We start from the raw sequence: 72,089 nt of genomic DNA, 5'->3' as shown, positions 1-72,089 counted from the left end.
ATTCAATATCATCAGAGTAAAGTAATTTGCGTCCAATATTTTTTTACATTCGCTTAATTCAATATTAATGACCTTGACTCCGCGTATATCGTGTCTATAGTTCTGTATACGCCCTATAATTCAGCACATGTTTCATTGAATTTTGCATATGCTGAGGTTAATTTGGCTAAACATGCTACTATCAATATTTATTACATTAATCTTCGCGATAACAATAATCTACGTAACCAAGTTTTAAAGTACTTTTAACATCAAAATAATTCTTGTTCAATAAGTCGACGAATGATAGTATTGCCATCAGACATCTATCTAAGAAGACCAAAGGACAAAGCTGTGAATAATTCCAGGTCACTGTTCTGTTTTCATCCGTGCAAAAAGCTCTACTTTATAAGAGTATATTGGATGAAAAATTTAAAACAATTCAAAATAGAACCTTTAGGCTTTGCTCATTATTGAAGACCGTAATGTGATCTATAGTTGTTAATGTCTGTGTCATGTGGTCTCTTGAGCAGAGTTGTCTCATTAGCAATTATACCACTTTCTTCTTTTTTTATATATACTAACAATTTGATTCATACTTCAGCATTAGTTATGACAGACAGCAATGGACAACAGTCGTCGGATTACAAGCTCAATTAAAATAATGACAATATTAAGAATGTATGTTGCGAACTCCTACGTCATTTGGTCTCAGCTGGGTGAAAGTTGTTTTCATATCACATCTTCTTAACTTGTAAACATCGTCTGACAGATGACAGTGGTGTAACACAAAGTTGATGTGCGCTTTTCAAAAATATTTGTTTTTGTTTTTTTTTTCATTGTCAACACGCAATTCTGAGTATATTTATTGGTTGTATTCCTTGTTTCATCCCATCAAAAAACTACTAGCAATAGAGTGGACACTCATCAAAAGAACCACTATATTTGACCTTAATTAACACATTTATGTTTCGCAAGTTTGTATCCGTGTATCTGTCATGCAATGTTTTGTGAAAAAAGTTAAATAAGGCAATTAACAAAAAGATATACATGTATGTTAAAAATTTATTATCTATCCTGACAATGTAAATATTGGTCTATATCATAATTGTTCGGATTATACTTGTTGTTATGAAGACAGTCCACAAAAACTTTGTCACACATACATATTCTCCCCTTACAGGAACTGGGACTATCTGTAAAATAATGAAATATGAAAAAAGTTAGACACATTAATTTCATTTTTTATTATGTCACCCTGATGGAGGTTGGGTGACATATTGTTATTGTACGATTCTTTTTTTATTATTATTATTCCACACTTTTTTGTCAAGATTATTTCTCGGAATTGGATTGACCAATTGTTATGGAACTATACCAAAATGATAATGACCATGTGCAGAAGTGCAGCCGGGGGTTGGCATTTCAAAGATGGCTGCCATTGTCATTAAAACAGTAAGAATGTGAAAAATCGAAAAGTCTCTCAAATTGAATGATACTTTGTGGAAATGATCTTTGGCATGTGAGGATCTGCCATCCATCTTTGGAATTTTCAAAATGGCCACTGTTGCCATGGAAAGAGTACAAATGTTAAAATTTTCAAAATGCTTTAAACTTCCTGAAAATTTACAGAGTGATGTATAGTGAATATGCTAATGCAATGTTAAAAAAATCGAAATAGCTGCCACTTAGTGGCAATTGGCGGACCAGGGTGAATCCGCTATTGCTTGCAATGGCAATTCTAGATATAAATATCATTATCATTATTATCGTTATCATTATCATTATTATTATCATTATCATAGTAGTAGTAGTCATCCTTTTTTTTAAAAATATTATCATTTATATCATTATTATTATTGTCAGCGAAATTGTTTAATTTACCTTGACATTTGACTGTTCTGTTTTGAAATTCATATGAGTATGGCCACGTTTTAGGCCAACATTCATCCACATGACCATAGCAATCATCGTGGTCTTTGCAACATCTGCAAAAATTAAGTGTTTATTTTCAAAGCAGGGTTCATACAAATTAATGGAAAAACTATACAATACTATAAATCACAATATGTACTTTAACTGAACTCAAATTTAAAATAGACGTGTCAAATTGAAAACATTACCTTATAATTAATGTTGCTCTTTAATTAATTTGATACCGACAATAAACCAAAGCAGTTTAAAAGAACAAAAAGTGTCACGGTTATTCTCTAAAGGGCAATATGCCTTTCCCAAGTTAGGAACCATGCACTCACCAAGTGTTGTCCTAGGTAAACGTATTAGAACTGTTTTACTTTCACAAAAAATCAATCTTGTCTAAACATCTAAACTCTCAGCGATTCAGAAACTACACTATTTTTGATAACTGAATGTTGACTCCTAGAGATTCATTCTTACCGTTCTGTTTTGGTGGGTTGTCTCAGTGACAAATACATGTACCTAGCATCTTTTTTTTTATAGTTGTAATTATATGCTATCTTCTTAAATATAAAATGTTATTACTTTTTATGGTCGTTATAAGCTTGCTTGTATTTCTGCTTTTCAATAAGTGCGAACATATGCATTCTTTATTCGTATATATTCAACTTGTGTTTGCATTTTGTTGTCTCTTTCAAGTTGTTTTAACCTGTTGTCATATACTAAACACCATTAATTGATTGATTGATTAATTGGTGTTTAACTGTACTTTTAGCTCTATTGTGTTAATTCGTAGTGATCATTTTTTATTTGCGTAGGAAGCCGGAGTTGCCGGAGAAAACTAACAATCCAAGAAAATTAGAATTTGGAGTTAAGAGCAGCTGCCCCTTGTTGAGAGGCTGTAGGAGCACTATGGATAGTCTTCTGTTCAATTAGAATATCAAATTGTTTTCTTAAATGAGAATCGTTCATATCTTGACATATTGATATATTGTAATTGACGTTTATGATGTATCAATAACATAAATCTCACCACTCCTTTTATTAATACAGGTATCATTCATGCATACTTTATACTGATCAACGCCATCAACTGGAGTACCACTACCATACCATCCACAAAATCTATTTTAGTCATACATACTTACTGATCAACGCTATCAACTGGAGTACCACTAACATACCATCCACAAAATTTATCCTTGTTGCATACTTACTGATCAACGCCATCAACTGGAGTACCACTAACATACAATCAACAAAATATATCTTAGTTAAAATGTATGCATTCTTACTGGTCAACGCCATCAACTGGAGTACTACTACCATACCATCCCCAAAATCCACCTTAGACATGCATACTTACTGATCAACGCCATCAACTGGCGTACCACTACCATATCATCCACAAAATCAACCTTAGTCATGCATACTGAATTATCAACGCCATCGACTGGTGTACCACTACCATATCATCCGCAAAATCAACCTTAGTCATGCAAACTTACTGATCAACGCCATCAACTGGCGTACCACTACCATATCATCCACAAAATCAACCTTAGTCGTGCATACTTACTGATCAATGCCATCAATAAGTGAACCACTACCATATCATCCACAAAATCAACCTTAGTCTGGCATACTAGCTGATCAACGCACTCAAATGGAGTACCACTACCATACCATCCACAAAATCAACCTTAGTCATGCCTACTTACTGAACAACGCCATCAACTTCTGTACCACTACCATATCATCCCCAAAACCAACCTTAGTCTGGCATACTAGCTGATCAACGCACTCAAATGGAGTACCACTACCATATCATCCACAAAATCAACCTTAGTCGTGCATACTTACTGATCAATGCCATCAATAAGTGAACCACTACCATATCATCCACAAAATCAACCTTAGTCTGGCATACTAGCTGATCAACGCACTCAAATGGAGTACCACTACCATACCATCCACAAAATCAACCTTAGTCATGCCTACTTACTGAACAACGCCATCAACTTCTGTACCACTACCATATCATCCCCAAAACCAACCTTAGTCATGCATACTTACTGATCAACGCTATCAACTGGTGTACCACTACCATACCATCCACAAAATCAACCTTAGTCGTGCATACTTACTGATCAACCTTAGTCATGCATACTTACTGATCAACCTTAGTCATGCATACTTCTGATCAACGCTATCAACTGGTGTACCACTACCATACCATCCATAAAGTCAACCTTAGTCGTGCATACTTACTGATCAACCTTAGTCATGCATATTTCTGATCAACGCTATCAACTGGTGTACCACTATCATACCATCCACAAAATCAACCTTAGTCGTGCATACTTACTGATCAACCTTAGTCATGCATACTTACTGATCAACCTTAGTCATGCATACTTCTGATCAACGCTATCAACTGGTGTACCACTACCATACCATCCATAAAGTCAAACTTAGTCATGCATGCTCACTAATCAACCTTAGTCATGCATACTTTATACTGATCAACGCTATCAACTGGTGTACTACTACCATACCATCCATAAAGTCAACCTTAGTCATGCATGCTCACTAATCAACCTTAGTCATGCATACGTTATACTGATCAACGCTATCAACTGGTGTACCACTACCATACCATCCACAAAATCTATCTTAGTCATGCATACTTACTGATCAACGCTATCAACTGGTGTACCACTACCATACCATCCATAAAGTCAACCTTAGTCATGCATACTTACTGATCAACATTAGTCATGCATACTTACTGATCAATGCCATCAACTGGTGTACCACTACCAGACCATCCACAAAAACATCCATAGTCTAGAAGAGCTTTGGCTCGGCTGTATCCGAAATAATAGGTTAACTGCCATGTAACACTCGTCATTGTTCTTTTATTTCTCAGACTTCTTGAATCTGTAACACACATATGATACAAGGTCAACGGCCATAAAACTTCACTCAATACTCGGAGTATAATATGTGTGATCGAAACACCAAACCCAGTATTTTGATTGGATGGTTAGTACGGTAGTCGTACTTCATTTCTTTTATGACTGCAAGGCCAGGCTTTTGCATACAATCACAAATATATAATAGAAATTGAAATTATACAAAATTCTTTTCAAGTTTTCGGTGTGTTTAACTTTCATTTTATTTGCTATCAGGTATTTAGTTTTCGCAACAGCTCTTAATGAGGACGAATGAAGACTGAAGACGGATAAACAAATTTGACCAGTGTAATTAAATAAGGATGAACACAGTAAAAATACTAGTATCACTAGAATCAATTCATGATAATAAACAACCGGACACATTTGATTGTCTGTCAAGAGTTTTCAACATGTCGAGGAATTTTAAGTTGGCTGAAGATACAACATGTATATGTAATAGTCTACTTGTTGCTTACGTACCCACTTTATGAGAACCAATATACATCATGATACACAATACCGAAGCAGCAAGGTCCTGAAATGAAAAACAAATATTTAAATAAAATTAAAATTTTCTTTAAAAAATCTTTTTAGTTTACAGGAAATCCGTATTTTTGATAAGATGGTATGCATATCTTATGCCAATCTCCGTACAGCGCTCGTTTCCTTTCCGTTTACTTAGTACATTACAATACAATGACCTCTGCCGTACGTTTTTTTCAAGCCCCGCCTCTTTATGCAAAGTTTACACTACTTTCCAAGTCTCTAAAAATATATTTAGTGTAGTGATACGAAGTAAGTACGGAACGGATGTGAGCTCTGCGCTGGAGATTGATCTTATACACTATGTCCGACGCACTATGTAATTTTGTGCCACAATATCTCAGTAGCATGAGTGCGAATCTCGGCGAGGGAAGAACAAATACTTTGCTAACGGAAATTAACAGATCTTACATTATTGGGCTGATGTTTAGACGAATTATATGTATATATATACATTTTGTGTACTTCTTATCTAATACACTGCATGCAAAATGTTCCTCGATTTACAAGATAACAATTACTGCATATTTCAATATAAAGATACTTACACGTAAAATCAGCATAGTTGAACTGTTCTCGTCAGCTGCAAAGTGACAAAAAGTAGAAATATATTGGCCGGATTAAAGACAATTGATTAAGAAAAACAACAACACTGTAATGGTCAGCTAACGTCTAGACAAAAAGAAAAAAAATAATGCATATAGATTGTCCAAATCAATTAATTTTGTTGCCCTCTTACTGAGCTGCATCTTCGGGATTTTAATTATGTGACTACTTGGCCGTTTTTATAGTAATTATTTGATCATACAAAGCATAAATTTCCCTACAGGATAAAAAAATAATAATTAAGCTTACTTAATATTGGAACAGAATATATGCAATGATGATTTAATATGCAACAACTTGATGATTGTGGAAACACAATAGTAACTTTATTGCATCCTTAAAGCCTGAAAAAATAGAGACAAAAACATTTAACATCCCATTTGACGGAACGAATGAATAACCACTTCAATAACCTACAGTTTCTAATTTGTTTTTTTAAATGCAGGTATAAACATAAAGACCTAATATATTTTGAATCATAACTGAAATCTTCAAAATTTTAGCATTTTAGTTAAATTTAGTCGGTTTCCGTCTTAAATGAAAGTGGCCACATTTGTGTTCATTCTTCATATCGGAATGTAAGTTGTATTTGATGATAACAAATAACATATATAAAGGTTGAGGATGAACACGGCCACTTCCGTTTTAGACAAAAACAATCTGAAAAATGATTTTTTTGGCATATTTGATAGATTTATCATTTTTGAGCTTGAATCGGAGCGTTTTTAATGACTAAATTAGTTAAAATCTTTCACATCAACTAATTGAATCAAATGAAATAGCACTTAAGTGTTTAAAAAGTAAATCTTTCGTCAGATGAATCTGAAATTGTAGGCCAAATTTGGCCCTTACCGGACCTACTCGTTTGATAAAATCAAATGGATCACAGGTAATGTCTTGGTTCTGAAAAAAAAGATGACGATGAAATTTAGAGAAAAATAAAAGATAAAGTTAAAAATTGTATACACGTATGAAAAGGAAGGAAGCTTTCATTCAAAGGTAAAACACTTATAGTAAAAACTATGATAATTTCTCTCTGTTCTTACGAGATCGTAATAGACCTTTTCAACATCTCTCGACACCGACTAATGACACCTACAGTTTACAGGTAAAATGGATGGGTCGTCTCAAAGACAAAAACCTTCATGATTATCAATACGTTACATATTGGATTGGCGCGCGACGGGTTATATACTGCTTGCCTAAATAAATATATGTATCTGTCATATAGTTTTTTATTTTGTATGTATTTACACGACATTTCATGTTGAATTGATTAAAACAAATACAGCAACCATTCTGCATCCTGGTCCGCTTCTCTTCAATTTTATGAGTATGCGAGTCGTTTACCAAATATTTGCCGCAGGTAAATAACGATTAATTTGTTGGTGTAAAAGCTTTGATAAAATTTTCCAAAATTTATTTAAAAAAAAGTAAATACTGGACTGTCCGTATGTCCGTATCACACTTGTGAACACGACCAAATTGGTATTATTCAACCGGTCTTCACCTTAGTTGATGTACAATTTCTGGATGGATAATTACATGTCTAAGGAAAAAATCCCATTTTTTCTTATCAACGGCGGACCTACGCTTCAAGATATTTTATTAGAGTTGATGTTTTCATAATGAATTTTGAAAAAAAAAATATTATTGACTTCTCGTTTTAATGTTACAACATATTTTTGTTTACATATATGCGTATGGAATTTATATTTCAAGTTGTTAGTTAACTCAATAGAGCTCGTTGACATTGTAAAATCAATATGGTCAGCGCTAAGCAGGGCTTGGAGACCAACGGCTGATGTCCCCAAAACAACATACCTTGTCCCTTCGTCATATTGTTCTTCCCCTGTTCCTGAAAATGACCTTTTGGTTTCTTACAAAAAGTTGATACACTGTCATTGCTGTATTTTGTTTTGTGTTTCTCTATATCCAATTTGCGGAACAAAGTTTTGTACCTTTTTCAGTTCTTTTTTTTCGTACTTTAAAGGAGTAGGTTCAGTAAAACCCCTTTTTGGCCCCGAAATATAGCAGTTTAACAAATTGTTAAAATGTAAACTTTTAGTTATTCATTGGACAGTCAAATGCTTCTGCTACATGAATATGGTCTGTTTTTGACAATGCAATGCACATATCTCGGGTACTAGCACCATTAAGTCATGCTAAATTACTGAAATCTTTACAATCCGAGCATTTTAGTTAAATTTTAGACGGTTTTCGTATAAAACGAAAGTGGCTGCATTCGTGTTCATCCTTAATATTAAAATGTAAGTTGTATTTAATGATAATACATCACATATATAAAGGTCGAGGATGAACACGGATGCGGCCACTTTCATTTTTGACAGAAACCATCTAAAAAGTGGCATTTTTTGGCATACTTGGTAGATTTTTCATATTTTAGCTTGCATCAGATCGTTTTTAATGACTAAATCAGTAAAAATCTTTCACATAAACTAAATAAATTGAAGTGTTTAAAAAGTGGTCAAAATCTTTCGTCAGAAGAACCTGAAATTTTAGGCCAAAATCGGTCCTTACCGGACCTACTCCTTTTATTTTATCTCATCTATTACCATACATAAGGGATGTTTTGGATCAAAATAAGGAGAAATGGTCTGCTGCATTTCCCGAAGGACTGTTTTTTCCTTAGAGACAAAGTTTATCCAAATCGTCATCTTTTAGTTACACCATTTACAACACCTCAAATTAATCGTAAGCCATAACATTTGATAAAAAAACCAGCAAATTTAATAGCGTGATTTGTGAATACAGAATTCAAGTGGAACTCCCAATTGGTGAATTTAAAATATTCAAAGTATTGAGTACAATATGGAGGCACCCAATGCCAAAACTAACAGACACTTTGGAAACATGTGCCGCCTTTGTCAACAGACAAACTACATTTTTTAATTGAATTTCAACCACAATTATGCATGCTTTGTTCTTTCATTTTCCAAATTCCACCAGGACAGCTAGAAGCTCAACGTCTCAAAAGATAAACTATGAAAAAGCCATGTTTTTTGTACTCTGTAGGAAAGCTGTATCATTGTCAATGAAAGTAATAAAATCAATAATGATCTCATTTTTATTTTTGAGACGACCCTTCAAATTTTACCTGTAGTAGTCGTTCTCAACTGTAGGTGTCGAGAGATGTTGAAAAGGTCTTATATAAAGAATTCCGGATAAAAACACTAAAGAGCTAAATACTATGATTTGGAACTTTATATGGGACAGAAAAGCGTATCAGGTAGATAGAAATGTCTGCTGTGAAAATGAAACAAAGGGGGATGGGAATGGTAAGTATAGATACGTTTATAAAAGAAAAAAACAAACAAAACTTGTATACCGATTATTTCAGGAGCCATTGGAAAGCTGAAATGCGATTGGTAATTATTGGCCTCGGAAATTTGATGAAAATTATAATGAAGCCTTTTTTGTATATAAATGTTCAAGTTTAAATGGTTTAGATATGAACCAACTACCACAAGTTTATTAGAAAATAATAGATACGTGGTCAGGATGCGTTCCAAATCTTGGTACACCTTCAAATAAAAGTGATATTTTAAATACGAGGATATTCTTCTATTCGTTTCAAAAATAAACCATTGTTTTTTAAAAAAAAGCGATATCAAAACTATCCAAAATTTAGAAACTACAGATTTTTTTTAGCAGTAATGAAATTTAAAGGGGACTTATTGATAGGAGAAATTGTATTTCCGGATTTTCAAAAATTAAACCGGCAATTCCTAAAGATTTCGTGCGAATTTGAAATCTTGCGGAAACCAGAATTTGCATCATCAAAATAAATGAAATATATCAAATGATCTTGAGACCCGTAACTTAAACAACCAATCAATAATACAAACAAAGTTAAAACTCAAATATATTCGTACAGTTTTAAATAAAGATGTATCTCAAATTGGCAAATTAAGTGGGAGAAAATATTTTGATCAAATATACCTTGGGAAAATATATGGTCGGGATAAGAACATTTGAAAATTGAAAAAAAAAGGAAAAAGAAATTCAATGGAGATCCATGCACAATATTTTATATACTGAATTAAGATATCTACAAAAAAAAAAAGAAAATAAAGAGAAAAAAAAATATGATATCAAATGGATAATGCCACGTTTGCCAAAATGACAGTGGTATAGAAACCCTGGCTGTAACCCTTGTTTTTCAGTTGTAGTACATCATAGGTAATTTAAAAAAAATCTTAAAGAAATAATTATTAAATCTGAAAACAAAACTTCTTCAAAAAATAATTTAAAACTTGTTCTTTTGAAAGGCGTTGACATCATTGATAAGACAAAACTGGAGTTGGTTATAATGAAAATTTAGACAGTAAATAATGTATGTATAAGCACCCTTGAATATAAGCTTGAGTCAAAGTGCATTTTATGGTTTATCGTATTAGTATATCGATTTTATCAATGTATACAAACATAAAAAAAAAAACCGATCAAAAAAGTATTAGCCTATCATGTTTATTGTAGTAATTGCACATCTATTGTGTCAGTATCTTATTATTTTTTTATTACTTTGAAATTACAGTATAGAACTGTTAGATGCTTCTAATATTATATGGATACATTTTTACAGTAATTGTAAATAAAAGGTAAAAAGTGGACTACATTTCCATTTCTTTCTTTTTCCCCTGGATAGATGGTTCATTTTGTAAACAGGGACCCTTAGCCTGTTCCTTGACAACTGAGGTAATTGTATACAGTAAATGTTTAGGAATAAAACGTTTATATGTCTTAAAAAACTACTACGAATAGGTCAAACATATAGAAAATGTGGCTTTCGAAGAGCTTTTATAATTAACCCTGCACGTATAAAAGCAACACAATTATCACATGGTTGACAAGATAAAATGGATCGTATGCTCTCTGAATGCATTCGTCACAACGCCGATTCAGAAGTGTAGCAGAATCACCCGAGTATTGAGGATTGCTCTGGATTTGTCAACCAATTAATTGAAATTAGTAGTAGTTTGTTTTTTTAAGACATATAACCGTTTTATTCTTAAATATTTCCGATATACAATTGGTGTCTTCTCATTTATCCAACTTTTAAAAATAAGGTATTCTCATTTAGCCAACCTTTTATTTTTGTTAATTATTGGGTTGTTTGTTTAGTAATAATATGGTGTCTTTCTAAAATTTGACAGTAAATTTGTTCCTGTATGTTTTTAAATTATTTAAAAAACATATATAAAATAGGCCATAGTAAACTTGTTACATTTTATTGTTAAATAAAATTTGGTATATTTCAAATGATATATAAATGTTTCACAAATTTATACTATAGAAACCCACAAATCAGTAGTAATTGTTCATTTGAGGTTTTGCGTTAATTTGCATTTATACTAGTACATGTACCATGTATAATTGGTATTGCATTTTTACTTCCCAATCTGGAGAGCCCTTGGTATTATCATATTATTTTAATATCCATTAGTACTTAGTCACATCATCGGACCTACATTTTGCCATCAAGTTCAAGCTCAATTGACAAATCTCTTCAGGAATAAAAGTGCAACTGATAATTTTCTATCCATTTCATATTTTAAATAACGGTTAAAAAACTTAAAAATACACCAAAATGATTAACAATTCATTAACTAAATGTCAGTTGCACATTTTAACATGCTATATGCTAAATAATACTACAGAAAATGTAATCCGGGTATTATTTTCAGTCTTATTTTTCACCTGTCATTCAACCCAAATTCTAATTAAAAAAACCTTTGTTCTTGCATACCTTTGATCTCATCTATCCAACTTTTTTTTTACCTTTACTATCTACAATTTTCAAAAGTTGGATAAATGAGAATGAACCATACAATTACCTGAGTCGTATGTATTGATTTTTTAAATGTCTGTGTTGATTATGACTGAATATGAAAATACAAAAATGTGGTATATGATTGCCAATGAGACAACTCTCTTCAAGAGAACAAATGACATAGCAGTAAGCCACTATATATAATACCGGAGGCCTTCAACAATGAGCAGAACCTGAAGCCTTTCTCGGTCTTCAAAGCATGTACCCGTAGTTGGTAGTAAAGAGTGTTTCAGCTAATGATAAAATCTATTAAAAAGCTTACCTGAGTTTCAAATCAACGTTACAATCTGCAGGCCAAGATCATTGAATATCATAAAGCGAGATTTGGCTGAAATATATACCAATGCTCAAGGAACCTGTAAAATTCCCATTTGGAGTTTTAAGATAAGGAAATACTTTAGATTATAAAATGTAATTGTATACATTATTTGTTAGCATAAGTTGTTTCCAATTAAAATTATAGGACTGTTTTAGTAGAAGATATTTGAGCAATAATGTGCTACTGTTGGGAACACTGTAAATAAAGTACATACTTGATTACATTAAACAATATGACGCATGAAAAAGAATTCCGGTTTTTAAGAGCTAACTTACGGCTTATAACCTTTTAGATCATGAACTTCCTTAGTGGATGGACAAGTACTTATTTATGTAATTATTTCAATAACATACTATTTCTTTGTTTTCAACGGTAAGTTATTGATACACGTATCAAAACTCCATAACGTATTTATATCGACAGCTGTATATCTTCATCAACATCACCAAATCGTCCAAATAAAACAAGCAGACAAATATTAAATATAAAAAAAACCAAATAATACCATACTGTAAAATGTGTATGCATCTGAAGCGGTTATGTTTTTTTACTTTCATCTGAAACTTTGGTTGTATCATATTAAAAAATAAAAATGAGCTGATTAGTAATTCAAGTTTTGTTGAAATTGGTATCATCAAGGATATTTCGTAGAAAGTTTTGCCTTGATAAGAGCATTGGTCTGAGGCTTTCAAAATTTTGTTTAAGCTAATTTTACACATGTATATTGTATATATGTTAGCGGCAATAAGTGAAATTAGCTTAAATCCTAGGCAATAAGCTAACGCATAGGTAGTAAGTCTATTGCCTAAATGATGTTAGGCATTAGTCTTAAATCATAGGATTTAAGCTAAAATCCTGAAAAACTTGTGCAGGAATTAAGCATAATGCCTAAAATGTAAATGGGAGTAAATAAAGGACATTTATTCATTTAAATTAAAATACTTTTGTTACATAATAACATTATAATAACTGTGGCCTGTTTATCGAAAGTGTCTTAAGATAAGTCCTATGAGATATTCTTAGGACAACAAATATGATATAGTTAGGATCGACTTACGACATTTCTCAGCATGCTGCACATGGAAGCTATCTGAGGATTGCATTAGCTGGGATGTACTAAGCAGCGTTGGCGTAAAAGAAAATAGCAAATGGAAAAAATGAAATATTGTAACAAATTCAACCAAAAACTTTAATTCATAAACTGATTAATTATTAGAAAATAATCACTAGTTTTAAATGAATGGTTATAAATAATTTTTATATTATAATTGTAGATCTAAACCCTTTGAAAGTAAAAAAATATAACTAGATTTTATATAATTGAATTGAACAAACTAATTGTAAATAGTTACAATCAAATATGTAATCGGTAAAATCATTTTATGTTTTGAGAGACCTGAATTTGAAGCGTCACGGTTTCATACTTAAAATTTAATAGGGAAATCTCGTGCATCTTTCAAGTTCATATAAAGAAAGCTCAATTATGAACATAATCATTAATAGCATAGATACAACAAGGACAACTGAATACTTCATTTATCGAATTTCACCGATTTTAACGATGCAAACGTACAGGGCCCCGTGTCATCCTAAATATAAAAAAAGAAGATGTGGCATGATTGCCAATATGACAAATCTCCATAAGTGACCAGAAATAAATTAACAAATAAAAGATGTAATTTATATTAAAATGCATCAAATAATAATTCAGAAATATAAAAACTTGATAGAAATTTGTGTTAAAAAATCATTTTGTTATCACTAATTGTCTAACTATTAACATGATTAACAAAGACAATTTACTTATCCAATAACAAAAATACAAAATGGTGTGATAAAAAAATAATATCTTAATTTGGTCTACTTTTGACAAGTTGAAACCAGCTCGCCTAATGAAGTGTACAGATTTTAAAATAAATATGATTATAATTATTCTATAGAATCTCCCCCCTTTTACAATTGGCAACAAGTACTTTTTTTAAGTTTTTTTTTATACTTATTAATACCACACAAACATGACAAAAGTATGAGTTTATTCAGTTTTTTAGAAGGGCTAAATAAACTTACTAAATTTGAAGATCTGTCATGTATAGTTTATAAATGTAGAATTGGAAATATAATTAAAAAACGACTCTTTATACATCGAGAATAAATCACCCAATATGCATAAAATCCAGAGTTTACTTATTGCCTAAAATTATGTTCGGCAATAGGAGGAATAATCATCATCAGATTTCAGGCAATAAGCTATTACCTCTACAACTTTTTCTGTCTTAAATTTTCTTTCTTTACCTTCATTATTATACTAATTTTGATTCCAACATTATGAGATAAGACACTTTTTTTCTTGTGATCAGAGATTATTTACCATGTGCTTTTATGGATTTTAGTTTTTTGGCTGGATTATTTCGACTTGATCTAGATCATAAGCATTAGGAGAGTGAAGATATTATAAAGAATGTCAGTAACTACGAGTATTCTCAGATCTGTACTTAGTGTCTTTTTATTGTTCGGATGTACACGTACACGGCCTCGTCCACTTGTATTTGTAGTATATAAGTTTGTTCTTATATTGTACTGTTACACCAATGTCCCAGGTTAAGGGGAATCCCGCTGACATGTTTAACCCGCCATAATCTGTATGTATGTTCTTGTCCTAAGTCAGGAGTGGTTGTTCTGACATCAGACTCGGACTTCTCTTGAACTGAATTTTTATGTATTGTTAGGCGTTTATTTTTCTACATTGGTTAGAGGTATAGGGGGAGGGTTGAGATCTCACAAACATGTTTAACCCCGCCGCATTTTTGCGCCTGTCCCAAGTCAGGAGACTCTGGCCTTTGTTAGTCTTGTATTATTTTTATATTAGTTTCTTGTGTACAATTTGGAAATTAGTTTGGCGTTTATTATCACTGAACTAGTGTATATTTGTTAATGGGCCAGCTGAAGGACGCCTCCGGGTGCGGGAATTTCTCGCTACATTGAAGACCTGTTGGTGACCTTCTGCTGTTGTTTCTTATTTGGTCGGGTTGTTGTCTCTTTGACACATTCCCCATTTCCATTCTCAATTTTATTGTCGTTTGTTAACGTGTTGCATATTTGTTTTTCGTTCATTTTTTTTATTTTCCGTGGTGGACAAAATATGGTAATACAGAAAGATATTTTGCTTATTAAACCAAAAACTATAAAACTGGTATTTGTGGCTACTCTGGTGCGCACTCGCCCTTTCGAATTAGGCCGTTAGTTTTCATGTTTAAATTGTTTTACATTGTCATTTCTGGGCCTTTAATGGCTGACTATTCGGTATGGGCTTTGCTCGTTGTTGAAGGCCGTACATGTACCTATAGTTGTTAATATCTGTGTCATTTGGTCGCTTGTGGAGAGTTGTCTCATTGGCAAGTATACCACATCTTCTTTTTTATATTGTATAACATGGTAATGAACAAAAAAAGTAAAATTACAAAAAAACTGAACTCAGAGGAAAATCAATTCGGAAAGTCCATTATCACATGGCAAAATCAAATAACTAAACGCATCAAAAACGAATGGACAAGAACTGTCATATTCCTGACTTGGTACAGGCATTTTCAAATGTAGAAAATGGTGGATTAAACCTGGATTAAAGACATTTACTTTAAGTTTACACATTTTTAACATCTTATTACTCTGTGTAACCAGAGACACATAATAATACATTATAAGTCTCAGATGTAACATTACCATGACTTTGTATAAAAACTTATCCAAAGTTAATTACAATGTTGTCATTACTATGATGAAAAGATAAACGAGGACTAGAAATTAAATCTAAACAAGTTTGAGCTTTCTAAAAAGCTAAGGACTGCTTTGCTTTATCCTAATTCAAGGTAATAAGTGTGCTCGAGATTGTTCATTAAGTATTGGAAATGTAGTATTTTTAGATATTGATTGATATACATTAGATTTACTTTAAGAGTGTGCGTTAAACACTCATGCTTTTAGAGTAATTGTTTACTTTACTTGTTGAAGAGTAACAAAATTACAAAAAGGCACTACTCTGGAGTTGTGCTTCCCTGGAGGTGTGCCTAGAAGTTATAAAATACATTGTTTAGCAAAATAAATGGTGCATATTGCTGATTAAAAAAGCAAATACACATGTATTAAGACTTGATATTTCAATATTGAATTTTAGTGTGCTATATATATATGTAAAATGAAACGAACATGAAATATTGACAGTTGATCGGAACTGTAATACACATAATTAATTTTCCGGCATTTCCTGAGTGCACAATTCTTAATCTACGTATATCACCTTTATATCAACAGGAAATCTGTTTAGTCGTCCCATTTTGTTGTAGGGGTGTTTAGATAAGGTGTCGAGTTAATGTATATTATTTTGCGTTGTCTGCGAGAAACAAATCATTTTTTCTGATCTCAGTAACTTAATTCAAAACCAATATATATATTTAACATATACATATTTTTTTTTAATTAACTACACTGTTTTTGGACTTAATATGATGAAAACTGCCTATGCACTATAAGGTGTTAAAATAACCCCAGTTCAGAATAACTCGGCCGATATAGATTTTTTTTCTGTATTGGCAGAGTTCTGATCCGGCCAATACAGGATTTTGGAACGTTTATAGTTTTAAGATCGAAAGTCACGATAAACACAAACTGAGAGTAAACAGTAACTGTCGTTTGGAAGACGCAGTTTTCATATTCTTACCATACACATGCGGAAACTTCCAATTTGGGATATATTTCAGGCTTAGGACAGTCACATTCATTTAGATAGCATTTTGACAGCAGACGATGGAATTCTTTCAGGTTTGAGGAACAAGTATTCTATTATCACAAGTTCATGTTTTGACGACCTCTTGAATTCACGAATTAATTAAGGAAAAATACACTCTAAATGAAAGGAACTGTATTCGTTGGCAACGAAAAGCGGGGTCATTAATTGTGGTCTTGAGACTATTAGGGGCCTAAAACTTGACCAATTCAGAAAAAAATTGGCATGATTAGTATTAGCTTAGTATAATATAAACAGTTTACAAAGTGTCAAAGCTATATGATACCAAATAAAAAAAATGTAGCATTTGTTATATCTGAACCTTGGGTGCTGAATTGTGGCGTTGAATTATAACAATTTCAATAATAAATTTTGAGCTTCTAAAAACCAAAAGATACCAAAACTAACACTTTTTAATGTCTCCATGTATAATTTAACATCTATTTAAAGCAACAGAAAGCATACTTCATGTATCAGACTTATGAAAAATGATCAGAAAATGATTTTATATGAGCCTGTGCCAAAAAATAGAGGTCTTCAAATAAAGTGAGGCCTTACATCAAATGTAATATTTTTCACTTACCACAATTTTCTGAAGTTTTTAAGTAATCAAAAAAGCTTTAACATGTTATAAATGTACTTTAATGGAAATAAAAGTTTCAAATAGCATAAGACATGTGGATAAAATGGTCTTTAGCAATGTCATGCTCAAAACAAGAATGTGTCCTCAGTACACGAATGCCCCACTTGCACTATAATTTCCTATGTTCAGTGGACCGTGAAATTGGGGTAAAATCTCTAATTTGGCATTAAAATTAAAAGATAATATCATAGGGAACATGTGTACCAAGTTTGAAGTCGATTGGACTTCAACTTCATCAAAAAATACCTTGACCAAAAACTTTAACCTGAAGCGGGACAGACGGACGGACGAACAGATGAACGGACGAACGGACGCACAGACCAGAAAACATAATGCCCCTCTACTATCGTAGGTGGGGCATAAAAACAGGTTGTCAATTTAGGCCGTTCCCCACATTTGCATATTAAAAAGCATATGAATGATATGGGAGATGGAGATATGCTTCTTTTTGCTTAAATCTGTGCTTATATATGATAAAACATGGAGCCTGGATGTAACAAGACTGTCACTTTTAACTATATATGTAGACAGTATGGTCAGATGCAAAGTTAATCAACTTTACTGTTTAAAACCTGATTGAAATTTCAGCCTCAAAAGGCCAATATTTTAATCACTAGCTATCCAACATAAGAAAGTAAAGGTAGTCTGTGAAACAGAAATGGTATAGATTCAGTGCAATCTGTTTAGGAATACAACTTTGAGGTGCACAGAACTTCACATTTCAACTGCTACGTATACTAACCGTTAGACTTAGACTATAAAAACAGCACATTTTGCACTCTTTTTATGTTTTTATCTACTTTTTTGGTGTTCAGAGTTCACAAATAAGTTAAACAACTAAAATAAATACCACAAACACAAATAGATAACAGAAAAAAAAAACTGTCAGAGAGAAATTAAGCATGCGGTTTTTTGAAAAAATATTGAAAAAGTGAAAAAGCTACATTTTGGGCATTTAACCTGAAAAGTGACTTTTTCACAAAATTTCTATCAAATGAAAGTGAAAACTATTTCTTCTCATATAGTTTGACAAATTAATACCAATTGATCATTCAGAGAAGATGCCAAAGTAAAAATTCTAAATTTTCTGAAATGCATTTCTTAGGCTACAGACCACAATTAATTTCTCTATCAGTTCTTTTTGTATTCTTGACGACCTCATAATTTCACGAATAACTGTTTACTTTCGCTTCTCATGGTTTGTTAACTGTCATTTAATTTTAATTTCGAACCAAGCATATGCATTCTGTGATTGTGCTAATCTGTGTTCTTTTGTAATTTGCCTTATGGATAGTTGTATCATTTTCAACTCCCACGGTTTTTAAAAAAATTATATTTCAATTGATGTCTTCATAACACATACAATGGCAGTACCTTTCCAATTACTATTGATGTATTGCGTCTAAATTTAAGTTGTCACACTTTATAGTGACTGAAAAGAGTAGAAACATTCACCAAATGAGAACATTCTGAAGACACCTGGAAACAACACCAGATCATTTGATACTGCGTTTTATAAACAGAAACTGAGATTTCGATACATGAAGTTCCACTTCAAGGTAAAAATGAGTATCTCTTGTGATATTAAATAAAATAAAAACATTTGTAACACCAGTCTATGGAAGAAGCGATTCGATAAAACCTCTTCTTATATCAACGAGCGATATTGTCTTATACCAACGAGTTGCATTGTGGGAAGCTTCAGACGAATGTTAGCATTTGTACGAAGAAAGGCAGATTTCTCGGTATAAAGTAATGACTCTTTTCTTCAAACAGGGTGACATTTAACACGAGATACGTCTGGTGTATAATATTCATGAGTTATTTTATGTAATAACAAGCAAGGTGTATTTAAACGAGAAAATTGAATTATTGAATAAATGAAACATAAATGCACGATTCATCATTTGTAGATGTACACATTCTATAAATATTATGTAGCAAATTCAGTGGAATGCAATGGAGATGAATTCATTTGTTTGCTACGCCAAAATCACCTATAAGTCAACGATACTGCTATATTTTAAAATATCAATGCGATATTTTTCTTATATCAAAGCGATGATTTTTTAATATCAAAAATTTATGAATGCGATACTTTTCTAATATAACTGCTAGAGTTTTCTGATGTAGAATTAATGGGATGACACGTCACAATGCATGTCAAAAAAACTGCAAACATAATTCTCAAACTTAGATCATGACCGGTTCAATGTTTTAGGATCAACATCACTAATATTTCGTAACTGTAACACAATTAACGCTTACATGAACTTTCATTCCGAAAATGTTGCTTGACCCTATTGATAGTTGAAAGTGTTAACAACCTGTTCAGTCTATTGTTTTTAATCACATGGTTTAACCGACTAACTTACATGTTTAACCCCGCCACAGTATTTATGTATGTGCCTGTCCCAAGTCAGGAGCCTGCAATTCTGTGGTTGTCGTTTGTTTATGTGTTACATATTTGTTTTCGTTCATTTTTCTTTTATATGAATGAGGTCGTTATTTTCTCGTTTGAATTGTTTTACGTTGTCTTATCGGGGCCTTTTATAGCTGACTATGCGGTATGGGCTTTGCTCATTGTTGAAGGCTGTACGGCGACCTATAGTTGTTAATGTCTGCGTTATTTTGGTCTCTTATAGACCGTTGTTTCATTGACAATCTTACCACATCTTCTTTTTTATAATTCTAATTGAAGTGATGATGATGCAATGGCGGAATTTAAAAGCGGTTGCAAATACGTCTACCGACCTATTAGATTCTAATTTGCTGGTCACGCTGCTATAATCTACCTACCTTGGTAATATCGAAATAGACAAAAAATATCATTAATTAAAAGAAACATTCATTCAAACAATCCAGTCCAATACAGCTCCAAATTACAATGAATATTCAAATGGTAAAATCAATAATCCAAACAAATCAAAATGCACAAATGCTGATGTCCAATTCTTTGAAGATACCAACTGAGTAGCCTCAGACTATAAATTGGACAACTTAAGATACAATGAAAATCAAAAATCTTGTCAAACAGAAAATGTATTTTTTATTAACATAGAAAAAGATATTGAGAAGGAAGACAGTTCTTTTAGGATATCAAAGACTTTTCCGCGTTGGTAAATCGATATCTCTATGAACATAATCAGCTCGCCGCCTGGACGCTTTTTTATATCGCGACGACCGTGAATGCATTCCGATGTATTGTTACCACAGAGATTTGACTTGCGTTTTTGTCTAGTAAGCAATCGTATAAATACGCGAAAATTTCTAAGTGCAAAATAACAATCCGTATCGCTTGTTATAAATTCATTTCTTCAATGAATACTAAATAGAATGTTTAGAAAACAAATGAATGTGTAAATGTCTATTGACGTTAGAAATGTGTATATGTTAGCGGCAATAAGTAAAATTAGGCATTAAGTTAAATCCTAGGCAATAAGCTTATTGCCTGAAATCTGATGATGATTTAGGCAATTAGTAAACTCTGGATTTTATGCATATTGAGTGATTTATTCTCGATGTATATTGAGTCGTTTTTTAATTATATTTCTAATTCTACATTTATAAACTATACATTCATTTGACAGATCTTCAAATTTAGTAAGTTTATTTAGTAATTCTAAAAAACAGAATAAACTCATACTTTTTTCATGTTTGTGTGGTATTTATAAGTATCAAAAAGACTTAAAAAAAGTAATTGTAGCCAATTGTAAAAGGGGGGAGATTATATAGGATAGTTATAATCATATTTATTTGAAAATCTGTACACTTCATTAGTCGAGCTGGTTTGAACTTGTCAAAAGTAGACCAAATTAAGATATTATTTTTTTTATCACACCAATTCTATTTTTGTTATTGGATAAGTAAATTGTCTTTGTTAATAGTTAGACAATTTGTGATAACAAAATGATTTTTTAACACAAATTTCTATCAAGTTTTTATATATCTGAATTATTATTTGATGCATTTTAATATAAATAACATATTTTATTTGTTAATTTATTTCTGGTCACTTGTGGAGATTTGTCATATTGGCAATCATGCCACGTCTTCTTTTTTTAAATTTAGGATGACACTGGGCCCTGTACTTTTGCATCGTTGAAATCGGTGAAATTCGATAGTTAATGTATTCAGTATTCTTTGTTGTATTTATTGGGTTCATAATTGAGCTTTCTTTATATGAAAGAGGGACGAAAGATACCAAAAGGACAGTCAAACTCATCAATCTCAAACAATCTGAGACGAGATGCACGAAATTTCCCTATCAAATTTTAAGTATGAAACCGTGACGCTTCGAATTTAGGTCCCTCATAATATAAAATGATTTTACCGATTATATATTTAATTTTTACTATTTACAATTATTTTGTTCAATTCAAATATAAAATCTAGCTATATTTTTTTAATTATATTTTTTTCAAAGGGTTTAGATCTACAATTATAATATAAAAAATTATTTATAACCTTTTATTTAAAACTAGTGATTATTTTCTAATAATTAATCGGTTTATGAATTAAAGTTTTTGGTTGAATTTGATACAATATTTCATTTTTTCATTTGCTATTTTCTTTTTCGCCAATACTCAGTACATCCCAGCTAATGAAATCCTCAGATAGCTTCCATGTGCAGCATGCTGAGAAATGTCGCAAGTCGATCCTAACTATATCATATTTGTTGTCCTAAGAATATCTTATAGGACTATTCTTAGGACACTTTCGATAAACAGGCCACAGTTATTATAATGTTATTATGTAACAAAAGTATTTTGATATAAATGAATAAATGTCTTTTACTTACTCCCATTTACATTTTAGGCATAAAGTTTAATGCCTGCACACATCTTTCAGGATTTAAGTTTAAATCCTAGGATTTAAGACTAATGCCTAACATCGTTTAGGCAATAGACTTACTGTCTAGGCGTTAGCTTATTGCCTAGGCGTTAGCTTATTGCCTAGGAATTAAGCGTAATGCCTAATTTCACTTATTGCCGCTAACATATATACAATATACATGTGTAAGCAGGGATGGGGTAATCGTAATCTGTAATCGTAATCGATTGTAATTGATTACATATTTTCAAGTAATCGACAGTAATCTGTAATCGAAGACATTTTCGATTACATGTAATCGTAATTTAATCGATTACAGCAAAAAATTTGATGTAATCATCGATTAATTTTCGATTACATTTCGATTACTTTAGTAAAATAGTTTGATGAAAAATAACCTATATCAGAGGAAAATATGTATGTTATCACTTTGTAGTACAGATGAAAAAATATGCATCAACAATACTTGAGAGTTAAGCAACTGCCTTATTTCTATCTATTGTCTCAAGCTGAGCAACCAGATCCCCTACCTATATTTACTTTATATCTAGCTTTTGAAACAAATGAATGTATGTGCTTGTCAATAATTTAAGAGCTTTAATATTTAAATAAGAAAATAGATTTGAAATAATAAAATAGTTCTTAAATAAGAAATGTGTCTATCTTTCATTAAGTTCTGTACTACATTTTTTTAAAGTGGTAATTAGTTTATTTGTATTAAACTTCCTGAAAAGATCATTATCAATCAGAGTTAAAATTAAACCTTAGTATAGATAAACAGTTGATTTCTTAAATGTTATGATAAACATGTATATATAAATTAAATTAAAAAAGAACACAAAATCCTTTTAACAATGTAACAACGGCAATGCATAGCAATTCTTGTTAGAAATAGATACATATATCCCTTTGACATTATAAATATATTTTGTATATAATTTGATTGAAGAAGTTAACAAATCTTAACAGCATTCTTGCCTTTACTAATGAGATGATCAAAGTCTTCTAATCAACAACAAACATACTTTGTTTTTATTTGAATTATCTTATGTCTAATTAAGAAGGAAATTTACAATATTTAGCCCCAGGTTATAAATTGTACTCCAGTGGCAGTTAAATAATCTGTAATTAGGGTGGTTATCCAAATAAAAGGTTTAAATCATGCATGTCATTATAAAAATAAATTTTGAATTTAAAAATTAGCTGAACAAATTAATTAATCTACTTTTTTTTATATTTCCTTAAAACATTATAATTAACTATGCTAAAAAAATATTTTTGAAAGAGTAAATAAAAACAAAAAAGCCAACGGAAGTCAGTTAGAAAGCTAAATTTTTGAAAAACAATTAGTTATGATTGCAATGCAATGACAATTTCTTTCATTTATGTTGAAAGTAAAAATTTCAAGATTTTTAATAAATATTTCTAATCTTCTTCAAGAGATTTGATCTTAAAAAACAGAAATTAACTTATAATTTAGAAACAATGCTTTGAATGATGCATTTTGTTGAGATCTTAATTTCCACTATACAAATGTTGAGCAATACAATTGTGTTTGACTTATGTTATTTTTTGTTGAAATGTTGAAGTATGTAATTGACAGTAATCGAAAAGTAATGTAATTACTATTGATAAAGTAATCGATTGTAATCGATTACATATTAAAATTTGAGTAATCGATTATTAATCGATTGCACAAAAATCCTTCGATTATTAATCGATTACATTTGACAGTAATCGTGCCCATTCCTGTGTGTAAGATTAGCTTAAACAAAATTTTGAAAGCCTCAGACCAATGTTCTTATTTATGCAAAACTTTCTACGAAATAACCTTGATGATACCAATTTCAATAACACTTGAATACTAATCAGCTCATTTTCAATATGACACAACCAACGTAGCTGATGAAAGTAAATAAAAAAAACGCTTCGGACGCAAACACATTTTACAGTATATGGTATTATCATTTTTTTTTTATATTAAATAATTTTTTGTTTGTTTTATTTGGACGATTTGGTGTTGTTGAGGAATATAGCTGTCAGTATAATAACGTTATAGAGTTTTGATACGTGTATCAATAACTTACCGTTGAAAACAAAGAAATAGTATGTTTTTGAAATAATTACATCAATAAGTACTTGTCCGTCCACTAAGGAAGTTAATGATCAAAAAGGTTATAAGTCGTAAGTTTGCTCTTAAAAACCGGAATTCTTTTTAAATGCGTCATATTGTTTAATGTTTTACAAGTATGTACTTTATTTACATTGTTCCCACTAGTAGCACATTATTGCTCAAATATCTTCTACTAAAACAGTCCTTTTGTTTTAATTGGAAACGACTCATTGCTAACAAATAATGTATACAATTACATTTTATAATCTAAAGTGTTTCCTTATCTTAAAACTCTAAATGGGAATTCCACAGGTTCCTTGAGCAATGGTATATATTTCAGCCAAATCTCGCATTATGATATTCAATGATCTTGACATACAGATTGTAACATTGATTTGACACTCAGGTAAGCTTTTTAATTGCTTTTATCATTAGCTGAAACACTCTCTACTTTACCAACGGGTTAATGCTTTTGAAACAAAGAAAGGCTTCAGTTTCTGCTCATTGTTGAAGGCCTACGGTAACCTATACAGTGGCTTACTGCTATGTCATTTGTTCTCTTGAAGAGAGCTGTCTCATTGGCAATCTTATACCACATTTTTGAATTTTCATATTCAGTTATAATGAACACGGACATTTAAAGAATCAATAAATTCGACTAAGGTAATTGTATACAGGAAATATATAGGAATAAAAAGTTTATATGTCTTAAAAACCAAACTACTACTAATTTTAATTAATTTGTTGACAAATCCAGAGAAATCGGCAATCCTCGGGTGAATCCGCTACACTTCTGAATCGGCAGAGTTGTAACGAATGCATTCAGAGAGCATACGACCCGTTTTATATTCATTGTCAACTTTGTGATAATTGTGTTGCTTATATACGTGCAGGGTTAATTACAAAAGCTCTTCGAAAGCCTCATTTTCTATATGTTTGACATATTCGTAGTAGTTTCTTTAGACAACGTTTTATTCCTTAATATTTCCTGTATACAATTACCTTAGTTGTCCAGGAACAGGCTAAGGGTCCCTGTTTACAAAATGAACCATATATCCAGGGGTAATAGAAAGCAATGCAAATGCAGTCTACTTTTTTACCTTGTATTTACAATTAGTGTAAAAAATGTATCCATATTATGTTAGAAGCATCTAACAGTTCTATACTGTAATTTCAAAATAGTAAGTAAATAATAAGATACACAAAAGATGTGCAATTACTACAATAAACATGATATGCTAATACTTTTTTTTTTTATCGTTTTTTTTTATGTTTGTATAAATTGATGAAATCGATATTCTTATACGATAAACCATAAAAATGTACTTTTACTCAAGCTGATACATACGTTATTCACTGTCTAAATTTTCATTAAAACCGACTTCAATTTTGTCATATCAATGGTGTCAACGCCTTTCAAAAGAAGAACAAATTTTAGATTATTTTTCAAGTTTTGTTTCCAGATTTAATAAATATCTTGCGATTGTCAAATTTTATTGAATTTCTAATTTACCATATAGGTGTCCATTTGATTTGAAATATACGATTATTATGATTAAACAAATATCATATTTTAATTCTCACGCGTTTGTCCTTTTCAACAATAGGATTATTTATTCCTATGTTTGATTTGATAAGTATTTCTTGGAGATTTTTTTTGAATTAACTGTGATGTACTACAACTGAAAACAAGAGTGGCAGGGTTTCTATACCACTGTCAGTTCAAATGGCAAATGTGGCATTTTCCATTTGATATCATCTTTTTTTTTTTTAAATTTTTTATGATCTTTCTTAGGTATATAAATATTGTACATGGATCTCCAATGAAATTCTTTTTACTTTATTTTCAATTTTCAAATGTTCTAATCCCGACCATATATTTTTTCAAGGTATATCTGTTCCAAATATTTCCTCTCACTTAATTTGACAATATTTTGGAGATACATCTTTATTTAAAACTGTACGATTATATTTGAGTTTTAACTTTGATTGTTTGATTGTTTGGTTGGTTTAGTGACGGTGCTCAATGTCATTTGATATCTTTAATGTATTTTCACAATGCAAATTCTGGTTTCCGCAAGATTTCAAAATAAGCACGAAATCTTTAAAGGAATTGCCAGTTTAATTTTTGAAAATTCCGACGTACAATTTCTCCTATCAATCAGACTTCTATAAATTTCATTACAGATAATTAAATCTGTATTTTCAAAATGTACTGAAAAGTAGTGATATCGCTTTTTAAAAAAGAAGAGTAGAACAATGGTTTATTTTTGAAACGAATAGAAGAGTTTCGAAATATCCTCGTATTTAAAATATCACTTTTATTTGGAGGTGTATCAACATTTGGAACGGATCCTGACCACGTATTTATCATTTTCTAATAAACCTGTGGTAGTTGGTTCATATCTAAACCATTTTATAGTTCGTCCTTATGTTGAACTGTTATACCACTGTCCCAGGTTAGGGGGAGGGTTTGGATCCGCTAACATGTATATCCCCGCTACACTATTTATGTACATGTATGTGTTTGTCCAAAGTCAGGAGTCTGTAATTACGTGGTTGTCGTTTGTTTATGTGTTACATATTTGTTTTTTTCTTAATTTTTTTTACATAAATAAGGCCGTTAGTTTCCTCGTTTAAATTTGGTTACATTCTCATTTCTATGTGGTCTGGGCTTTGCTCATAGTTGAAGGCCGTACGGTGACCTATAGTTTTTTATGTCTGTGTCATTTTGGTCTTTTGTGGATAGGTGTCTCATTGACAATCATACCACATCTTCTTTTTTACATTCATACTTGATCATTTAAATACCAAAACGGCTTCATTATATATTTTTCATTGAATTTATGAAACCAATACTTACCGATTGTATTTCAGCTTTCCAATGGCTCCTGAAATAATCGATATACAAGTTTTGTTTGTTTACCTTTTATAAAAGTATCTTTACCTACCATTCCCATCCCCCTTTTGTTTCATTTAAACAGCAGACTTTTCTATCTACCTGACACACTTTTCCGTCCGATATAAAGTTCCCAATTATATTATTTGGCTTTTTAATGCATTTATCCGGTATTCCTCATATTACGATCTCGTAAGAACAGAGAGAAAGTATCATATTTTTTTCTATAAGTGTTTTACCTTTAAATGTAAGCGTCCTACTTTTCCATACGTGTTTACAACTTTTAAATTATCTATTATTTTTCTCCAAATGTCATCGTCATATTTCATAACCATGACACACCCATAATGTTTTAACACTTCCTGTGATCCATTTGATTTTATCAAAGGAGTAGGTCCGGTAAGGGCCGAATTTGGCCTAACATTTCAGGTTCATATGACGAAAGATTGTTGACACTTTTTAAACACTTTTAAAAGTGTCTATTTCATTTTATTCTATCAGTTGATGTAAAAGACTTTAACTGATTTAGTAATTAAAACGCTCCGATTCAAGCTCAAATATGAAAAATCTATCAAATATGCAAAAAAATGTAATTTTTCAGATGGTTTTTGTCAAAAACGGAAGTGGCCGCATCCGTGTTCATCCTCAACCTTTATATATGTTATTTATTTAAATTCGCATTAGAACTTTTTACGTCCTAACGTCAATATTTATTCGAATTACAATTTAGCGTCAAATTCGCTTTACTGTCCAAACGACGTTACCTTTAATTCGAATTAGCAAAAGCGTATTTTCAATCAATTCGAATTAAAAAAGAAGAGTGTGTGAACGCTATTAGCGAATTTGATTCGCATTCGATTCAAGTTCAATTCGAATTAAATGTACGTGTAAACGAGGCATTACTAAAATGCAAAAAAATGTGAAGATATCAGTAATTTAGCATGACTTAATGGTGCTTGTACCCGATTCATGTGCATTGTATTGTCAAAAACTGCAAATATTTATGTAACAGAAGTATTCTACTTTCCAATATATAGCTAAAAGTTTTCCTTTTAATATTTATGTAAAAATACGGTTTTTTTGGGGCCAAAAAGGGGTCTTACTAGGCCTATTCCTTTAAATGACTGTGCATTTTCACTGCCATTTGTTCACTGCTTGTGCATAATAGATAGAAATAAAAAAAAATCAATAATCATATATTAAGTCTTTATGTTTATAACTGCATTTTAAAAACAACTTAGAAACTATAGGTAATTGAAGCGGTTATTCATTCGTTCTGTACAATGGTATGTTTAAAGTTTTTTCTCTTACTTTTTCATGCTTTGAGGATGCAATAAAAACGATGATTGAGTTTTGTAAATTTACTTTTTTGTTCCCACAATCAAGTAGTTGTCTTGCATATTAAATCATCATTGCATATATTCTGTTCCAATATTAAGTAAGCTTAATTATTCTATTTTCCTGTAGGGACATTTAAGCTTTGTATGATCAAATAATTGCTATAAAAACGGCCAAGTATTCACATAATTAAAATCCCGAAGATGAGGCTCAGTAAGAGGGCAACACAATTAACTGATTTGGACAATCTATATGCATTATTTTTTCTTATTGTCTAGACGTTAGCTGACCATAACAGTGTTGTTGTTTTTCTTAATCAATTGTCTTTCATCTTGTCTATATATTTCTACTTTTTGTCACTTTGCAGCAGACGAGAACAGTTAAACTATGCTGATTTTACGTGTAAGTATCTTTATATTGAAATATGCTGCTTGGCAGTACTGTTATCTTGTAAATGGAAGAACATTTTGCATGCAGTGTATTAGATAAGAAGTACACAAAATGTATTATATATACCTATAGTTCGTCTAAACATCAGCCCAATAATGTGAGATCTATCAATTTCCGTTAGCAAAATTTTTGTTTTTCCCTCGCTGGGATTCGCACTCATGCTACCGAGATATCGTGGCACAAAAATCGCATAGCGCGTCGGACAAAGTGCATAAGATATGTATACTATCTTATCAAAAATACGGATTTCCTGTACACTAATTTTATTTATATATTTGTTTTTCATTTCAGGACCTTGCTGCATCGGTATTGTGTATCATCATGTACATTGATTCTCATAAAGTGGGTACGTAAGCAACACGTAGATTATTACATATATCTCCAGCCGATTTAAAATGCCTCGACATGTTGATAAATTCTTGATAGACAATCAATGTGTCCAGTTGTTTATTATCATGAATTGATTTTACTGATACTATTTTTACTGTGTTCACCCTTTTTCAAATACACTGGTCCAATTTGTTTATCCGTCCTCAGTCTTCATTAGTCCTCATAAAGAGCTGCTGCGAAAACTAAATACCTGATATTAGAAAAAAAAAAGAAAATAAAACACACCGAAAAGTTGGAAAGAATTCTCTATAACTTCAATTTCTATTATATATTTGTGATTGTACGCAAAAGCCTGGCCTTGCAGTCATAAAGAATGAAGTACGACTACAGTTGACATAGAAACCAACCAATCAAAATACTAGGTTTGGTGTTTCTATCACACATGTTGTACTCCGAGTATTAAGTGAAGTTTTATGGCCGTTGACCTTGTATTTTTATGTGTGTTAATTCAGGAATATGTTAAGTCAGTAATATGACAGTTGTTATCCATTCGTTTGATGTGTTTGAACTATCGATTGTGCCATTTGATAGGGAACTTTCCTTTTTGAATGTTCCTTGGAGTTCAGTATTTTTGTGATTTTACTTTTTACAGAGTCCAGAAGCCTGAGAAATAAAAGAGCAATGACGAGTGCAACACGGCAGTTAATCCATTATTTCGGATACAGCCAAGCCACAGCTCTTCTAAACTATGGATGTTTTTGTGGATTGTATGGTAGTGGTACACCAGTTGATGGCGTTGATCAGTAAGTATGCATGACTAAGGTTGATTAGTGAGCATGCATAACTAAGGTTGATTTTGAGGATGGTATGGTAGTGGTACTCCAGTTTATGATGTTGATCAGTAAGTATACGTCTATTTTAAATTTGAGTTCAGTTAAAGTACATATTGTGATTAATAGTATTGTATAGTTTTCCATTAATTTGTATGAAACCTGCTTTGAAAAAAAAATAAAAAAATAAACACTTAATTTTTGCAGGTGTTGCAAAGACCACGATGATTGCTATGGTCGTGTGGCTGAATGTTGGCCTAAACTGTGGCCATACTCATATGAATTTCAAAACAGAACAGTCAAATGTCAAGGTAAATTAAACAATGATAATAAGTTAAAAAAAAGGATTACTACTTCTTCTACTATGATAATGATAATGATACTACTACTATGATAATGATAATGATAAAAATAATGATAAAAATAATAACAATTCTAGATTTGCCTTTGCAAGCAATCACGGATGTCATCCTGATCCGCCAATTGCAACTAAGTGGCAGCCATTTCGATTTTTTTAACATTGCATTAGCATATTTACTTCATCACTCTGTACATTTTATAGGAAGTTTAAATCGTTTTGAAAATTTTAACATTTGAACGGTTTCCATGGCAACAGCGGCCATCTTGAAAATTCCAAGGATGAATGGCAGATCCTCACATGCCAAAGATTATTTCCACAAAGTTTCATTCAGTTTGAGAGACTTTCGCATTCTTTCTGTTTCCATGACAACGGCAGCCATCTTTGAAATGCCAACCCCTGAATGCACCCCTACACATGGTCATTACAATTAATCAAATAGTCTGGACAAAAAAGTATGTTATATTAATAATTATAAAAAAGAATCGTACAATAACAATATGTCACCCAACCTCCATCAGGGAGACATAATAAAAATGAAATTAATTTGTCTAAATATTATATTTCATTATTTTTCCAGATAGTCCCAGTTACTGTAGTGGGAGAATATGTATGTGTGACAAAGTTTTTGTGGACTGTCTTCATAACAACAAGTATAATCCGGACAATTATGATATAGACCAATATAAACATTGTCAGAAGAGTTAATAAATTTAAAACATACATGTATATCTCTTTGTTAATTGCCTTGTTTAACGTTTTTCACATATTAACATTGCATGACGGATACATGGATACAAACTTGCGAGGCATAAATGTGTTAATTAAGGTCAAACTAAGTATTTTCTTTGATGTGTGTCTAGTCTATTGCCATAAGCTTTAAGATGTGACGAGACAAGGAATACAACCAATAAATATACTCCGAATTACATGTTGAAAATGAAAAAAACAAAAACAAATATTTTTTAAAAGCGCACTTTAACTTTGTGTTACACCACTGTCGTATGTCAGAGGATGGTTACAAGTAACGAAGATGTGATATGATTGCCCATAAAACGACTTTCCCCAGCTGAGACCAAAATGACACAAAAGTTCGCAACACACATGTTTATATTGCCACAATTTTAATTGAGCCAGTAGCCTGTAATCCTACGAATGTTGTTCATTGCTGTCTGTCATAATTAATCTTGAAGTATTAATCAAATTGATAGTATATATAAAAAGAGGAAGATGTGGTATAATTGCCAATGACACAACTCTCCACAAGAGACCAAATAACAAAGAAATTAACAACTATAGGTCACCGAACGGCCTTCAACAATGAGCAAATCCCAAAGGTTCTCTTTTGATTGTTTTCCAATTTTTGCATCCAATATACTCTTATAAAGCATAGTTTTTTTGCACGACTGAAAACAGAACAGTGACCTGTAGTTCTATAAAAGTTTATATTGACACTTAATATTATTCCTAGAACTTTCCATATAATAATTACTCAACTAGATCGACTCAAAATATAACGCTTAAATTGTCGTCGCATCCGGTCTCATGTCATGTGATTATCATGGTGTTGATTTTTTATTTATAAACAATCAGTTTTGAATCGACTAATGATAATGATATTTACACAGTTGTCAGTCAAAAGCAATTGTCCATAATTGTATACATTATATACATTTTATTATTTAGTCCACAAATGCGACTTGTAATCTAGAAACGAAAACATCGAAAAACCTTACCAACACAAAATCATTTTAATGAAAATATAACTCTATGAATGTTGTACGTTCGACGCGCCTTTTTTTCAATAAACTTCCATCAATAACACCTAAAGCTAAATATTTTAAAGCAAGAGCTCCTCAAATGCATAGGAACAGTAGATATATATAGTTAAAATGTGGTGTGAGTGTCAATGAGACAACTCTCCATCCAGATAATAATTTATAAAAGCAAACTATTATATTTCAACGTACGGCCTTTGCTTACACCGAACAATTAAGCTGTAAAGGGCCCCAAAATTACAAGTGTAAAACCATCCAAACGGGGAAACCAACAGTCTAATTGAAGCTAGTAGAAGCTACATAAGTCAAAATTACAAATTACACAAAATTACAGGCAATTTATACTGATGTTTATTTATATGCTGTATTATGATTTATTGTATAATACTAACATTTGAAAAATATTTAATCATATATTCTCCCTGGATATATAAAAACTAATATACAGATAAACTTAGTCCAATGCTGTAAGCTACGTAATTTGTTAAACATGATGATTCAATTGTTTAAAAAAAATATATATCAGGCTATCATATCCAAACTGAAACAGTAACAAATTTCGCCAATATTTTCAAATCTCTAAGCCAGGAAGATCAGCGAAAAATACATATTCAGAGATCAATTTGGAAAAAAGATACCTTGTATATGAAATAACATATGCACAATGTCTACAAACATTATAAAAGGACCCTGCCTTCTTTTTTTTCTGTTACGTTTAAAAAGTAGACACGTAATGAAATGAAATTATACATGTGATCTTTATTTAACACAGTGTAGAATTTGGAAAATAACATAACTAGCAATTTCATACATGTAACTAATCTGATTAATTCAGTCCATCCCTGTAATTCATATGTCCTACTTGCGAAGACCTGAACTCATTACACTTTTTAATTTTCAAACGAATCCTGGGTTTTGATTGGTTCCCTGTTAAAGACTAATCTTCCATCGGCTAAATGTTATCTCCATAGAGAAATCCCGAGATGATTCTGATTATTCGATGGACGATATTTGTTGTGTATGTTTTCAGGCGTAAATGTAAATGTAGATCAGCGGACTATTACAACTGACGTGTTTTCTCATATCTTTATTTCTATTATGACGTTTCTTTGAAAGTTTATTACATAAAAAAAAATACCAGTGTTTGGATAAAGAATATAAAAACGATATTGACAAAAAAAATAAGACAACATTGGAGATAAAATGAACACAGAATTAACAGCCATTCGAATAAAATATTCTGGGCACTTTTCTAAGGGATTACAAATATGTTTTGAAATTTGTTATAAGCTTGGTATTACCAAGTGATGCTGTTCAATGTTCTTTGATTTACACGTGAACATTTTGAAAGTATAGAAAAAGTTACAATTGACGTTAATAGTGTTGCACAGTTTAAAGAAGCTTTAGATAAGGTCAACAGTCGTATACTGCTGTTCAAAAGTTATAAATCGATTGAGAGAAAATTTAACAGGGTTGCAAACTAAAACCGAGAGAAACACATCAATTATAAGAGGAAAACAACAAAACAACAGGATGACGCATCACAAAACTAACGACGATTTAGAATACAGAGAAACAAATTGAAAATAACAAATGCCATTTTTCTGACTTAGTACAGGCCATTTAAAAAATAAATAAAATGGTGGCTTGTAAACCTGATTTTGTGGCTAGCCAATCCTTGCGCTTTTATGGAATTGTAAAATATACCACTCAAATGACAACATAACATGACAGGAAAACAGCACAAATGAATGTAAAAACATTCAGGACAGAAATAACCAACAAAATAAAATTATAGCACATCTAGACATATTAACCACAGAATAACAACACACACATTTTTTTTAGGACAGTACACAAAAACAACATATTAGAAGTAAGGAATGGTAGACACACGAATGTTTCAACACCACAAAAATGACGTCACAGAATTTGAACAAACAATTAACTTAAAATAAGGTAATGATAAGTTTTTGCATGAAGAGTAAAACAGGATGGAATACTATAAGAGAAAAACTACAGTTGTATAATTATGTAGCTGTATTGGGGTATAATGAGATTGCTTATTTCGATTTGAAACTATTCGGTAATAATCTTCATTCGCCAGATATTTTACCTGGTCACCAAGACCGGGCACAATCCTACAACCGACAGACACTGCCGAATCATTTCCGCCAAATGGATCACGGATAAAAAATGTTTTCTTGTTTTCTATGAGAGAAAAATAATTTTGTTTTCGAAGTGCTTACAATATTTCAGAAGCATATGGAAATGTGACTTTTTTTTTGAAACACATAAGTAGAATTTGTTATCAAAGGTACCAGGATTATAATCTAGTACGTCAGACGCGCGTTACGTCTAAATAAGACTTATTAGTGACGCTCATATCAGAAGTAAAAGTGACGAGAAGGGCTCATATGTGACGGCGTTAAAATGTTTAATTTCTATAAAGATATGAAGGGACATTATTATACATTTATACTATGGGTTTAAATCAATTCTTTTCAAATTTAACCTACCTTCAATCTAAATTAGTTGTCTCGGTTTATGGATATAGGAAGATGTGGTATGAGTGCAAGTGAGACAACTCTCTAACAAAATAACAATTTATAATAGTAAACCATTATAGGTCAAAGTACGGCCTTCAACACGGAACCTTTGCTCACATTGAACAGTAAGCTATAAAGGGCCCCAAAAGTTAGTAATGTAAAACCATTCAGACGGGAAATATATCTGAAATTGTTATTCACAGTTATACATTTATACGTTGCTTCTCCAACTTCAACTAAATATCAACCACCAATTTAAAGATTTTAAATAAAGAGATAAACCAATCTGTAAATTCAATGCTTTCACCGTGTTTTAACAGAAATACATTGTAGGTGTACATGAACATTACGACGTTCCAAGTCACATGTGCAGCAGGATCATTTTAACACACAAAGGCATTGTTGATAAACATCCCTTATCCATTTCAAAAATATCCATTTCACAAATAATACACGATGGTCTTGAAGTATTGGTTCGATGCACTGGCTTTGTTTATCATCTAAATAACGTGTTAAAGTATCTAGTATTTACCTCTGCTTTATCATTTTACTGTGAATATAAAAAGAAAGATGTGGTATGATTGCCAATGAGACAACTACCCACAAAAGACCAAAATGACACAAACATTAACAACTATAGGTAACCGTAATGCCTTCAACAATGAGCAAAGCCCATATCGCATAGTCAGCTATAAAAGGCCCCGATAAGACAATGTTGAACAATTCAAACAAGAAAACTAACGGCCTTATTTATGTAATCAAAGAGCTGAAAGCTCTGAAGAAAAATGACGCCACTGTCTCTAATATTGGGATAGTTTTTATGCAAGTCTTGATTTTCACATACCGTAATTAGTTTAACAATGCAACATGTATCGTAAGCATATAATTGATATTCGTATATGTGTGTGTGTGTAAAGTGAAGGTGACAACTGGCTGTTTTTTTAAGACAAATGAATAGGTCAAGACTACCTGAAATGTACAAATAAATACCGTAGAAAGGCTTGTATATTTCTCACTGGTACATAGTCTGAATCCGGGTCCGTTCGCTTCCATTCACGTTTGCGCCCACTCATGTTCACCCCCTTTCACTTTCACACCCTACATGTTCGCACCCAATCTTAATTGGTTTTGTGTTTAATAACTCTGTAAGCAAGTGTTTTCTTATAAGTATAATTGTTGTCATTGTCTCAAAATAAAGTGAGACAGCATATTTTTTTGTGTTGAATAAATCTTAATCATGTTTTGGATAGCGTATTGTTAAAAATAATAATGATCCTTTTTAAATAAAGTGGTATTTTGTCAACGTTTTATTTTGTGTTGAATAACTCTTAATCATGTTTTGGTAAGTGTATTGCTATAACTTTGTTTCATTGACTTGTTTCAAAATGAAGTGAGATTCTGACTATGGTTTTTTTCTGTGTGTTGAATAAATTTTATCATGTTTTGGTTATATTAGTGGATTGCTATATTTTGGTTTCTATGTTTTATTGTTTCGTTGTTTCAGATCAAAGGGACCAAGCTGTTAAAAACAATTATCTTTTGTGTTTTTCCTTTAAAATCGTCAAAGTTTTACTCATACCAAGCTATAAATACATTCAGTATTTACACCAAAGCAATTTAAAACAACAACCATGATTTTCCAATTATTCAACTTGAATTTGAATTAAAATTGGGCGCGAATGAGAAGAGTTCGAACAGACCTTGGGTGCGAATGTGCGAACGTGTAGGGTGCGAAAATGTATTGGGCGCAAACAGACCTGATACCACATAGTCTGAACCCCCTTCTCCCACAACATATTAAGTAAATAATCTTCTTGTTACTGTTATCAAAGGTCTAATGAAACTCAGATAATTTCAAACATTTGTCAAAGAATTCTAGTCAAACCGGCACCTAGTCAAATTGGCACCTGGACAAATCAGCACCTGGTTAAAATCGACACCTGATATAGTCAATTCGTCACCCATGTTAAATATATATTTTTAACAGTATTTTAAGCAAAAAGAGTAAAAATAAGAAAGGGGTTGCCAGAATTTTTTCAGTATTTAAGCAAAAAGAGTTAAATACTAACTTTCACATTTTTGGGTGTTCATGTACATTTTGTATATATTTATTTTTCTCAACTAAATGACTTTTTGGTGTTTCTTTAATGATATATATATATATGAGTAGTCCAAATAATTATTACGTCTGGCAAGGCTTTTTACATTTTATTCTGGAACACCTTCCTATGACCGCAAGGCTATGTTAAATTTTTTCTGGGACGCCTTCCTACGAACGTCCCAGAAAAAAAAAATAGCCTTGCCAGACTTCATAATCATTTGGACTAATACATGAGATACTGGATATTTTTCTGCATTATTTTAACCAGTTGAGCATTGTACAGGATTGTTGGTTTAATGCTGTTTTAACTTTACTGAAAAAAAACATCTTAAATTTGCTTATTATTTGACATGAAAGTTTGATTTATTGAAAGGGACTCATAGTTTTCCATTTTATTTTTATAATTGTCTAATTGTTAAAACAACAGCTTTGGTAAGGGCTTCGTTGTTTACCTTTATACACAACAACATATTCACTTTCGTTTCGTTGTTTACCTAAATACACAACCACATATTCACTATGTACTTGGTAACAGTAATTAATTAATTGAATAGAAAATATTGTAACAAATATTATTGGATGCCGAATTGACGTCAAATAGGTGCCGATTTGACTAGATGCCAATTTAAGCAGGTGCCCACTTGACTTGTACTTTTCAATTCCTCTGCGATCGTTTGCGGTATTTTCTTGAGAAAACATATTTTCCATCATCAAAGAGAAGAAGAAACTGCTTTAAAATGATTCTGGAACGCTTCATGATCGTTAAAATAAGTTTAATTCACTCAAAAAACAATTTTAAAACTTGCGATGTTTAAACAGGAAGTTTCAAAAGCACGTGTAAAAGAAGAAATTAACCGGTGAGAGTGGAAATCCGTACATGACAGATATCACTTTAGTACGACTTTGAAAGTAAAACAGTTCAATCCTTTTGTAAAACAGTCTTTAATATACCTATCACATTAATGTTTGAAGGGTCTTAAGCTTATTCAAACCATATAAGTCGGTATGAAACACTAAATCGGAATGAACAATAACCGATTACGTTTTGTAGTTTACAAATTCTAAACTGGTTCCCGTCAAACTACAACACTTTGTTCGAGTGTAGTGGAATACAAGCAGAAACCAGTTAGTTTGTAAAATAGTAAATATGAAACCGAGTGTAAACTGGTTCCTGGCTGATTACTACACAATGATAATGCATAATGATAACACAAGCAGATTCCAGTTTGTATGGAAAATAGTAAATACGAAACCAAGCGCGGTAGGCAGAGAAATGTAATGAAGTTCAGGTCGGCAGTAATGGAACAATGACTGCGTCATTTTCCAAAAAAACGAACGAAAAACAAATATGTAACACATAAACAAACGAAAACCACTGAATTACAGGCTCCTGACTTGGGACAGGCACATACATAAGTCATGTGTCGGGGTTAAACATGTTAGCGGGATCCCAACCCTCCCCTAACCTGGGACAGTGGTATAACAGTACAACATAAGAACGAACTATAAAAATCAGTTAAAAATGGCTTAACTCATCAGATGACACAATGAACAGATCTGAGAGTACTCGCAGTTATCTGACAGCTAGTTCAAAGTCACTAACAACTAATAAAAAAATCATGCCTCTAAGACTTAAGTCTATTTTTTCAGTAATAACATATAAGAAGATGTCAATGAGACAACACCCCATCCAATTCACAATTTGTAAAAGTAAATCATTAAAGGTCAAATTACGGTCTTCAACATTGGGCATTGACTTTCACCGAACAGAAAGCTATTAAGGGCTAAACAATGACTATTGTAAAACCATTCAAACAGGAAAACCAACGGTCTTATTTATATCTTAAATAAATCTTATCCAATTCCGGGTTTCAAACTAAAACCGAGGGAAAAACAAAATATATAGGAGGAAAACAGAAACAAGATAAAGTGCAATGAAAAGTAAACGACAAAGCAACTTTCGTAGAAACGAACTATCAGATAACAACTGTCATATTCCTAATTTGGTACTTGACATATTGGATTGGTGGGTTGTATCTGATTTTGTGGGTAGCCAAACCTCGTTTTATTGCAATATTATACATACCACTAAAACGACATAATTACATGACAGACATAGAGTACATATAATTGAAAGAACACTGAGAACAAAGACATACACGAGAAAATAATATAAAAGCACACTTTGACTTGTTAACGACAGAATAACAACGAATACCTAAACTTTATTAAGGACAGTAAATACAAACGGCATAAACCACATCAGCAAACGACAACCACTGACCGTCAGATTCTTGACTAAAGACAAGTGTAGACAAATGCAGCAGATTTAATCGTTTTAATAGGTACAACCCGTCACTACCTGAAACAATAGCGTAACACACCAACATAGAAAACCACACTATAAATATTCATTTGACGTGACTCGGTCCGGTCATTGTGTAACTGTGATATGGTACATATGTGTATTCATTGTCTTACTTTTTTGTTAATGTGCTTTGTCTATATGCATTTATTTGTTTTCTTTGTTCACATGTTTGTTTGATTTATAGTAATTAAAATAAAACGCTCAAGGTCATTGTCAAATGATACGCCATATTACCAGAAAACGGCATAGTCTAAACACAGAATTTCACAGCAGCAATTAAAAAACATAAGCGGGATGATATACTTTTGCTTTTCTGACATTTCATTTTTTTAAAAGTTTCACGCAATATTGTAAAGTAAGAACATAAGGGGATTAATATTAGAAACGTCAACGTATCTTGACATTATTATGATGCTTGATATAGGTCTTTGTTTGTCTAGTCTGTTGTATTTTCTAATATATTTGTTAATTATCTTTTAAATAAGTGGATTAATTAATGGTCAGTGGGATGGTTACGATAAATATACAATTAAAAAATTGAAGTAATCAGTAAGAAAGAATAAAAATAAATTAACCCCGCCAGATTCTGCATGAATGTGCCTGACCAAGTTCGGTGCTTGTAATTCAGTGGTTGTCGTTTGTTTATGTGTTACGTATTTGGTTTTCGTTCATTTCTTTTTACATAGATGAGGCCGTTAGTTTTCTCGTTGGAATTGTTTTTTTATTTGCCATTTCATGGCCTTTTATACCTGATGATCCGGTAAAGGCTTTGTTCATTGTTGAACGACGTATGGTAACATAGAGTTGTTAATTTCTGTGTCATTTCGTCTCTTGTCGGGAGTTGGCTCATTAGAAATCATACAACATCTTCTTATCTGTATTATTTAGGAAATGAAAACTTTTATTATAGACAAAGTATCCCTTCAAATACTTCTTCATGTATGTTTAACAAATCGTGTAACTGTTTTTTTAATAATGTCCTTGTAACTATAGCATGAAAGAAAACGACTTGATGAACACATTTTATTATATTCAGAATGAGCATAATGATAAAATCGGAAACAAGTGAATCATCATTCTCAATTGGAATAGATATAACTTTAATCATTGTCCAAAACTGCTTATACTTCACATTTACAATACCTTATCGAAAAATTTAGAGAGCAAAAACACATAGGGTTAGCATCAAAAGCTATGTCAAACAGACATGTATAACTTACAACCTACAAATACGCGCAAATAATCAAATGGGATATAATTCATGGTCAAATGACCAAATCATAATGGATTGATATGGAAATATAAAAAGAATTAAAAAACAACAACATGACAGACAAATCTTTTAACAATGTAATTAGTAGAGGTGCAAACCTTAATGAGAAAAATGTTATCGTTCTTTTAGATTTAAGGGCATACGATACAGTTACAGGGAAGGTAATGACGTTGCTAACGTAATATGTTATTTTTGCGACGTCAAACTGTGACATATCGCGAAAAGATGCATTTTTCTACTGATTTTTATCAATTCAAACTGATTTAATTTGAAAACGAGTTGATGGACCCCTATTTTTCAAAACGGCATTTTGTTTCATTTTGCAGGGAAATTATGTGACCCAAATTTTATAAAACTGTAAATAGAGGATTTTTTTTAATTTTGATAAACATGCAGTAAAAAATGACGTTTTTTCCTCAATTCATGAACATTTGATAAATATGAGTTATTTCTGAATAACAAAATGCATACATTTTTAGGGTACTGTTATGTCTTTCTTTCGAAAAAGAAATTACGGCCACAGATCTGAATTTTGAGCAAATATACAACATTTCGACCTCATTTTACTAAAAAAATAGCACATGAAGGTACATTTTTCATTATATTTTTGATTTAATCAGGTAAAAAATAGCCTAAAAGCAAATTTTCATGAACTTGTAAATACAGGATCAAAACTGTATCGTATGCCCTTAATGAAGGCATTGGAACAAAGTCTATTAAAAATTTAACAGAAAAAAATCTCAGTTAAAAAAAACCTAAAACAATCAATAATAGCAGGTACAAAATTATAATATGTAAATAAAAGAGAGGTTCTTTACAAAATTTAAAACTAAAAATGAATGACGACATAGTTTTGAGATATGATTCTTTTTTTGTTTATTTTCAATATATTTTACGTTGTGACCAAAAAAGAGATGGCATTTACTCTAATTGTTTGTGATCAAAATTACAATAAAGGTTGCATTATCATATGTAGTATATGATTGAGCATGCCGACTATTTATTATGCATTTTCTGTCTATTGTAATTATCTACGCCTTGACCTTTAACGCCATGACCTTAAACGCTTTGACCTTTAAAGCCCTGATATTAAGGGCCATGACCTCAAAATAATAATTATGTAACCATATAATCAAAGAAAGGGTGCAATCCTATTTGATAATTAAGTTTAGCATCCGGAACCTTTTTTTCTGCATATTTTGAGTAACAATAAGATGGCCCCTAAATGTATGAACCCTTAAAACATCATGGTCCATCGTTTCATCATTTGTGAAAATATATATAATTATGGGTACTTCTCCTAAGCAGTATTTTCTGCATATATCAGTATTTTAGAAATGATCAATTTAAACATGGTATATTTGTACATTCTGGAAAAAACGAATCTATAGTTGCTGTTTTGAACTAAGAAAAAAAATCTTTTAAATTATGCTCAATTTATAAAGCGTTGCTCTGAATTAATCATCATGAAAAAGTTCTACCATTTTAAGGAAATAATTTGGGCCAAAAAAAACCCCCAAATATGACAGTTTATAATTTGGGGTCAATTCTAGAGACAAATTTATTTTCCATTTATAACCTAAAAATTAAACATCAAACTTGAACTAAATTGTAAAGCAAAAAGTCATGTTGCAACATGTAATTTAAGAAACAAATCAATACAACTGGTTAAATCTATTTAAAATGTGTTTCATATTTCTACATATGAAATTGATTCTATCTGAATGTTTACAAATCAAAATAGCAATGTTAATATGCCCCTGCTTTATGGCAATTTGTTTTGGGGAGTAAAAATAAAAACCTACTTTTACACATTTATTATAATTTGCTCCATTTGCCAATAATATTTTGACTATATCTATATTACCCTCAAGACAAGCTACAGAAATAGGAGAACCAAGACCTGTACACTTATTAATATCAGCCTTGTTGTAAAGTAACATCTCCACTATAGATAAACGATTAAATTGACAAGCAATAAACAGGGGCGATGATCCATCATCTGTACACTTATTAATGTCTGCCTTGTTGTTCAATAGCAGCTTTACAACATCTTTATAGCCTTCCTGGCAAGCGATAAACAGAGAAGATGTATCATCATTCCTGCACTTATTCGTGTCTGCTTTATGTTGTAGTAACAACTTTACTATGTCGTAATATCCCTCCTGACACGCCATGAAAAGGGGAGATGTTCCATCAGATGCACACTTATTTGGGTCTGCTTTTTCATTAAGTAACATCTTTACTATATCTACATGATTCCTCTGACATGCTATAAACAGGACAAATGCTTCGTCATTCCTACACTTATTCATGTCTGCTTTTTTGTCAAGCAACAGCTCAACTATATCCTTATGTCCTTCTTGACAGGCAATATACAAGGGAGATGTGTTATCCTTCAAACAAATGTTAATGTCTGCCTTGTTTTCCAGTAACAGTGTAGCTACACCTAAATGGTTTTTCATGCAAGCTATAAACAGATATGATGCGCCATCATTCCTACACTTATTAATATATGTCCCCTTTTCAAGAAAAAGTTTAACTACATCTTTATATCCATTCATGCAGGCAATAAACATTGGAGATGCTCCATCATTCCTACATTTATCAATGTCTGCCTTTTTGTTTAGTAACAGCCCAACTATATCAGAAAATCCTTCTTGACAAGAAATATACAATGGAGATATTTCATCATTCGAACATTTATTAATGTCTGCCTTGTTGTCCAGTAAAAGCTGTACAATATGCTTATTTCCTTCCTGACAAGCAATAAACAATGGCGATGCTCCATCACTATTACACTTATTAATGTTGATTTTTTTATCCAGTAACAACTTAACAATATCAATATGATTCTTTGCACAAGCAATGTAAAAAGGAGATTCTTCATCTTTAGTAAAATTATTGATGTCTGCCTCATTTTCCAGCAACAGATTTACTATATCTTTATTTCCTTCACGACAAGCAATAACCAATGGAGAAAACATATACCCGTTAAACTTATTTACGGTTGCTTTTTTATCCAATAACAACTTAACAATATTAATATTATTCTTTGCACATGCAATAAAAAGTGGAGATGCAACATTTCTCGTTAAAATATTCATGTCTGCATTTTCTTTTCGTACAATAACAACTTGACAATATCTACATGGTTCTTCTCACAAGCAACAAACAAAGGAGAAGCGTCACTGTTCATACACTTATTAATGTCTGCCTTAGCTTTTAATAACAGCTTAACGATATCTGTATATCCTACTTGACAAGCAATGAATAATGGAGATGTCTCATCATTTACACATTGTTTAACGTTTGCCTTGTTGTCGAGTAAAAGGTTTACTATGTTTGCATGACCCTCCTGACAAGCAATGAACAGGGGTGATGTTCCATTACTCAAACATTTATTAATGTCAGCATTGCTTCTAATTAACAGCTTTACTATATCTTCATGATTTGTTTGACAAGCAATAAATAGGGGAGATGTTCCATCATTCCTACACTTATAAACGTCTGCCTTGTTGTCAATTAATAATTTCACAATATTTGTATTTCCTTCTTGACATGCACTATGTAAGGGAGATTGTTCCTCATCTGTTACCTTGTTAATGGCTGCTCCATTGTCAAGTAGTAGCTGTACTATGTCTACATGATTATCCTGGCAAGCAATAAACAAGGGAGATGTGTCATCATTCATACACTTATTGATATCCGCTTTTTTGTCAAGTAGCAGTTTTACTATATCTATATGATTATTTTGGCAAGCCATAAAAAAGGGAGATGTTCCAGTATCATTGCACTTATTAATCACGGCTTTATTATCCAGTAAAAGTTTGACTATACTTGTATAACCCTCCTGACAAGCCATAAATAAAGAAGATGTGCCATCATACATACATTTGTTGATGTCCGCCTTGTTGTCAAGTAACATTTGGACTGTATCTATATGGTTATTTTGACAACCAATAAACAGGGGCGATTGTCCATCAACTGTACACTTATTAATGTCTGCCTTGTTGTGAAGTAACATGTTTACTATGTCTACATGATTATTTAGACTAGCAACAAAAAGAGGAGATTGTTTATCATCTGTACACTTATTGATGACTGCCTTGTTGTCAAGCAATAGCCTTACTACATCAACATGATTCTTTTGACAGGCAATAATAAGGGGAGTTGTTTCATCAATCAAACACTTGTTGACGTCTGCCTTATTGTCTATTAAAAGCTTAAGTATATCAATATGATTGTTCTGACAAGCTGTAAAAAGTGGAGATGATTGGTCATACCTACACTTATTAACATCTGCCTTTCTGTTCAATAACAGTTTAACTGCCTCAGTAAGACCACTCTGTGTTGATAAATGTAGAGGACTGACATTATTAATATCGCACATGTTGATATTATCACAGAGTTGTAAACTCCACTGAATAAATGGAATGTCGCAAATAGAACAACAGTGAAATAGAGGAGTGTCCTTGTAAAAGATATCACAGGTTTGTGCTAATTGTATCTGATCTACAATGTCAAGTGAATTCAAATGACCCAGGAATCTCTGTCTAAAATTTTTGTTAACCATGTTTTTGTTATTAAACACACGCGTAACTTCACCTTTAAACCAGTCATTAATCATTCTTTCTATATATATTTGATGGTGTTCAGAAGGAACAATAGTGATGAACTGGTCGTTATCTTCACCTTCTAATAAAAATCGTTCCATTATAAATGTACTGTGTGCATTGTTAATTAAACACTGAATCATAGTTTTTCCAAAATAATACGATAAAAAGTCAAAAAGTTTATCGTGTACAGTTTTGTATAAACCATTATCTTTCTTAATGAACATATGTTCAAGTGAATCAAGTTCGTCCAATATGGTTAATCTTGATGTACCTTTATTTAGTCTGCATGCCTCTAATGTGTTCTCAATAATACCTTTTGTCTCCGAATTGATTTTTTCTGTCAATACTTTCTCCGAAATCATATTATTGAACATGACACACAATGCCAAGGCACAGTATTTACCATGTGCATTGGTTCTTAGTTGTTCTATTTCTTCTTCGTACACTGAAAATGGATTTTGAAAGAAATCTAAAATATTACCGACAGGATTATCATGATATAATTTGCACAGAAGGGGGAAAAAGTCACATAGGTCAATATTCTTAATAATATCTGCAGCTTTAGTTTCCAAATACATCTCTGCTATCAACTGCTTTTCAGTTTTCGACAAGCTCAAGTCTTTTGATAACAAGTTACAAACGTTTGTTTTGAAAATTGATAAAGATTCGAACTTTCCATCTTTGAACACTTGTAATCGACAGGCAACAATGATTTTTGTGAGTTTATTCTGTATCAGTTCTTTGATACGTTTAAGGACTGATTCCCAGCTTTGTAGGTCAGACTGGTTTAAAGAATATGTACCACAGAAGTCATCAATAACAAACAACGTCTTCTGATTTGGATCATAAAATGTAATAATGTCCTGGGGATTGGTTACCAGTAGTATATTGTACCCGTCATCTGCCATTTTGAAAACCACATGATGAAGGGTTGCTGTCTTCCCAGCACCAGAACTAGCTGTTATTGTCACACAACTATTTACCCGGACACATTCTAACACTTGTTTTGCAGCTCTTGTTTCTACAAAATTAACATGTGTCTTCTGCCATTTATCCAATGTCTGATTGATTTGTACTGGAATATATAAAAACAATTGTTTGAATGACATGATAACCAAAGAATAATACTCATGAATGACATTATAACCAAAGAATAATAATGAGTAAGTTCATCAATACAAAACAACAGTAGCTGATTAATAAAGATCAAGTCTAATATGACGTGCTATTTTCCCCTGTAAAATATATCGTGATAAAATTCTCGATATATCTTCTACTGACTTAGCGCAGACTCCGAGATGTACATAATAATGGCTGTAAAAATAAACCTCCCGCACAAGTCTCGTAACCTATGTGGAAATGATATGTCGATTCTGCTGTGTTAAACATTACAATTAAAACCCTACAGAACCTTGATTCTAATTTTGAGGCATTACAAAAAGATTTTGAATTCAGAAAAATGTACTAAATCAAAATAGGCTAAAATTTTACAAAATTCCAGTAATGTTTTGGACGCATTAACGTCATTTCAAGACATGACGTCATATGAAAAAACAACGACAAAGCTTAAGGTTTTTATTGTGTTTACCTTCTAAACTCCGATTACATAGCATTAAAAAAGTTGAAGTAGATGTTACTCTTTTCTAGTCTATTGCATTAATATTATTCACACTTTTACTGATTTCAACAAGCCAACATGGCGACTCCTTTGTTACAAAATGTCAACAGTAAATTTGACGGTTACCGTAGCTTACTAGAAAAATATGTAAATTGAAAAGGGTAAATGTTGGGTTTCAGAATTAAAAGAATCAATTGTTTTCTAGCGTTTTTCTTAAGAAATGATGCATGCAAGATACGAATTTATAAGATTGTTTGTACATTTATCCAACAGTGGGTAAAATAGAACAGTGACAAACACGGCATACCCACTAACGCTTCAGTTTTTTTATGACAATATTTGTCATTTAAAAATCGATTGTCTTCATTGGCTTCGCTTGACACAAGGCGATGGTTTACGACGCGTGAAAAACAAAAAAAAGGTAAATATAAGACTTTTTTTTTAAAGAACAGTTACCAAAATATAGTGTTTTGCACAAAAGAAATCAACCCATAATCTTTTTCAAGCAAGCAGAATTCGAAGCATACGCGTTCAGCGCTATTTTATCTTAAACGACCCTCCCCACTTTTCCGTGTTATGGATTTTTATGATATTAATGCAAGCATCAGAATATTTATTTTACGTAAAATGATTTCATACAAAATATAAAGACCAAATGAAACCTTTGCATGCAAAATGTCAAGGTTTTAAAGTTAATCATGTTAGTTTTTGTCATCGAAATATAAAGTGTTAACGTTGTTTGTATTTTTCTTAATTCGTACTAAGCATCGCATTGCATGTACAATGTAATAATTCATTATATTACAGTTTTTATTATTCGGACCTAACGAGAAGCCATATACCTCTTGAATGGTAATCATTGCAAAGAAAATTTGATTGAATGGTTTAAACTATGTTGAGAAGTTCAAGTGACTTATTTTAAGTATGAATAAAATTATAATGATTTCGAGAAACTGCAAATGTTTATATAAGCAGCAGCAACTCGGACTTCTCTTGAACTGACTTTTAATGTGCGTATTTTTATGCGTTTACTTTTTTACATTGGCTAGATGTATAGGGGAAGGGTTGAGATCTCATAAACATGTTTAACCCCACCGCAGTTTTGCGCCTGTCCCTAGTCAGGAGCGTCTGGCCTTTGTTAGTCTTGTTTGATTTTTAATTTTAGTTTCTTGTATATAATTCGGAGTTTAGTATGACGTCCATTTTATCACTGTACAAGTGTACATATTTTTAAGGGCCAGCTGAAGTACGCCTACGAGTGCTGGAATATCTCGCTACATTTTAGACTTCGGCTGTTTGTCTGCTCTATGGTCGAGTTGTTGTCGCTTTGACACATTCCCCATTTCCTTTCTCAATTTTAGTTCATAAATGGTGGGATGCATTTAAAAGAAATTAAAACTCTTATCTGGAATTCATATTTACTCAAGGGGGATAATTGTAAAATGTTATAACACGGGCAAGTGATAATGAAGAATATGCATAATTATGCATGATATTATAAGACTTATTTTTTCTTGATATTTGGTTGACATCTGTTTCACAATTGTCCTGTTTTTCGAAAGGCATCAATATGCTTTATATATTTATTCTCTCCAGAAACATCCACATCTTACGAATTCTGGTCAATTACACATGTAAAACGTTTTATATGCATGTAAAACACGTACGAAATTGCTAATAGATATAGCTGAAAGATTTAAAAACGAGAAATCAGTGAATTCAAGCCGGTTTATGGTGTATGACCCTACAAAATGTCATGTTTGGTAACAAGAATATAAACATGTTTTGTCTGTGTTTGAGACATACAAATGTACATAATATTTCATATCCTCATCTGATGAGTATTGTTTTTCTTACTTTTTTGTTCACATCTCGAAATTGAAGTATTTCAAACTTCATTAAAAATATCTGTTTTAATATGATTTGGATCTTAAGCATGGAGAAAGTATGGAAACATATTCAAAATTTTAACAATTTGTGAAAGAATAAGACTAAATCTTGGATATGTTGAAATAGTTATAAAAGGTACCAGGATTATAATTTAATACGCCAGACGCACGTTTCGTCTACATAAGACTCATCAGTGACGCTCAGATCAAAATAGTTGTAAAGCCAATCAAGTACAAAGCTGAAGAGCATTGAGGACCCAAAATTCCAAAAAGCTGTGACAAATACGGCTAAGGTAATCTTTGCCTGGGATAAAAAAAAAATCTTAAGTTTTTCGAAAAATTCAGAGTTTTGTAAACGGGAAATTTATAAAATTTACCATATAATTGATAAGGCGAAATAATGGCGTGTTGACTTTTTTTTTAAAGAAATCTATAACCAAATTTTCTCACACATTCACGGAATGTAATCATTACTAGCAATGTGCGTTGGATTGTTCCGATATTCTGTCCTTACCTCTTATATTCCAAGGTACCGTTGCTTGATCTAAATGTTTAGTTCTTAGCTCTTTACATTCTTTTTCCATACTTGGTCCACCTAGCCTTTTTACCGCCTTTATAAAGATAACAAGCAAAGGGTCATATTCAAATATATAAGCTGGTAAAGCCAAACTAGAATACATTCTTAAGGTGGTATCCAACACCTTGACTAAAATCATTTTGGCTCGTTTAAGTTTCATAAATTTTTGACAAAATATTGACTTTGACCCTTTGATAAAAATAAAAAAGAACTAAAAGAAATTTGAACCAATCACTTTCTCGAAAATATTGATTGGATATATAGCAGTTTGACAAACACTTATTTTGGTCATTGAGAAGCTTAATATTTCTTCAACAATACAACGTGATTATAACGTGTTGTCGATTTTTCAGATTTGACTCCCTGTAGTGATAGGTACCACCTTAAGCATATATTAAAATATTAGTTAAATATGATTGTTTCAAATCCATCACATACACGATTGAGTGAAAGACGTGTGCAAAATTGCTACAATTCTTGTACATTTGGTTGAACTTCTGTACCCTTAAAAGTACAAGCCACAGTAAAAGCCAAAATTTCATACACGTTTCATGATAATAGTTATCAAAAGTACCAGGATTATAATTTTATACGCCAGACGCGCGTTTCGTCTACATAAGACTCATCAGTGACGCTCAGATAAAAATAGTTAAAAAGCCAAATAAATACAAAGTTGATAAGATATCAAATGATTTCCGGAAGCTTTGTACTTATGGACATGTAAGATGAAATAAGTGTTATTCAATATACCATGTATAATTGAAAATATATTTTATTATACAATTCGTTTGGTATTTGCTTAGAAAATTTCCGTTTTTAATTATTTTCAGAGTTCGGTATTTTTGTTATTTACTTTTTTTAAAAATTTGTTTCAAGTTTTGAAACTTACATATTTCATTATTAGCCTATTATAAGATACAAAAGGTGAAACATTATTTTTTTACCCCAGTGATATCCTCCAAAGCCTTGGTAAAGAAAGCAGAGTTGATCTTTCCATCATTAGTATGTGCTAGCTCGTTCCTGTAATGCTTTATTCTTGCCACGTCAGCTGTGGTTGTGGTATCTGTACTAGATGGAAGTTGGTCGTATCCACATGTAGGCGGAGATAGTTTAGTCAGACGTTTTATTAATACTACCATCAATGTGATATCAAATGTTGTAGAATTAGGGGGACCTAAAAATATTTTAAAACAAAATCATACCATGATAAGCAAAACCAATAAATATATCAATTTAAAAATCAATAGCAACAAAGAGAGGGAACAGTCAAAGCTCTCAACAGAACCATTATGACCATGAAAAGCATGTAATGCATTAGTATATTAAACATTCAAATATATTTCTACACTCCAAAAATAATAATTCCACTTTTTTCATATACTTCATTCAAATTCAATGATACGTTCTTTGATAGTAGTTCAAGAACTAGATAAGAGCACTGGAAGATTAGTTGTTGAATACTTCGGACCGAGATAAAACGAACATCTACTTATTTATTGTGTAGTTTTGGTTACTAATACATAAGAGGACCTTCAAATGTTAAAAAAGGCTTTAAGCTGTGATGTTGTTATCACATATGTGTTTACTATAAAAACAACAGTAGCATACCGCTGTTCGAAAATTATGAATCTCGTCTCCTGGTGTGATATTTTCTCGATGTGTTAAAGACCCTTGGTAGCCTTGGGGTGTTTTCTGCTCCCTGGTCGGGTTGTTGACTCATTGCCAATTTCCCCGTTCCCATTTTCATTTTTAATAAAAAGGTGTTTTTGCTACGATTTGATTAAACTTAATCACAAACCAGATAACAAATAAAAAACTAAAAGTTGTGTAATTTAGGTTTTTAAATGATTATGTATTGACATTAATCTCCTGTTTTCAACAAAGAATACCATTTATGGAAATTAGGTTTTTACATTTGTAGTTGAAAATATTCTGAGTTATATAAGAATACATAAGAGTTCTCATTGTTAAAAAATAATTATTTCAGTGTGTGGTTATGAGTTATAAATAAGAGGTATACCTAAAAAATACAAAAAAAGATTGAAATAAGATAATATGGGATTTTATTTGGGATGGGAAAGTGAATCAAGTGACTGGAAGAATTGTTGTTTAGACGGTAAAAGGGGGCATAGAAGTGGTAAATTTGGATAGTTGGATCGAAAGTAAATATATTAAATCGTTATATTCGATATTACACAAGCCATTATCTAGTTGGAATGCAATAGGTAAATTTTGGTTAAAAAAATATGATAAAATATTTCCAGATAAACTTTTTATGTGTAGATGTTCAGGACTTTCAGGTCTTGAGATAAAAAAAACAAACTACCACATTATTACAAAAGCGCTTTACAATCTTCGTCAAAATTGGCAAGTACCAAACAGGGTACATGTATATCTAACAAAAAGGAAGTAAAGAAACAGCCTTTATTTGGAAACTCAAATATTTTATTTCGAAAATCTTTATTTTATTCTTCTTTTTCAAAAAGTCTAATAAAAACTATTGGTGATATATGGAACGATTTTTTATCGTGTAATAAACGTAATTGTATTTCGGAATATTCACGAATAAAAAGATCCGTACCACAGACAGGTTTTAAAAAAACCCAATGTTCAACATACTTTAAAAAACAAAAAAATCAAAATTTCTGAAAACTTTATAAATCCAGATAATAAAATCATTAAAATCAAAGATTTGACATTAAAATATCTTTTGTTAAACTTTAACATAACTGAGACCCCTAAGTGTCAAACAAAATGGGAAAATTTGTATAGCGAGTATATTAATTGGGAAAAAATTTGGCAAAATCTAAGTAAAATGGATATTAATAGAAAAGTTAAAGAATTTTAAACGGAAATGTATACATAATATTATATATATCGAAAACAGACTCTAAATAATGCATATGTCAAATGGAAAATATCACTTAATATGTAATGTAAATATTAATATTGAAACTCTTGAGCATTTATTTTATCAATGCAATTATATTAAACCATCGATAGAAACAGTTATCAGAAAATTACAACTTTATAACTTAATAGATAACGACGTACTCGTTGAAAAAGATATTCTATTAGGAATCTGTTTAGATAATTCGAATAATATAATTGTTAACGCGTTAATACTTTATTTTAAATGGGCTATTTGGAAAATACGTAATAAATGCAAATTCGAAAAAAAACCTGAATATGCAGTCTATATACATGATATAGGCTTTGTTGAAATTGCTTATTAATATTTATTAAAAACAAATTACAAATACTCTTGCTACGCACGGTTATGAAATATATATGTAGATTAAAAATTCAACTCTTTATCGAAAAAAAGGTAGGAAGATATACTTAGTTCAGCTGCTCCAATCTAAAGGTGTGTGTGATTCCATATGTTTTATTGTTATTACTATATCATAGGAAGAACATAGTGAACAATATGTAATTTTACAGAAAGAAAGATTTGTATTGTAATCGATATTTGAATCTATGTCTGTGCATATTAATATGTATATAAGAAAATTACACACATCACGTTTCTTAATAAATTTTTACTCACGACTTGTGGCTTTATACTTTTATAATCGATGCGTAAGTCACAGAATAATTTCAATTTTTGTTCATTCACATTTATTCAATAATTTCCAATTCCAATTATAACTATTACTTTTCTCAATCAATTATATAGTTTTAAAGTTAAAATCAGAACACATGTACATGCATAATGTAAGTCAGTGAACCGGATATGCGATAATCATTATGAATTACATTGTCAGTGATGCGTATCAGATAAAATCAATTGTATAATTTGGTTATTTACATATAGTTATGTATAACTATGGAAATTTTAAACTCATTTGATATTTTCCCTGGTAAAGTGAGGCTGTTAAAATACAGGAGTCACCAAGTATGTGATCTGGTGTTACTTAAGTATTTATATTTCAGGAAATATTTGAATAAAAATATTTGTTATGGTTAAAAAGAAGAATAAAAAGAACCTTGTGTAAATTGTATCTTAAGAATCTACTACGTACCTCTACGGGGAAACAGTAAGTTCCATTGAGATTCATTAATGACATGCTTCTTTTTCAAGCCAACAAGTTTTCTTTTGTTCTTTTTAAAAAAGGCTCTTATGCAAGATGGATTAAACTCATTATAAAATAACACACGCAGGGCTCTTGTCGAAATGACATTCATCAACACATTCATTCTCAAAAAGTTCTCTTCTTCTTCTGAAACATGTGGTATGTCGGTAGTTGACATTCTGTTTTATCTTATTCTTCAAGCTGTTATTATAGTTAATGGTCAGGATTGTATTAGATGCTGTTTGAAAGTTACATAATTTACTATTGTATATCCATTCGGCTGTTCGGTAATTCAATGTCCCTTTGGTATCTTTCGTTCCTGTTTTACATTGATGCATTTATTCATCTCTCTTGTTGATGATTCACATGATGCTCAACAAATAGTCTTGACTTTTTTGTATTGCCTTATAAATTAAATTAACTTGGCAGTTCTAGTTCTTCTTTTAAATTAATCAAGGTCACCTGCCTTATCAAAATGAACTGAAAATGAAGAAAATGTTGATGAAAAAAAAATATTAACATAGATACATGTCTGGCATAATACTGTCAAATTACAAATGTTTTGTAACGTCTGAATTTGAAATAAAATAAAATTGAGAATGGAACTGGGGAATGTGTCAAAGAGACAACAACCCGACCAAATAAAAAAACAACAGCAGAAGGTCACCAACAGGTCTTCAATGTAGCGAGAAATTCACGCCCCCGGAGGCGTCTTTCAGCTGGCCCCTAAACAAATATATACTAGTTCAGTGATAATGAACGCCATACTAATTTCCAAATTCTACACAAGAAACTAAAATTAAAATAATACAAGACTAACAAAGGCCAGAGGCTCCTGACTTGGGACAGGCGCAAAAATGCGGCGGGGTTAAACATGTTTGTGAGATCTCAACCATCCCCCTGTAACCAATGTAGAAAAGTAAACGCATAACAATACGCACATTAACATTCAGTTCAAGAGAAGTTCGAGTCTGATGTAACCAGAGAAAATAAACAAAATGACAATAATACATAAATAACAACAAACTACTAGCAGTTAACTAACATGCCAGCTCCAGACTTCAATTAAACTGACTGAAAGATTATGATTTCATCATATGAACATCAGGCACAATCCTTCCCGTTAAGGGTTTAGTATCATACCATCATAACATATATGAGAAGAACATAACCCGTGTCATGCCAACAGCTGTTTTTAGAATAAATGTGTTTAGTTCCGACGCAAAGACCTTATCAGTGACTCAATATTAACGCCAAAATATGCAATCTTTAATGACTTGACAACAATATCGTAATTATAGCCCTTCTTAATAAGTCTTTTCAAAAGTTTCTGAGGTAAATACTGACACCTTTGTGCTTTATAAAGAATATTTCCGTAAAAAATTGGATGTGAAATACCTGAACGTATAAGAAGTCTGCATGTTGAGCTATATTTACGAATGATGTCTTTATACCGATGATAAAATTTAGTAAATGTTTTGACAAGTTTGTGATATCTACTTTAAAGTAGAGTTAAAGGATATTGTTAACTTGTTATCTTTCTATATGAAGTCAGTCTCATAATAATCAAGAAACATGTCGAGAAGAAGAGGGGCAGAATTGGTTCCCATTGGAATGTCGACAGTCTGTTGAAAAACACGTCCTTCGAACCATACAAATATGTTGTCAATCAAGAAATCAAGCATCTGGATAATGTCAGTTTCAAATAATTTTTGTTTGAATCAAAATGATCCTTTACAAAGAATGATTTATCCCTCCCTAAGACCAGATACTTGTATCTACGCTGGCCATTCTTTTTAATGAAACAAAGCAATACCAACGGTAGAGTCTCATGTTGGTCTAAACTTAAATCTGTTTAACTACAATGGTATACCACAACTGCATATCAAATATCATTATTTTACCACAATCGATGTTGTTCTTACCTTTAATTAATCATAAAACACGCTTTATATACTTTTTGGAATTTTTGGATTCCCTCGGTTTTAATTTGTGGATGTGAAATACCTGAACGATGTTGTTTTTTGTCCATGGATTCATGAGTTTTAAACAGCAGTATACTACTGTTACCTTTGAATATGGCTCTTCATCTTTTATATAAGCTTTGGATTTTACATATTTTGGCCACTAGCATCACTGAAGAGACATGTATTGTCGAAATTTGCAGCTGGTGCAGAAAAATTGGTACCGTTGATGATATTACTGTAACCTATTCCGGAAAGAAACCCCCCCTCCCTTAGAGTAGATTTTATCAGACAAGAAGAGTCTTACTTAAAGTGATGAATGTGCCAAACACCTACAGTGTACCATCTGCGGTTTGTTTCTGATCTTTTTAACATATATATTCAGCGTTGAATGGAGAGTTGTCGTAATGGCACACATGCCACATCTTCTTATATCTATTGATCTTTTGGTTTTTTAATCAATTCACAAATTTTGCTATAGGAACCTTACAAAAAGTATATTTTCCCGAGTTCAAGGCAGAGAGCCAATGCGTTATAATCCAAAGAAATTGATGCGGTGTATAGGTGTGAATATAAATTTTTGACAAATTATGATTGCATATCAAAAATCTACCGCTTTTCTGGATTTACCTTCATCAGGAACGCTCAAAGCCAAACATTTGAAATCCGAAGATGTATAAGTACCGAAACCGTTGAAGAGCTGTATGTAAAAAAATACCTAAAAATAATGACCAAATTCATATAAAGCCAACTTTGCCTGAGGGAGTTGAAACCTAAGTTTCTTAATAATTTATAAATTTATAAACGGACAATTTTAGTAAAGTTTGTTAAATCATGTCAGTACCGAAATACTGACTACCGAGCTGATGATACCCTCGGGGACTGATAGTCCACCAGCAGAGGTATCGACCCAGTGATGTAAAATATTGAAAACAACACGTTATTAATTTCTTGCGTCCGAAGCGCTTTTCTGGATTTACCTTCATCAGGAACGCTCAAAGCCAAACATTTGAAATCCGAAGATGTATAAGTACCGAAACCGTTGAAGAGCTGTATGTAAAAAAATACCTAAAAATAATAGCCAAATTCATCTAAAGCCAACTTTGCCTGAGGGAGTTGAAACCTTAGTTTCTTAATAATTTATAAATTTATAAACGGACAATTTTAGTAAAGTTTGTTAAATCATGTCAGTACCGAAATACTGACTACCGAGCTGATGATAATCTATTACGCAAGACGCTCGTTTCGGCTATACATTAGACTCATCAGTGACGCTCAGAGAAATGTGATTTAATTGTTTACAAAACTATGATCTTTTCGTAATAATGATGATTTTTCTGTCATAAGAACACATTTGTTTCTCTTAAATGAATGTTTTTTTTTCACAACCAGTATTGGAAGATACTTGACAAAATTCAGTCGAGAGAAAATATCACTTCGATAGTTTACATTACACTGATCTTAATAATATAGGTTCTTGATACTGTTGCTTGCTATTGCGTTACTTTAGGATTTCAAAATGTCACTTTACTGTCATGCTGTTATGAGATAATCCACATGGGTCAACACATCACTTTTTATTTTTCAAAATGACATCCAATCAAACAAAAAAACCGTATAGTTTATCAGTATGATGATGTTCTTACGGTCAAAATCTAGAACGTAAAACTAACCCTTGCCCTTTTTAATAATGTTCATGGTAAAAGATCAATGATCTAGAATCAGAAAACTCGAAGCCTTTAATTTGTATAATCAATAGACTACTTCCGATTATGATAGTAATTTCCGATGTTAGCTGATAGCTCCCCTTCTGCTGATTCCCACAATTGTTCATGTCTATGCATTTTCCTATGAAATTAGGTATGCATATTTTATTATTTTGCTTGAAATAAGGAACACAGTTACCAATTCCGGTTCAAATAATAGATAACTGTAAAACGATTCCTCGAAAAAGAAAGTTAATTATTTATTACCATTTGTCACACATGTTTACAATACAAACATAGTTGAAGGTCCTTTTTCTGAATAACAATAAATAATTAACAATTTACGATTTTGAAAGAAAGTCACTTCCGGTTTCACAGTAAATAAAAAATATACATGTATAGTTTCCGCGCTTTTTTGCTGAAAATAAAGAAAATAATATACTATCAAAATTTTATATGTCACTTCTAGTTAAAAGGTAACATTATAATGATTCAGAAAAATCATGACTGCTCATTATACGCACATAAAGTAAGATCAGAAATTGCTTTTTTTCTATCAGATGACTGAGGAAATGCTTGCTTTTTTGTCGAAATGATATCTGTAAATTTGAAGGATTAATATGATTGATTATTATATTGTGATGGTTTACTTTTTTAAATTTTGACCTTGTTGGAGAGTATCCGCATTGACACTCGTACCACATCTTCTTATATCTATAAACAGGTGATCAAACTTGTTTTGATTATGCATTTATAATACGCGTATATACAGAACGAAGATACAAAACATATTTAAATACATTTATACAACTGACATCCGAAATCATAAGTCTAAAAATAGCACACTCAATGTGTGAATATCTTAGTCAATAGATCATAAATGTTGTCTTTTATCTTTATTGACTACTCACATGTTCTTTTCGAATGCTATCAAGATTACCATTAGTAGCTGAATAACTATATCACAATGCCAACTTCACATAACAAATGTCAAAATTGGCAAATGAAAAGTCATAGTCAAAACGATAATGGTATGCCAACAAAAACTTGACTACGACGAATACAGAAGTGTTATGATATTACCAGTAGCAACAATATATCAACATTTACTGAGGTATGAAGTAGTTTTAAAGATACAATCAGCTAACGTTAAAGGTATTTGATAAACATGTATGAGATCTCAATTTAGTGTTAACTTAATTGGAAAAATACAATTATAAAACTACGAGACGACTTTTGCAGAGATATTGTTAAGTTATGTTAAAATTTGTTAAAGGTAACCGATTATTGATAAACGAGTATTCTTTCTGAAACATGCAATGTTAGTTTTGACAATAAATCGCCATTTTTAGCTTTTGTGGTACTTTTATTAGTATTTATCAGTTGTATCACTTGTTTAAAAGTTAATTAGTATATATTTTATATCGTAAAGTGTTAATAATAAAGGTTCGTCTTTCAATCATATAATACTACCTTTTATATAGGTCAGTACCTTCTCAGACCATGTAAAAAAGCTGTATAACGTTGCATCTACCTAATGTTTTTAAACAAATGGAAATAGTAAAAAGATATTTCGTGATATTTCGTTTTAAGGTGATATCAATCAGTGTGTTTCAGACGGTGATAATTTTTTATCAAGATGAAAAAGGTTATTTTTTACCTGCTTAAATCAAATATTTAAAAAATATACCTTCATGTGCTTCTTTTTTAGTGAAATGAGTTCGAAATTTCAGATATTGGCTCAAAATTCGGATTTGGGGACGCATTTTTCCTCCCGACAGAAATGCATAACATTTTTGTTTTTAAATGATAAACACAAGCTATTTTTGTTAAATTATTTAAAAGTTGTCTTTTGTATAAGTATCCTTTAAATTTATGAAACATTTTGTTTAGAAATAACTAAAATTTATGAAATATTTTGTTTAGAAATATCTAAAATTTATCAAATGTTCTTGAATATAGAAAAAAAAACGTACATTTTCACCACCACTGACCGTTTTATCTTATTCATACAGTGACAAATCAAAGATATAAAACACATCTAAAAACAACATAATATACTGACATTCGATGTTAAGTTAATTGCGTTTAATGAATTAATCATAGAACATTTTGTCATTTAATAATATATCACACTTGATATAAAGCAATGTGGCAGATCAATATAGGTTTAAACAAAGTCTAACCTTTTTAAACCACTTGAACAGATGAACACTCAACATTCAACATTCAGTCATTGATATATATATACTAAACAGATATTAAACTGATTTAACACAATTATTTTTAATTGGGCACTCACAATTATGTACTTTTTTATACTAGTATTCAAAACCTATATATGTGTGGTATAGTGGGACGGCTACAGTGCAGGCGATTTAGTGTCACGATATCTCAGTAGCATGGGTTCGAATCCTAGCGAGGGAAGAACAGCAAATGGTCAAATCTAACATTGTTGGTTTGATGTTTAGACGAGTTGTATATACATAATGTACACAGCCATGTATCACCATCATTGCTGGTGATCCGAAGGATAAATCTGTTGTAGAGTTGTCACTGACTCAGACGTACTTATAAATATAATTATGTTCTTTGACTGTATCTTGCATTAATATGTAGGATATTTACTATAGATAATTGAGCTGATCTATAACAATAACATCTCCATGCCTTATATATCATGTACTGTAGAACGCCGCTAGATTAAAACTGACGAGGAAAGGTAACACACGGCCACCGTAGGCTTTATTATTGTGAAGCCTAGGTGGTCGTGTGGTCTAGCGGGACGTCTACAGTGCAGGCGATTTGGTGTCACGATATCTCAGTAGCATGGGTACGAAAGCAAATTTACAGATCTAACATTGTTGGGTTGATGTTTAGACGAGTTGCATATATATATATATATATATAAGGGCCCAGGTGGTCGTGTGGTCTAGCGGGACGGCTGCAGTGCAGGCAATTTACATATCTATCATAGTTGGGTTGATGTTTAGACGAGTTGTATATATATATATGGTTTACACTTGCAGTAATCATTTTAACTAAATTTTGTTATCAAATAGTATATCACTTCTGATTAATATCAAGTTGGAAGACGAACAGTGGGGCATGTCAAAACTGTTGAATATATACTTTTCTACATTTGTATATGCTTTTTATGGAATTGAAAGTCTCTATATCACAATGGCAACTGCGTGCGACATGTCACTTGTTGTATGGTAATACTTGAAGTACTAATAACCAAACATAGCCATGTGGAAAATTCCATTTTAATTACGATAATTGAAAGTCAAGCAAAATACAAACGTTACAATATTACCAATAGCAACAATACACAAACATTTACTGAAGTCTGTTGTAGGTTTTAAAGATTCAATTTACAAAGGGTATATGATAAACGTGTAGCAATTCTAAAGTAACATTTTTGAATAGGTTTTTAGGACTCTTTTGTTCAGTTAAAGTCTTTAATTTTTTTTAAAGGAAACAGATGATTGATAACTAGTATTTTTTATAAAACATGTATTGTTCGTTATGATTGCTAACCAGCATTTTAAATTTCTGTTGAAAACAGATAAAATCAGTTTTGATTTATTACAGTAATATTTGGTTAATTGTTGATTATCATATATTGTATATCGTACAGTTTTCGAAATAATGTTTGTCTTTTGAATATGGTCCATTTCACAGCAGCAGTAATTTGTCACACCCTTGTATATGATTATCTTATACTGCATGTTTATCTTCTTTTGTTTTTCAACAAAAAGGGTAGAACAAACAAACATTTTGTTGTATTTTGTTTTTAAGAGTATAATTTTTTTAGAAGCAACGTAGTTCTAATAACAGATTCGCAGAAGTTGAAATGAAAATTTTCTTAAAATTCACTTGAATGTTACTCCGACATGATATCTGTATAATTTGCTGTGTAGGTATATGTAAAAAAAAAACCTTCGGTATTCCAATTAAGATAATAAAAAAATTAACGACAATTGGCCGATGTTTGTTTTATACATTTACTAAAAGAAGGTACAAATTAAACGTTGATGTATAAAAAAAATGTGATGTTAATTCTATTAAATCATTTAATCACAGACCATTAATTGTCCAATGCTATATCATGTCTGATATACAGCAATATAGACGATGAAAAAACGGAGCAAAACAATGAAATGCATGTAAAAGTTGTTGAACAGGTAAACACAAATCAGTCAGTCAATGAAATATAACGTATACAGATACGATAATTACATTTTCAAAACTAACCGTATCGGCTATTCACATGTTCTTTTTGACGTTTGTTTATGGTTTTCTGAGAGAATTATTTATCACTTTATTACAATGACAGCTTCGTGTAACATTGGTCTGTAGTATACACTAACATTTACCAGGCATGGTAAGTTGAGAGTTTTTGAAACGGGAATTATATGGTTAAAAGATCTTCACCACGATCAAAACACAATTGTTACAAAATTATCAGTAACAACGATAACTTAACACATACTGATGTCTATTATATGGTTAAAATGACAAGTAACAAAGGGTATTTGATATATTTGCCTTAATTCTCAAGTAGGTATAAGGAAATAATTCTTACATATAACTCAACATGCAGACATCTTATACGTTCAGGTATTTTACGTCAAATCTTTTATATTCTTTACATAGCACAAAAATGTCAGTATTCACCTCAAAAGCTTACAAAATCTTTAAACAGGCTTATTCAGAAGGGATAACATAATGATACTGTTGTCAGGTCATTAAAGATTAAAATTGAGAATGGAAATGGGGAATGTATCAAAGAGAAAACAACCCGACCATAGAAAAAACAACAGCGGAAGGTCACCAACTGGTCTTCAATGTAACGAGAAATTCCCGCAACCGGAGGTGTCCTTCAGCTGGCCCCTAAACAAATATATACTAGTTCAGTGATAATGAATGCCACCCTCATTTCCAAATTCTACACAAGAAACTAAAATTAAAATAATACAAGACTAACAAAGACCAGAGGCTCCTAGCATAGGACAGGCGCAAAAATGCAGCGGGGTTAATAGATATAGGAAGATGTGGTGTGAGTGCCAATAAGACAACTCTCCATCCAAATAACAATTTATAAAGTAAACCATTATAGGTTACAGTACGGCCTTCAACACGGAGCCTTGGCTCACACCGAACAACAAGCTATAAAAGGCCCCAAAATTACTAGTGTAAAACCATTCAAACGGGAAAACCAACGGTCTAATCTATATTAACATGTTTATGAGATCTCAACCCTCCCCCTATACCTCTAGTCAATGTAGAAAAGTAAACGCATAACAAAACGTACATTTAAAATTCAATTCAAGAGAAGTCCGAGTCTGAAGTCAGAAGATGTAACCAAAGAAAATAAACAAAATGACAATTATACATAAATAACAACAGACTACTAGAAGTTAACTGACATGCCAGCTCCAGACTTCAATTAAACTGATTGAAAGATTATGATTTCATAATATGAATATCAAGCACAATCCTTCCCGTTAGGGGTTTAGTATCATACCATCATAACATATATGAGAAGAACATAGCCCGTGTCATGCTAGCAACTGTTTTTTTTAATAGATGTGTTGCATATTTTGGCTTTAATATTGATTTACTTATAGGGTCTTTGCATCGGAACTAAACACATTTATTTAAAAAAAAAACAGTTGATGTCTGGAGCTGGCATGACAGTTAACTGCTAGTAGTAGTTGTTATTTATGTATTATTGTCATTTTATTTATTTTCTTTTGTTACATCTTCTGACATCGGATTCGGGCTTCTCTTCAACTGAATTTAAATGTGCGTATTGTTATGCGTTTACTTTTCTACATTGGCTAGATGTATAGGAGGAGGGTTGATATCTTATAAACATGTTTAACCCCTCCGCAATTTTGCGTCTGTCCCAAGTCAGGAGCCTTGGGCCTTTGTTAGTCTTGTATGATTTTTAATTTTAGTTTTTTGTGTATAATTCAGAGTTTAGTATGACGTCCATTGTCGCTGTACTAGTATACACATTTTTAACGGGCCAGCTGATGAACAACTACGGGTGCGGGAGTTTCTTGCTACATTGAAGACCTATTGGTGGTCTTCGGCTGTTGTCTGTTCTATGGTCGGGTTGTTGTCGCTTTGACACATTCCCCATTTCCTTTCTCCATTTTATTAACTAATTTGAATATATTACTGTGACTCTTCTGTTCTGTTAGGTTTAGATATTTAAAAGAAAATCGGTGACTGATAAATAGACATTCCTTATAAAACGTGCATTGCTCGTTCTTTTTGTTAATCGCCTTTTAAAATTGATGTCGTAAATAGATTAATTAGTTTCATTACAATATAAATTGGCTAATTATTGATTTTTATATATTTCATATCAGACAGTTTTTCAAATTTATAGTCCCCTTTAATTAAAAACAACTCCACTTCACATTTCGCAGCTATTCGTGTCATTTTCAATGGTTGTCTCCTGCCACACATCCTTTTTTTTTTTAATAATCTTTACAATACTGGAAATATTATATAGTAAATAGAAATTTCGTCGTATTTTGATATAATTCAATTTTGGATGTAACACATCTTCTGATTAGCAAAAGTTGTTTTTGTTTATCAGCTCATACATGTAGACACAACTTTATCAACGTTTTTTTCATGGTGTACGTTTTTAGTTTGTTTTTACTTTCGTGGTAATTAACATGATTAAATACATCTATATCACAATGTTTAGTTCATGTAAAATTATTTATCGCTATTTTGTGCATTTTTCCTTTGATATTTTTTGTGAAAATTTTCATATCATGCTTTTCGCTTGAGATGGAAAAATTATCGCTAGAAACTAAGGAGGCCACGTGGCGTTGCTAACGAAATTGACATTGAAATTGACAACGTCGTCATAGGTAAAATAGCGATAAACAGATTATCATTGGTCATCTCAACTCGATTGCTTTTCTCACTTTCGCTGTGCCAGCTCAAGCGAGGAAATCAATCTCGTTGAGATAATCAACGATAATCTATAACTATAGTACACATTTGTAACAAACCAAGCACGGAGAGGAGAACAAACTTAGATACATATGGTGAATGTAATCACAACAGGAACTCGACAACGTCAAAAACACGTATATTATGATCCAACCATAAGCAACAATGAATACATATTTTTTGAGATATGCAACAAGTTTAAAGAGCCAATAAACAAAGAAAAAATGTTAAAAGTGTCTTATTTCTTGATCAGTATTAAACTTATTTGAAGAGATTATTGTTGCACTTTTGTTTATTAAAAGTTAAGATAAAAGCAGGAAATTCAATATAATAATTGACGAACATTGCTTATAAATATTTATTGCATGTAGTGTTCGCTAGTTAATCGTCATTTGAAGTGTTTGTTAAAACACGATTTAAACAGTTTTTTGACAGTATAATTTGTTTAATTATTGGTTATCATATATTTCATATATTTTGAAATAGTTCGTTTCATATTTATCATTGCTTTCCACGCCCTTGTAAATGCTTGATTAACTTACTTTATAATGGTAAACAAATTGGAATAATAATCATTTATTTCGTCGTACAATGGATTGATTATTTTTCATGGGTACCAATTTTCGTGAATTGAGGAAATATTGAATCAACGTGGATATTTGATTTTGTTGTTTTGCCAAAGTTTGCATACAACCCAACAGCAAATTTGTACTTCATTGAAAATTAACATTCGTGGTTCATTGTACCCGCAAAATCCACAAAAATGTGTGTCCAAAGAATCAAGTTAATCCACAATATTTCGTTGTAAGGATATCAAATTTTAAATGAAACCGTTTTTTAAACGACAGAGAATGATATGCTTAAATATTTCGTCGATATAATATCTGTAGAATTTGCTAGTTATATGAATTTGAACGATCGGCATCCAATTAAGAATAAATCTATCACCGCTAGTTCCAGATTTAACATTGTTTTTCTTATGAATACAATGATTTAACTCAAAATACAAAAATATGTGAATGTATACAAAAAAAAAAAAAAATAACAAAAATGCCGAACTCATAGGAAAGTCTCTAAACAATTGGCAATATCAAAAACTCAAATACATCAAATTAACGAAAGGATAACAACTTTAATGCTCCTGAATTAGTAAAAGATTTTCTTTTTAAGAAAATGCTGGATTAAAACTGATTTTATTGCTATCTAAACATCTCACGTGTATGGCAGTCGCAGAAAACTCCATTCTATTGACAAAGATGTGTGAAAATATGGTACCGACATTTGTTCCTATATAATTGCGTTAAATGAAATAATCCAAACATGTATTACCCCTGATATATTGCAGTTTAATGGTCGAATAAATTGGTTTCAACAATGTTTTACGTGTAAAACCACAGTTTACAAAATCACCATGTTTCATTGAAATTTATAATATACAGGTATAATACTTTTTGGTTTTTCAAACGATTGCTTAGGTTTTCCTTGGAAATTTATACCTCTATGTTACAGTAGTACATTCTAGTAACATTGTCTATTGATCTATAGTGGACATTTGCAATAAGCAAGAATGGTAAGGCGAAAAAGATTACATTAACCCAGTAATTGTAAGCTAACAGGAAATAGACTACGTATAATACAAAAATGTACAAATGTCTTGGTATCACTAGTAGCAATTACATAGATGTATTAACTGTGGTCTGCCAAAACTTGAAAGATACATAATTTAAAATGTTGAATATGTCCAAGAAATTTATTTCATTAAAAACAACATATCAACTCATTAAGATAATGAACTTTTGTATAGAATTGAATTCACATGTAAACTTTGTTGAGTAACCTAATGTGGATGTTTATTTATACAAACGTTGTTATGAAATAATTACAGATCATTAATTTTGTCATCCAATAATATATCACGCCTGGTATATGGCAATTTGGAAAATGAATAGAGGGTTTCAGCGATGTATTACCTTTCAAAACTGTTTAAAGGCGAAACATATAACATCATTTGCTCATGCAATTACATAATAAACAGTCATACTCACCGATTTGACTCAATTTATCGCATTTGATTTATGACATACTAAAACATATAGCCAAAAAAGAAAAAGTAAAAAATATACAATAAACAAGGCATGTACTCGATATAGATGTATATAGAGAGCAAACTGGTGTAATTGTGTTTTGTAAAATCTGGTTTATTTCATTTCATAAGTTCACAATTGAGAATTGAAATGGGGAATAGGTCAAAGAGAAAACAGCACAACAAGACAGCAGAAGGCAACCAATTGGTCTTCAACACAGCGATAAAATCCCAAAAACCGGGGGCCGGTATCCGCTGGTCCATTATTAAAATTATGTACTAGTTAAGTGAAAATGTACGTCCCATAATACTTCAATACATATGAATGAACTAAAATAAAGAGTTTTGTTATAAAATAACAATAAATAATCTGTATAAGAGTCAGTTTTTTTTCATCGGATCGACCAATCAATTTCAATAATGACATATTTTTTCCTTTAATAAGTGTACATGTACAATTCATACGAAATCGCCAGCTATTGGGATGAATTGACCGTCATTGTGTTAGTTGTTGTGCTACGGTAATTTTATGTATTCTTGTCTTTAGTTTTTAATAATGTGCTTTGTTTTTAAGCCTTTTCGGTTTTTTTTCCATTTGTTTTATATTGAAAATGAGTATAAATAAAAGAGGGACGAAAGTTACCAGAGGGACAGTCAAACTCATAAATAGAAAATAAACTGACAACGCAATGGCTACAAAAAAAAAGGAAAACACAAACAATAGTACATATGACACAACATAGAAAACTAAAGAATAAACAACACGAACCCCACCAAAAACTAGGGGTGGTCTCAGGGGCTCCGGAAGGGTTAGCAGATCCTGCTCCACATGTTGCATCCGCCGTGTTGCTTATAATTTAACAAATCCGGTAAATAGTCTAATTCGGTAGGTCACATTCATGCTAGGTGTTGCCTATTGAACCCTTATTTTTTTCGATTAAAATTTGAATTACAAAACGAAATGTAAATGGACATAAACGTCTTACTACTGGAATGATCAAGTCACGTAGAGACAACAGTGGTATACAGCGGTTAAAATTCATAAATCTATTGATAATGTAATGTACACTAGTTTAACATTTAATACACATCTATACATCTTGTTTAGCTACCTGTACATAAGTTTTGTTCACACTTGTAAACTGTATGTCATCTAAATGTTCATTACGTAGAACAGAATTCAAATATTTAAACAACTTTTCTAGCAGTTAGGGAACGACCATTTGACTTAAAAAAAGGGGGTGGGTGGATTTTTACAATATTTAATTAACAAGAAATCGTGTCATACGGATGATAAGAATGAACATATAATCTGAATCCAAAGTTTCCTCATAAATTATAGTGTCAAATGTTGAATTGGTACCATCGTATAAAAAAACTAAATATAAAACTTTCTCGAGAGAAAAAAAAATCTGACTCTGAACAACCCCCCCCCTACCCCCCCCCCCCCCCCCCCTTCCCCGGATTTCTCGATTACGCATTTAAACGTAAGTTGCATCAGCGTGCTTTCAGACGAAGAAAAAGAATTGCGATGTTAAGGATCAATACAATTCTATCTTTTTAGTATGTCACAAATGGTATTTTTTCTCCAAGGAGTATTTGGCAAAAGGCGGGGGTAATGTTTTTTTTAAACTTTATTTTAACGGATCTGACAAACAATCAATTAACCTCACCCTTTTTCAGATATTCATTTATGAGTGAATCGGTGTTTGAGTAAAGACCAGTGCTAAATATTTCTGTCAGTGTGTACTTCCAGTCGATTCGGAAAGACCTTTACAAATAAATTATGTGTTCGGCACTGATAATGAATGAGAGGGGATAATAAGGCTACGTAAAGTGTTTTTTTTTTTTATCAAATAACTATATCAAGTTTGACAAATATTTCTGTAAAGAACTTTATTAATAAGTATCAATTTCATATAAAAATCGTTTCTTTTTTAATTATACATGGGAAAATTAAAGTTCTGAATACCTTGTTTTGTGCACACTTAACCAACACAAGGTCTACATTGACTATCGACAGCATGTAGACAAAACATGATTTAAACTACATGTAAACATTGAGTTTTATCAATAGGAACGTAACTGTGTTTAGTTTATTTGTGAGTTACACTAACACAACACCGACTTTAGGTCAATGTGAACACGGCCTTATATATAATTGAATTTTATTGGATTTATACATTTAAAAGGCCTTAATTTGTATTGTCTGATTTAAGATAAAGCAAAGCCGATTTAATCGTACTTAGGACATGCACTCTCCAGTCGAATTAGAGTTATATCCCTTTGTACACCAACTTGTATTTGTATTTATGTTTTTTTGGTATAATTGCAGGGTCATTCACTTGTGTTTGTTTGCATTTAAAACAAAACCATCTAGAAACTAGAGCATTTAATTTTCTTCCGTGCACGAACCTGTTTACAGTTATGAATTAACGGTTTTCAAAACCTTGATCCTTTTGTAATGCTTAGAATGTTCTCCCCATGAATTTATTTTCTTATTTATATAGGTTTTCAACTTTTTGAGAATTTTTGGTCCCAAATGCACTTCAAATTTGTACTTTGTTTGGCATTTTAACCTTTTAGTTTATCAATCGACGTCTGGCGTGCAAAATTTCGTTTTCAAATTTGTTATGAGTTCCTATTCATTCGTTGTATAAATGATGACTTTATGATAGAATTTGCCGGTACATGTAAGTCCTTAACGGGATGATATCCAGCCATTAAGTATTATATAACGCCCCTTTTATTTTGTGTTGAATTATATTAAAAAGTCAATGTGCTCCCTGTGATGTTATCTAGTTGTTACCGTATACGTAAGTATGTAATGCAATTGTTTATGCTCTAACATTGTTTAGAAAAATGAAATGTATATCTATTGGGATATGTCCTTTTTTTATGTTATATTACTTTAATGACAAAGTCTGACAAAAGCGGATATTATCAACAAATATTTGTCAATTTACCATGATGAAATGATTGCTTGCAGTTTATGAAACAAAAGGCATGTACATATTTACACATATGCATCATCTATATGTACAGCTATCAATTAAACACTTAGTAATACTTAAATTTAAACACAAAGAATTTCTGTTTCTACATTTACAAATATTTGCAAAACGTTTGAATGTAAGGAAATTTCCGTTTCACGGGTGCGATTTAAACATTGATTAATGTATATTCCCATACAATCATTGTTAAAAATTATGTAAAACAAATTCACTGTTCTTTTGTGCCATTTTTATTATGCACTTAGATATTATTTTAAGTAGCTTAAAAAGATAATACACTCAACAATATAAAGCACATGACCCCGTTGGTTTCCGTTAACAAAGTCATACAAACTGACCTTACTGCACCATAACTGTCTTGTACGTACCATTATCAGTGATATTACAAGCGATGGGAAGGAACTCGAAGGTAAATGAATAAAAAAAATACTTTTTGGACATAAATTCTCTGAAGAATACTAAAATCATGCAACAATTACAAGATGTATACAAAATGTCCGCATCAAATGAAAAATCTTATTTTTTAAAGTCTGGTATTCTCTGAATGTGTTTTTATACTACATAAAACAAAAAGAAAATTGGAAATGTGTCAAATCTTTGATACTCAAATCTGACCTTTTTGACAGTAAATATCAGAAAATAATAAAATAAAATAAATATTATATCAAACTACTAAAACACACAATCATCTATTATTTGTCATTTCACAGAATCAAACAATCTCTTATTTAACAGTAATATCAGTAAGAAATTAGATAAGAATGCAAAATTCTGCTGAATTCTCGTCGCAATAACTATTTGCTTCTAAATTTGATAAAGTTCACATCAGGACACACAAGGTGCTAAACAATAATGGAAGAGTTCTCCTTTAAAGTATGAACTATTTGTTTTTGCTTGTCTATCTAGAGTTCATGGGGGGGACACAGACTTTTGCTTCTAATATTACTATATAGCTACAATAAATAAAATGAAAGTTACAGGGGGGGGTGCAGAATGAGGAATGACAGACAATAGTTGTCTTCTCATAAATATTTAATTGTTTTAATCTAGATCTAGCGAGTTCGAAGACGAACTGACAAGGGGAGGAGCTTGGTTTCATAGAGCAACTGGAGAAGCTTCATATTTAGCTGATGCTGAAAAACATTATGAAACCGGAGCAGCATGGGGTCAGTCTTGGGACGAGAAAAATGTTAACTCTATGAACTTCACATCCTAATTATGTGTCTTTCTTTAAAAACATTATCTACGATATGTGTGAAAACGTCCGGCTTTTTATTAAAATCCTCGGTTATTCATCTCCGTATGTGACTTTGATATTGTCTAGCACGTTCCGAAGCAACATTATATCCAATTTATTGAGATATATTCCCGATACTCCAAAATTATCATCATTGCAATTATAAAGAGGAATATCGATCTCAGTCGGCCTTTATAAGGAATGCTCTTAATTTAAACAACGGCAAAACAAGGTAAAGGAAAATAACTCTTACTTTCCATAATATATCCGTTCTGCATTTACAAAAGTCAATTCCATCAATGCTTTCCTTAATATTTTTGTGTTACAAAATTTAAAAGAGGTATACCCAAATGCTGAGAATATATTTAACCAAATGGTTAACATAAACATATCAGGTATTTTTTAAGAGAAATATTCCTTAACATAGGCCGATCTCTTAAAGAAATAATATAGACGTCGCTTAGCACCTAGTAGCAAAGTAGTAATACATCATGTAGGAAATCATTGAAAGCAATAACTACAAAAAGAATAATTGTTAGAAAGAGTTTTGTCTTCAAAAAAATTAAAGGAACATAATGTAATGTGTATAATGTGTACAATGTGAACTAATGTTACTATGAGGAATGCGATGGTATACCACAATGCAAAGATGTGATAATGTTGTAGTTCTCGTGTGTTTTTGAAAGATTCTTTTGTACAACATGACAAAGAAGAATATTTACAAACAAGATCTAGAAGCCACATTTACCGACTGGTTACCAGGGGGGACTGGTACTGCTGCATTGCCATATTCTCCAAAGGGACTGGCATTCAGATTGTAATGGGGATCTCTTAGATACGCGTGTATGTATTATATTTTCAATATATGAACACAAGTTTGATTTTGTCAGGTTATATGGACTGTATTATTTCAATATAACTATAATTGTAATGATGTCCTCATGGATAAACTACTCGCAATATTAAATTTGACAAATTTATAAGAAATTATTTCAATTTCTCATGTGCATATACTTGAAAGTAAAATTGATTACAAATGTATCTTTTTGCCTTTAATGAAAAGAATGCTACATTTGAATTTTGTTCAGATATTATAACTGAAATTGGTATATCAATTTCATATTTTGCATACTCTTAGCCTAATGACATGATATGTGATGAGTAAGGGAGTAATATTTGAATAAATGGGTATGATAACACATCGTTTTATTATCTAACTAAGACTTGCATGCTATGTTGTAGCTAATATGGCCTTTATGGGCCTTCTAACGGCTGAGTAAGGCATACATCCAAAGGAGTATCGAAAATGGGCTAAAAGTCAAATCGGATACGCTCTTGGAGATACTGGGAGAACTTTTGAGGTTGGCTTTGGAGTTAATTCTTCTACACAACCACATCACAGGGGAAGGTTCTTTCTTTTTTTCATTAAATTCTAAACGATATAGAATACATTTTTTATCAGAAAAGCTACAATTTTATAATTCTTATCAGAGATGAT

The 72,089-nt window shown here is 31.5% G+C and overlaps 3 protein-coding genes across 3 annotated transcripts; 1 reads left to right on the top strand and 2 right to left on the bottom strand.

The window, feature by feature from the left end:
* Positions 1-1,047: 1,047 nt before the first annotated feature.
* On the bottom strand, positions 1,048-4,831 carry LOC134692444 (basic phospholipase A2 acanthin-1-like). Its single transcript, XM_063552896.1, has 3 exons — positions 4,689-4,831; positions 1,864-1,967; positions 1,048-1,175 (listed from the first exon to the last, which is right to left on the bottom strand). The coding sequence occupies exons 1-3, from the start codon at positions 4,808-4,810 to the stop codon at positions 1,048-1,050; spliced, it is 354 nt and encodes a 117-aa protein (XP_063408966.1). The 5' UTR covers positions 4,811-4,831.
* Positions 4,832-9,265: 4,434 nt separating this feature from the next.
* LOC134692443 (acidic phospholipase A2 E-like) lies at positions 9,266-31,457 on the top strand. Its single transcript, XM_063552895.1, has 5 exons — positions 9,266-9,304; positions 29,523-29,577; positions 30,214-30,364; positions 30,599-30,702; positions 31,330-31,457. The coding sequence occupies exons 1-5, from the start codon at positions 9,266-9,268 to the stop codon at positions 31,455-31,457; spliced, it is 477 nt and encodes a 158-aa protein (XP_063408965.1).
* An 11,016-nt stretch (positions 31,458-42,473) lies between these two features.
* LOC134692442 (ankyrin-3-like) lies at positions 42,474-53,775 on the bottom strand. The gene is made up of 5 exons (XM_063552894.1): positions 53,547-53,775; positions 50,466-50,695; positions 49,459-49,555; positions 43,946-46,512; positions 42,474-43,913 (listed from the first exon to the last, which is right to left on the bottom strand). Exons 1-5 carry the CDS (start codon positions 53,773-53,775, stop codon positions 42,474-42,476), a joined length of 4,563 nt encoding a protein of 1,520 aa, XP_063408964.1.
* Positions 53,776-72,089: the final 18,314 nt, after the last annotated feature.

Source organism: Mytilus trossulus, chromosome 12 (assembly GCF_036588685.1).
Source record: "Mytilus trossulus isolate FHL-02 chromosome 12, PNRI_Mtr1.1.1.hap1, whole genome shotgun sequence".
In the NCBI taxonomy this organism is placed as follows: Eukaryota; Metazoa; Mollusca; class Bivalvia; order Mytilida; family Mytilidae; genus Mytilus; species Mytilus trossulus.
Note: the sequence above shows the minus strand (reverse complement) of the source record. Positions and strands in the feature narration are given on the sequence as shown.

What these genes read in the sequence shown, in the direction of transcription:
- LOC134692444 (XM_063552896.1), bottom strand. Translation starts at nt 4,810, where the DNA reads ATGACGAGTGTTACATGGCAGTTAACCTATTATTTCGGATACAGCCGA. An exon ending in CCAGTTGATGGCATTGATCA is followed by an intron (nt 1,968 to 4,688) that starts GTAAGTATGCAT and finishes TAATTTTTGCAG; the next exon opens with ATGTTGCAAAGACCACGATG. An exon ending in CAGAACAGTCAAATGTCAAG is followed by an intron (nt 1,176 to 1,863) that starts GTAAATTAAACA and finishes ATTATTTTACAG; the next exon opens with ATAGTCCCAGTTCCTGTAAG.
- LOC134692442 (XM_063552894.1), bottom strand. Translation starts at nt 53,775, where the DNA reads ATGTCAACTACCGACATACCACATGTTTCAGAAGAAGAAGAGAACTTT. An exon ending in CTTACTGTTTCCCCGTAGAG is followed by an intron (nt 50,696 to 53,546) that starts GTACGTAGTAGA and finishes AAATATTTTTAG; the next exon opens with GTCCCCCTAATTCTACAACA. An exon ending in CTTTGGAGGATATCACTGGG is followed by an intron (nt 49,556 to 50,465) that starts GTAAAAAAATAA and finishes ATCTTTATAAAG; the next exon opens with GCGGTAAAAAGGCTAGGTGG.
- LOC134692443 (XM_063552895.1), top strand. Translation starts at nt 9,266, where the DNA reads ATGTCTGCTGTGAAAATGAAACAAAGGGGGATGGGAATG. An exon ending in AACAAAGGGGGATGGGAATG is followed by an intron (nt 9,305 to 29,522) that starts GTAAGTATAGAT and finishes TTTTCATTTCAG; the next exon opens with GACCTTGCTGCATCGGTATT. An exon ending in CATTGATTCTCATAAAGTGG is followed by an intron (nt 29,578 to 30,213) that starts GTACGTAAGCAA and finishes TACTTTTTACAG; the next exon opens with AGTCCAGAAGCCTGAGAAAT.